Consider the following 60,948-nt stretch of genomic DNA (forward strand, 5'->3'; position numbering starts at 1 on the left):
TGTGTGTGTGTGTGTGTGTGTGTGTGTGTGTGTGTGTGTGAGAATGTGTGTGTGAGAGTGAGAGAGTGTGTGAGTGTGTGTGTGCGTGTATGTGTGTTAAAACATTTAACCTTTCCTACTTAACAGTCAACAATAGTAAAGATGGAGCATCTTCTAAGAAAAGAACATTTTAACTCATAAAATCAAAGGTCTGGGGGCTGGAGAGATGACTCAGTAGTTAATAACACTGGCTGCTCTTCCAAAGGCCCTGAGTTCAATTCCCACAATCAGCAACCACAAGGTAGCTTTCAAACATCTGTAATGAGATCTGGTGCCCTCTTCTGGCCTTCAGGCATACATACAGGCAGAACACTGTAATAAATAAATCTTTAAAACTTAAAAAAAAAAAAAAAATGAAATCACCGGGTGGTGCATGCCTTTAATCCCAGCACTCGGGAGGCAGAGACATCTCTGTGAGTTCGAGGCCAGCCTGGTCTACAGAGCGAGGTCCAGGACAGTCAGAGTTGTTACACAGAGAAACCCTATCTCGAATAAATAAATAAATAAATAAATAAATAAAGTAAAATCAAAGGTCTGGGAATACAGATCAATGGCATGGCACCTGCCTAAATGTGTACAAGAACCTAGGTTCAGTCCCTAGTAACACAGGCACACACCCAGATAAAGCAGCAAGAACCTTCTTCCCCCCCCCCACCATCCTAGAACCCAGTCACTGGGCCAAAATTGGTACCCTTTCTGGATGAAGGGACAATGTAACTAATATTTTTTGTATTAGTTACCCAACTGTTGCTTCAATAAAATACCCGGCAAAGGCAACTTAATGTAGGTTTTAATGTCCAAGGGTATAGTCTGTTGTGACAGAGAAGTCATGGCAGCAGGAGTTTGAAACTCCTGGTCACATTGCCCTTGCATCCAGGAAGCAGAGAACAGTGAAGCCAAAACCCACTTAGTTACCTTTCCCTTTGTGTTCAGCGATTAGAGTACGTGTAATGGATTAAGTAAAATGCTGCAGCCCCCCTCCCCAGAGGCGCAGCAGGGCAGCGGGCCATGAGACCACACCACAGGTCCCCAAGCAGGGCAGGCAGCAGGTCCGAGAGCAGCCAATCCCAGGCAGGGACGGTGCAATTCCCAAAGTTGCTGCAGTGGGACATGAGGGGCAGCGAGTCCCACAAGGAGAGACAGACAGATGGGCACGCTACAAGACCATGCAGCAGGTCTCAGAAGGTGACTGGTCCTGGGCAGGAAGCCACACAGTGGGTGAGAGACAGACAGATAGGCAGCCATGCAGAGTGAGGTTGGATATTTATCTAGTGGGTTATGGAAGGGAAGAGAAGGGGAGAAGAGGAGAGAGGGAGAGGGGGAGAAGGGAGAAAGGCAGAAACTGCCTCTTAGAGAGGGAGACAGAAAAGGAAGGGACTCAGGCTGAAAGCAGAAGATCAGCTTGCCTCGGTGGACTGGAAGGGAGTGGGCATGGCTTGTCTCTTAAAGGGACAGAGCAGACCATTACAGTGAGTCCTCCACCTCAACCTAATCTAGACTAGACATCCCTCACAGGCATGCCCAGTTGACAGGCATGCCCAGTTGACATGTCGATATTAACCTGTCACAGCCGCCCAGGGTCATTGAAGCAGGGAAGATAAAATTTCCTGTCATAGTCTGAATATGAAATGTCCTCACAGGGTCAAGGTCAAGGCTTTTAAGCAATGAATGGCTCATGGTAGCTCCTACTTCATTGATGGATTGATTCCCTGACAGATTCATAATATGATGGCGTTATTGGGAGGTGGTGAAAGTGGGGAGGAGTGGATTCCCTGATATGATGGCTTTATTGGGAGGTGGTGAAAGTAGGGGGTGGAGTCATGGTTGGGGGACCATGTCCTGAGAAAAGGTATCTCTCCCTTCTCTCTCTTCCTGGCCACCACGATGTGAGTAACTTTGCACTTCCGTATTCTTCTACTGTGATATACACTTCAGCAAGGCCAGGAAAGAAGCTGAGTGTCTGTGGACTGGAAATGTGAGTCCAAATGAGCCTTCCTTCGTTTAAGTTGTTCTCTCAGGTTTTGGCCATGAAATGCAGAAGTCTAATGGTTCCCCAAAAGAATTGGCACGCAGGCAGGGACAGCAGAACTAGGCAATACTCTTCCATGTTTACTTCTTGATTCAGGATCTCACTAAGTTGCTCAGGCAGGCCTTGAACTTCCATCCTCCTGTCTTCGCCTTTTGAGGAGCTGAAATTACAGGCTGTGCCACCGTGCCTTGCTATCATTTTATGCTGTACCATTTTAGTTAGCATATAAAACCATGTTTTGATATGGCATTTTCATACATGTGTATCACTGTACACTGATAAACCCATACACCTTCCCCCCTCTTCTTTCTCGCTTCATCAATCCCCTTCTCCTCCTAGGTAAAGCTGTTTTATTTTGTTGTTGAGACAGAGTTTTTCTGTGTATCCCTGGAACTTGCTCTGTGTACCAGACTGGCCTCAAATTCAGAGATCTACCTGCCTTTGCCTCCTGAGTGCTGGGATTAAAGGCGTGCACCACCACTGCCTAAAGAAGGTAAGTGTCTATTAACTTTCACTGACACAATACTTCAAGACTTCCCCAAACAGAATAAGTGGCTTCCTTCTCTGTGTACCTACCTCCGTGGCAGAAGGTGTTGCCAGCATTACTGCTAATCTCCGCACACACACACACACACACACCAGGACACTGTGTGTTATCAATGTTTGCTGAGCTGCTTTGACAAGGGTGGAAAAAAAAAATCACTCTATGAAAGTGATATTCACAGCACAAGAGCACTTGAGAACTGAGTTGTAGCTGAGGAGATGATCTGCAAGCATGAACTCTGTCCAGAGAAGATGCAGTAGTCATCATTGTTTCCAGTCTTCTGGGTGTTTAAATCTTTCTTGTGCACCAGTAAATCTTCTCTACTGAGATAAGCAAGGGATTGGTTTTATTATTTGTCATTGGAGAAGAAGATAAGATTTTTTTATTTAAAAGTGTATCTTAAACTATCTAATGAACATTGAGTGTAACTAAGCCTTCAAAGGAATGGAATGTGCACGCTTACAGCCTAGCACTTTATCAATAAGATCTACTGGATAAGGCTTTTGGACAAAGGAACCTAACAGACTAATCTAGGTCTCTGGGAGTTAGTTCTTTGGTAGAACAACTGACTGCAGGAAACCAATCCATATCCAACATGGGTTGTTTTGTTTCCTCCAAAATGTTTCACATATTTATCATTGGACCAAGCCACTAGTGCAGATCAAAGAAAAGGAAGACCATATTCGCAGTGAAATATGTCCAACTCTAGGGAGTGCTGTGGAGCAGCTTGATACAGTAACTGTGATCTGGACTTAGCATGGACATATTGTTATCTCATATACAATTCCCGAGAGACCCAGCTTGGTTCTCCTCCAGTCTCCTCTTGTAGGTATGTCTGCTTTTATCACTAATTGCACCTAAACCCTTCAGCAGACGGTGTGACTGACTCTGTGATCCAGAAGTCTTAGGAAATGTCAGGAGGTACTGAGTCACTGACATGCACCACGATGGAGGGCATCTTTGTCTGGCTTTGTCTTGAGCACTCCGATCACTTTGGACCTTGTCCTTTTCTCACAGCACCTACTAGCTGTAAGGTCTCAAAGCAGATTCTTGCACAGTTCACTTGCACAGATGTGCCAGACGCTGTTGGTCCACAGAGGAAGGAATGCAGTCATACCTTGATGTCGACCAGTGGCAGAGGCTGCCAGAAGGTAGACTCCTGTATCTTTGAGGACAGAAGTCACACTTCTGGATGCTGCCTTTCTAGAAAATTGGTTGTTTGGGCTTGATTTTTTTTTCACCTAGTTATCTATGAACACATTTAAAGCCTTAAAGAATACCACCACAACTAAGGTGAGCAGTGTTCTCCAGTGCCCAAGATTTAACAAAATGACAAAAATTGTGATGGGTGTCCCAGGAGTTGTGTCTGACTCATGTGACCCTCCCCTCCCAGTCTCTCAGGAGCAGGACTGCAGGAGAGTGCAAGTCACTACACCACACTCATTTCCCAATTCTTCTAATACTTCAAGTCCACAGAGAAAGAAAACTCTTTCCTGTTTAAGATGGACTTTCCTTTTTCCTATCCAGTGCCATCAGAACTTAGTAGATGGTAAAAATAAGTAGGCTATGACCTCATTTTCGAAAAATGAAACATTCAAAGTATACTGAAGAGGTAAATATTATTTCAGAAAATGTCTGTGTTTGGATTGTGACAATAAATGAATCCCTTTACCATCGGTTGTAGTTTAAATTTTAAAAAAAATATGAAAACTAAAGCACTGAAGCATTTATTGCCTCATCATGCTTAAAAATGGATTTATTTTCTCAGAATGGAATAAATACTCTAGCACCAGGTCCAGCAGTTTCAGAGTTTTTCTAGCTCTCTTCATAAGGTATCTGTGATAGTCAGAATGGCTGGTGTAAAAGGAGGCTACTCGTTTGTTTCCCAGCTGCCCACACCCAAATAATCACACAGAAACAATATTAATTACAATACTGTTTGGCCAATTGCTTAGGCGTATTCTTAGCTAGTTCTTATATCTTAAATTAACCCATTTCTATTAATCTATGTACCACCATGAGGCTGTGGTCTACTGGTAAGATGCTAGCGTCCTTCTCCTTTGACAGTTCCATGGCATCTCTGTGATTCCGCCTTCTTTCTTCCTGCATTCAATTTAGTTTTCCCCATCTAGCTCTATTCTGCCCTGCCATAGGCCAAAGCAGCTTCTTTATTAACCAATGATAATAAAACATATTCACAGCATACAGAAGGGAATCCCACATTAAGTTAGAATAATTATAAACCTGAAACTTACTTTTGTGCTGAGAAAAAAAAAAAGCTTCTGATTATATTGACTTTCATCAGCAGCAAATGAACCCCAGATGCAAATATTTCTGCATTTAAAAAACATATTTAGTGCTGGGCAATGGTGATGCACGCCTGCTGCGGGAGTATCTTCCGCTGCTTCAGCCAATAGCCGCTGAAATACCAGCCCACTGGGGCGTGGTATATTTCTCTTTTAAAAAGAGCCGTAGGTCTCGGCTCGGCCCTCTTGGTTCTGGCGCTTGGTTCCGGCTCCTGCTCCCGGCTCCTGCTCCAGGGACTAGGCTCCCTTCCTGACGGTTTATGGTGTATGTAAGTTTTACCCCCCAAAATAAATACCCCCTTAAAACATAATTGGTGTGGGATTGATTCGCCATTACACGTCTTTAATCCAAGCATTCAGGGAGGCAGAGGGAGCAGATCTCTAAGTTTGAGGCCAGTCTGTTCTACAGAGTGAGTTGCAGGAGAGTCAGAGATACATAGAAAAACCCTATCTCAAAAAGCAAAAACAAAAAACAACATATTTAGCCCCCACCTGCAAAAGGCAACCTCTTTTTATTTGTTTATTTATTTATTTATTGGTTTGTTTTTGAGACAGGGTTTCCCTGTAGCTTTGGAGCCTGTCCTGAAACTAGCTCTTGTAGACAAGACTGGTCTCGAACTCACAAAGATCCTCCTGACTCTGCCTTCTGAGTGCTGGGATTAAAGGCGTGCACCACCACCGCCCGGCAAGGTGACCTCTTATTAGATTTCCACTTAACCTCTTCCTTACCCATGTAGTAACAAGCTAAACAAAAGAAAGTTTTAATTTATGATTAAAGAAGACTTCTTAATATCAACTATTCAGATGGTAATACAGGACCAGAAAGATATTTGAACAGAAATAGGCACAGACAATCTTTTATAAGAGTTTCCAGACTCTGACTTCCTTCCGTGAAGACATTTGAACACGGAATAATGAGGAGTCTAGCAGAGATTCACACTAAGTAAACACTGTAACAGGACCAAAGTGGTCAGGCCTGCAGACGCTAGGTAGAAAGCCAATGAACCCTGAAACCCAAAGATCTGAATTTTTGCTGGTTCTACCATCTACTGGTATGTGATTTGGGGATAAAGCGAGCAAAACTCTCTAAACTTGATCATTTATTTTGTGGAGACAGGGTCTCAGATCTCCTGGGATGTTTCCTGGAACTTCTGACCCAACCGCTTCCACTCTCAAGTGCTGGAATTACAAGCATAACCTGCTATGCCTGGCTCAACAAGCACTTTACCCACTGAGCCAGCCTGGTAGCCCAGCATCCATTTTTGTTTAAGGTAACATTTAGATTAGCATACTAAGTATTGGGTTTCATCATGACGTTTGCATAACATTTGCGCTGTATTTTGGTCTCAATCGTTATCCTCTCTGGTTCCCTTTCCCTCCAGCTGGTTGATAGTCGATTCTTTTGCTCATCTATTAGTCTATTGATTGGACTCTCACTGTTTCTACATAAATCATGCTGAGTGTATCACCTGATTTCTATTTTTGATTTCATTAAAATGTAATAAGAACTGAAACACCTAAGAAAGCAAATCATACAGAGAATCTGTTTTTTTTGTTATTGGTTTAAGTCTTTGCTACGTCAGTTACAATTAAACAACTTGATTTGTGTGTGTGTACAGCATAAATGGTTATAGGGGACAATGGGTGGCCAATCCTCAGCAGCGGTTCATGGCCACCATCACATTGCTCTGCTTCCTCACCCTCTACCTCATGAGCTTGAACACGCTTGTCCTTGGAGACCTTGAGTGCAGCATTCCTATGGTGTGAGCCACATGCCTCCAGGATCATGTCCAGCAGGAATCTGGTGTGTCTGGGGGGGCTCCGGTGGATGGGTTATGCCCCAGCTTGCTGACATTCTGTTACCTTGTGGCCCCTGCTGAGGCCCATGACCATGAAGTAGCAAAGGGTGATGGATGCTGTTCTCTAATGGTGGCATGACAGGATGTTGATTTATTAGGTCATTCTAAACCAGTCAACTTAGTTTTCATAGAAGGAAATACTCACTTGTGTATTTCATTAAGTCATATAATATGTAACCAACTTAATTAAAATAACAAGTAGAACACTTACGCAACCACTGTAGGAACCAAAGACCATGAACATGGAGAGCATTCAAAGCAAGGTGGGCAAGCGTCAAGACAAGTTATCCAAAGACTCAGATACATTGAGACTGTAAAGAGCTTTCCCAAGGTTATTAGCCCCATTTTTCAGATCAGGAGACTGAGGTTTAGAAAGGTCATTGTTCATCGTTTAACAAATGACTTTTATGAGAAGCTTAAACAGAAGTATAAGGAGGGAAGTCTAACACAACCATGTCAAAATCAGAGAAACCGCACACAAGATGATGGTGACTTGTAGGACAGCAGGAGAAAAATCAGACACAACATACCAGACAGAGCAGACAGACAGGAAAGCCCCAAAACAAAACAAACAAAAAACCCACAAGAAAAATAAAGAATTTATTTAGTCAGCCTTGATAACTGAAGCCTAGGATTCAGGAAGCAGGGAACAGAGGTGTAGGAGGGAGAACTGAGATCTGGCTTGCGGTGATGATGTGTGCGCAAGTTTAAATTGACTTAAAGGACAGTAGGAGCCATGGAGTGGCTGTTCTCAGAGAAGTAAGACAGTTAGATACGGATGACATAAAAATCATTGCCAAAGAAGGAAGAAGAGTGGGGTACCAGACTGAGACCTGGGAGATGAGTGAGCAAGTGTTGGTGACATCCCTCTCATAAGATTTCTTTACCCAGAGCTGTGGGCCATCAAATACTGGAAAAGAATAAGGTAGCGATATCTCCCAAGACAAGCATGGCATTTGGGATTGCCCTAAATGGTCAATGACAGACAAGTGGAGAAAATCTGAGATCAGGTGGGCTGTGCACTCTGATGGAGACACACCAACAGTCTGGAAACTCGGTGTTTGTTATATAAGAGGCAGGTTAACTCTTCTCTAGCTAGTATTAGTGTATGTGTGTGTGTGTGTGGGGGGGGGTCCACAGGGGAATGGACTCAGACTGAAGTCATCAGAGAGGAGAAAGCTGTGGTTGATACTTTCTGAACACAGCCTGTTTCCATACTCAACCGGGGGAAGGAAGGTCTTGCCATCCACATGCATCTGAGACATTGGGGTCCTTGACATGGCTGTACTCATAACAACACACACACACTCAGGACGTCCTGTGCTCCCCAGAAGTATCACTGCAGGGGTGTTCCTGATGACCCCACCACTGGTTTAAAACTGAAACTATGCTGGGCGGTGGTGGCGCACGCCTTTAGTCCCAGCACTTGGGAGGCAGAGGCAGGCAGATCTCTGTGAGTTAGAGGCCAGCCTGGTCTATAAGAGTTAGTTCCAGAACAGGCTCCAAAGCTACAGAGAAACCCTGTCTCAAAAAACAAACAAACAAATAAAATTGAAATTGTTTTGGGTAACCTTCTGCACCATCTTCTCACAGGTAGAGTCTTCAGAACAGTTACACTCATTACATAAGTGTAACCACCTCCATCTCTAGGTTTTTGCTGGTGGCCTAGAAACCCATTAAAACACTGTACAGTTGTAACATAAATTTAAAATGCAAACTGGGGAGCTCAGGATGCAGCTCAGTGATGTAGTACTCAATGCACAAGGCCCTGGGTGTGATTCCCAACATTGCTTAATAAATCACTTAAAACAGAGTCTCTGAAAATTAAAATCTCAGAAATATTACTGGAAATCTGTTATCTGACTGTGAGTTCCCAATGTGATGTACTGTTCCCTACCAAAATCAATACACTCTAGAAGTCTCAGTTACCTCGCTGGCTAATGCTTGCGGTCAGTTGAGACTTCTGGGTGTGTCTGAGAATAAGCCAGAGGGCAATTGTGTGGTACTCCACTTCCATCAGGTCTGCACTAAAAACTATAATTCTAAACATGGTTTGATAAAGGAAATACAAACCAGAGAAGTAAAATAAATGCTGTAGCTTGGACAGTATGAGCTCATGATGTAATCTGCTTTAAAACAGCAAATATTATGTTCACAGAAAGCCCTAGAAACAGAACAGTCTCCAAGAGCAGTGCTCTGAGATCAAACCAAGTACTATCTCCAATAAAGAGAAACCATGAAGTTGTTTCTCTCAGGTCAAGCAGCAAGGCACAGGTAAGCACAGGTTATCTAACCGTGGCGTTCTCCCTTTCCTTTCACTCTGACTTTCTGTGCTAGTTAAGTTTTATCGTCAACTTTACATAGCCCAGAGTCACCTGGCATGAGGGAGCTTAAGAAATCGCCCAGGTCAGACTGGCTTATAGCGTGTCTGGGAGAGACTGTTTTCACTGATGAGTGATGTAGGAAAGCCTAGTCCAGGCCTCTGTGTGGAGTCTTCTAGATAGGGTGGGCCAGGGCTGTATAAGAAAGCTAACTGAGGCAAGCCAGAGAGTGAGCTTACCAGCATTTTTCCATGGCTTCTGCTGGAATTCTAACCTTTACTTCACTCAATGATGAACTGTGACCTGGAAGTGTAAGGTGAAATAACCCTTTCCTCCCCTAAGTTGCTTCTGACCACAATCTTTATCAGAGCAACAGAAAGCAAACTACAACACTTTCAAACTGCACACTAGGACAATCCCATATTTTGAACATATGAGACAAGGTTGGTAAAGGAACACATGACAAAATTTTATTTTAGCTCTTCTGGGCCAATGCTTACCCTTATGTTCAGATTAAAGAAAATATTTTATTTAAATTTGCAAAAAAAAAATCAAATATCTCTCTAAATGAAACAGCTAAAAATTTGGCTTGTTATCAAACAAAAGTGATATATTTGGCTTTTTAAAAAACAACAAAAACTTCCTATTAAGTTGCTACAAAAACTGTTTTTCCTCCTAGCTCATGTTCATGGACAGTCTGCTTCTATGGTACATGGCACATACACAGGCTTGATCATTGTCCAACAGAAATACTTAAGTGATAGAAGAAAGATGATCTTTGTGATTACATAAAAATCATCCAAATTTGACTAATGCGTCCACTTACTAAAGAAGTCATCCATGACTGAAAGCACTAACCCACTAGTTAAACGCCATTCTCATTCCGATCATATCCATAAAGCTGAGAAATAACTCAAAACTAGAATGTGGCCAGGTGCCTTGGCAGTCTGATGTGAATGTCTAGAAAGTAGACAGGAAATAAAGAATTCTGCTTTCTTTCAAGAAAACTTTCCAGAAGGAGGTGGGGGGCCAAGAAATCCACCAGCCTGCTTGGTGGCAGCTCGAGAAGGGGCAAGGCCAAGGATCTTCTGAATGTTCTGTAAAGCAAACACATTAATAACCGATTTTAATAAAAGCCATAAAAAGTGCTTTACACCCTTCTCAGCAATGAGAATGCACACAAACTCAAAGTACTGTTACCTGCAATAGGGTGACTATGTCATATTTTTAAATAATGAAGATCACAAAAGTTAAAAGCCATACATACTTGACGGGACCTGGGTCTGCAGATCCAAAAAAGCTGGCTTTTTGTTTGTTTTCAAGACAGTGTTTCTCTGTTTAACAGCCCTGGCTGTCCTGGAACTTGCTTTGTAGATCAGGCTGGCCTCAAACTCAGAGAGATCTGCTTGCCTCTGCCTCCCAAGTGCTGGAATTAGAGGCGTGAGTCACCACTGCCTGTCGAATTTTTAGATTTATAAATCCTTTCCATCTTTTTCTTTATCTTAATTGTATCTTATTGTGGAACAGTCCTTTACACTGTGTGAATATATGTCACTATGACTGGTTTAATAAATAGCTGATTGACCAAAAGCTGAACAGAATAAGGTTAGACAGGAGAATCAAACTAGGAAAATGCTGGGAGGAAAAAGGGCAGAGTCAGGAGTTGCCAGGCCAACTCAGAGGGAGCAGGGGATGTTAATAAAGGTACCACCATGTGGCTGAGCATAAATAAGGCCTATGGGTTAACTTAAAATGTAAGAGCTAGTTAGTAACAAGTCTGGGCTATTGGCCAAGCATTAATAAGTAGTATAAACCTCAGTGTATTTATTTGGAAGCTGCTGGTGGGACAGAAACTTCCGTCAACAGTATCTAATGCAACAAATAGGTTTTTTTTTTTTTTTTAAAGAAAAAAACTATTCAGTTTTGTAAAAAGTACTGAAGAAGATCCTATAAAAAAAACAAGTATTTTATATTCTGATTTTTTTGGCTAATATAACATTAAATTTAATTACATAACAACAATAACAAGCAAAACCAGTATAAACAGGTTTTGGAAAACAATGATCTCTTGGAGCAGACAGGCGTGGGTGTGCTAAAGAGCACTCATGAACAGACAGCTGACTAGAAAACCAATTGGCATATGCTTTAACAAGAATGGAGAGGGCTTATGAGTTAGCCAAGGTTAAGTAAAGGCCAACAGTGACCCACCATTTTTTAAGAAAAACCTTAGGGATTATTTCCTTTCTCTTCTCAATTCCTTCATTTGGTATTTGAAGAAACTAAACTCTGAAAAGGCATATGGATGCTCCAGAAAGAAAAGCTAAACTGAGAGCAGAGGTAAAGTGGATATGGTGGCACATCTGTAACTCCAGTGCTCAGGAGGTGAAGGCCAAAGGATCGAGAGTTCAAGGCCAGCCTGGGCCAGATTAGACCTATCTCAAAAGAGTTATAATTTAAACCTACACAAATGATTCTTAGTCTAGTGGGTTCTCTTCCACCACCCTTACTATGCTAAAATTCGGCTTAACAAATTATATTCAGTGTACACAGTTTTACACATCTCAACTACCTATCCTTCATTATTCCTTCAGTATCTGTTGCAATTAAGACACTGAGAAAATGCCCAGACTTAGGCTCCTTTAGAAGTACATACTCCCTTTAATCCCTTGTCAGAATATAATGAAGTAACAAATACAACTTAAAGGACCCCTTTAAACTGTATTTATCACAAAGCATTTAAATATATGTAGCATACAATATAACTCATATTTTAATGAGAAATTTTAGAATGAGTTAGAAAGACCAATAATTAGTAGGTAAGGCTAGAGAAAGAAATATCTGCATTTGTATTACTTTTATAATTAACTTCACAGTAGGGCAGTGGTGTTGCATGCCTTTAATGCGAGAGGCACTCAGGAGGCAGAGGCAGGCGGATCATGGTGAGTTCGAGGCCAGCCTGGTCTACAGAACAAGTTCCAGGACAGGATCCAAAGCTACACAGAGATACCCTGTCTTGAAAAACAAAAACAAACAAACAAAAAAAAAACAAATTAATTAACTTCACATATATGTGTAAAAAAATTAAAAACAAAAGCATTGCCACTGCACAAAACAGTAATATGCTACCAATTTCCAGGGTTTTTCTGTTTTTGTTTTTCAAGACAGGGTCTCTCTACGTAGCCTTGGCTAAGCTTGTTCTGTAGACCAGGTTTGGATTACCTGAACTCAGAGATTTGCCTGCCTCTGCTTCCAAAGGTGTATACCACCACCATCACGTGGCAAAAACATGATTTTTTTTTTCCAGTTCCCCGCCCTTCTTTCTTTCACTTTCTTTTCTTTCTTCCTTCCTCCTGTCTCTGCCTCCTGAGTGCAGGGATTAAAAGCATGTGCCACCATACCTGACCAATTCCCAGTTTTTAAAATCTGGGCATTAAAAGCCAGGTGAGAAGACATATGCCTGTAATCCCAGCACTTGGGAAGTACAGAAGGAGAATTAGGCATTTAACGCCATCTTGGGATATATAAGATTGTCTTGGGGCTGGAGAGATGGTTCAGAGGTTAAGAGCAGTGACTGCTCTTCCAGAGGTCCTGAGTTCAAGTCCCAGCAACCACATGGTGGCTCATAACCATCTATGAGATCTGGTGCCCTCTTCTGACCTGCAGGTGTACATGCAGGACAGAACACTGTATACATAATAAATAAAATGTAAAAAAAAAAAAGTTGTCTCAAAAATAAAATTAAAAACAACAAAAACTGACAAGTATTTCCTTGGCACCTACAATGTATTTAGCACTAGGTGAAGGATTCTGAGAAGTAAGAACAATTTGAAATAAGACATTTGAGAACACATAATGATACCACACTTGTCCAGCCAACAAACATAGCAATATAATTCTAGACAAAACATACAAGGAATCTTTGCTCAGTTATTCTGCAGGGTCAGGGGCCAATTAAATGAGTCCTGGTCATTTTTGAGAATAAAAACCAGTTTAAAAACTCTGATGGCTTTTAAATGACATGTTTACTGAAATGAAGGAGAAAAATGGAAAGGAAAAACTGCTTGGAGAAACAAGATGCTGAGCGGGTGGACTAAGAGTGTCACGATGTGGCAGAGAACTTTACCTTGACACTCAGAGCAGCAGTGAAAGCAAGTCACCCCATATTCTGTGCTGCTCTCAGCCTCGGCCACTGAAGCTTCCTTTTGCTTTCCCTAAAGTCAGTAATCTAGATTTTCAGGCATTTAATATAGTTGTAAACAATACACTAGAATTCTAAAACGAGCAACTGAAAGAACTCAGTAACCCAGATAAGCGTTCCCAGCATCACAGAAGTAAAGCTAGCTTGAACACAGACAGAAAGGAAAGCTATACATATAAAATGCAGGGTACGAATACTCACTTGTCGAATTGACATAGTACAGAGAATGTACAGGAAGATGAAGGAGCAGTCTGTGGTGTCATCGCCCAGCAGGTTTCGATGAGACAATCCTTGGATGTAAGAAAGAGGGGTGAAGGGGAGCTTTGCCACCACTCTACCATCAAATCTAAAGTGGAAAAATAAAAGCAAAGAACTGTCATGTTTAGAAAAACATCTGGGCATAGCTAGAACACTTTGACAAAGGCTGGAAGTGCAGTGATGTGGGAAAAGATCCAGGATAACCAGTGCTTTCTAAACAAGTGGTTCTCCATGCTTCTGGTATGAAGAACAGACCCTGTCAAATTATAGAGGACTCAGCAGACTTTTATTCTGCCAACTATAGCTATTAATATATGCTATATTAAAAATTGAACTAAGCCAGGTATGGTGGCACCCACCTTTAACCCCAGCACTCAGGAGGCAGAGGCAGGTAGATCTCTGTGAGTTCAAGGCCAGCCTGATTTATAGAGTGAGTCCCAGGACAGCCAGGGCTGGTAACACAGAAAAATCCTATCGCCCAGGGGGAAAAAAAAAAAGAAGGGTGGAGGACTGAAGAAATGGCTCAGCAGTTGCCATCACTTGGTTCAATTCCCATCACTCACATTATGGCTCACAACGGTCTATAACTCCAGTTCCAAGAAATGTCACCTTACCTCCATCAGGTTTGCACAAGGTGCATACATGCAGGCAAAACACCCATAAGTATCTTCAAGTAGCAAGACATCTGATAGATGTGAACATGCAAATTTTAATGAAAGGTAACTTTTAGGGTCCAGCAAAATGGCTCATTATGAAAAGGTGCCTGCTGCCAAGTCTGATGATCTGAGTTCCATCTTGTAACCCACGTGACAAAGGAGAGAATCATCGCCTGCAAGTTGTCCTCTGACTTCCGACAGGCACCTCTCCCCACCATATACACACAAACAATTTTTTTTTAAAGTTTTAAAAAACTTAAATCTTTTAAAGATTTAAAAAGTATTTTGGGTAAAATATATTCTAAAACAAAGAACTCATAATAGATTGGAATCTAATGTTTGGTTTCATGGGAAATTGTTGGGTTCACAATTCTCTCAGTCTTCAGGATATTGCGAACTGATACTCTTAGAAAACTCCACAGCACTTGGGAGGCAATGGGAGTGAATGTGAGTAACATCTTGGGACTATTATGAAAACTCTCCCACTGCAAGGATATCTTTCTCTCTGTCTCTCTCTTTGTTGTTGGTGTTTTTGAGACAGAGTTTCTCTGTGTGGCCCTGGCTGTCCCAGAACTCCCTCTGTAGACCAGGCTGATAGTGAACTCAGAGATCCACCTGCCTTTGCCTCCTGAGTGCTGAGATTAAAGGTGTGTTCTACTACCATCCAGCTGTAGAGATTTCCTGAGCTCCTAGGCAAAGACTTACTTATAGTGATTTTTTTTTAACATAGGACTAGGAGATTTTATGAGAAACAGCTAAACATTGTGTCCAACCTAAGAAAGGAAAGAAGAGTTGGGGCAAGGTAGATCGTTTCCTTAAATTCACTTGGGCTTTGCAAATCCAGGGCAAGGCTGCTACTCACGAGTAGAGGTACAGGGAAGCTTATCAGTCAAATTTAGCCTAGGCAACCCTAGTCAACTCTGAACCTACTGCCTCCACCTCCCAAGTGCTGGGACTGCAGGCATATGGTACCAGGCCCAGTTCATGCAGTGCTAGGTACTAAACCTAGGACTTTCCACATGCCAGGCAAGCAAGCACTTTACCAACTGAACTATATCCTCAGCCCCAGGAATTATTTTTCAGACCTGAAAACCTATTCACAAAGTATGGCTCTCAGGAAACATTATGCTCCTTTTATAGAACTAAAATTTTAAATTTGGGCTGGAGAGATGGCTCAGCGGTTAAGAGCACTGCCTGCTCTTCCAAAGGTCCTGAGTTCAATTCCCAGCAACCACATGGTGGTTTGCAACCATCTGTAATGAGGTCTGGTGCCCTTTTCTGGCCTGCAGGCATACACGCAGACAGAATTATGTATACATAATAAATATTTTTAAAAAATAAAATAAAACTTTAAATTTAATTGCTAGAGCATTGCCTACAGCTTCCTAATGCTAACCTTTTATTTTCACTGAATGGAATCAAGTTAAGAAGAGGAGCAACTTGGAAAGAAAGTGCTCTTTGGCATTCCGGCTGCTTCCCTAGCCCTAGGAGCATGCACCTTCCCTTTCTTAGTCTAATGTTGGGTGCTGTTTTTCCTCTTGGAAACAGGGTCTCGCTGTATAGTTGAAGCTGTGAATCAGTTTTAAAAGTTGTCCTTCAGCATCCAAATGAATACCATAGTGTGCCCTTCATTACCATACACAAAAACAATAAATGGGGGAAATATAATGAAAGACATCGTGGGACTTTTAGATACCCTGGAAAGTTACCCAATGCCTACCACTTCTAAAGGCCTATGATTCCAAGAATGATTATCTAAGTAGAATTTGTGGGGTTTTTTGTTTTCTTTTTGAGTTAAGGTCTCACTATGTAGCTCTGGCTGTCCTGTACTCACTACATAGAGCAGGCAGCCCTTGAATTTACAGACAGCTGCCTGCATCTGCCTACCCAATGCTGGGATATTAAAGTCATGTGCCATCATGTCTGGCTAGAAATTTTACTTTCTCTAAATCCCTCACCTAGATAAAAATAACCACTTTCTTCTTCCTTCCCTAGTATACCTCCACACATTTCTATCATAATACACATCAATGTATCATTGGCTTATTTCTCTTCCTGTAAATTGTTTGGTTTGTTTGTTTTTTGAGGCAGGGCTTCTCTGTGTAGCTCTGGCTGTCTTGGAACTTGCTCTATAGACCAGGATGGCCTCGAACTCAGAGATGTGCAGCACTACGGCCTGGCCTTCCTATAAACTGTGATAGCACTGAAACAAATGAAGGAGAAACAGAAGAACAGACAAAAAGGAAGTCTGAGAAAGAGAAAGAGCGAGGGGTAAGGAGACAAGAAAGCCAGGGCAAATCTATTGACATGCTGTAGTTAGGTGAACTCTGGATGTTTATCTAGTTCTGTCAAAGCAGTACCATAATTGCTCCGGTCTGCTACATGCTTGTTTAAACAACAGTACCTCATCGCTGAACAGGATTATAGTTGTTAAGACTATTTTAAGAGTCAAAACATTTTTTATATGAATACCTTCAGTTTGGAGAAGCATATTAGTAAGCAATTTAAAAAGAGGAGCATATTGAATTATGTAAGCCTAAGTTTATATCTAAAAAATAAATGTTCTCCCTATTAAGTAGGTTTAAAACGTTATTATGAGCTTGGACTACTAGCACACTCCTTTAGTCCCAGCAGTTGAGAGGCAGAGAGGCAGCAGGATCTCTTGAGTTCAAGGCCAGTTTGGTCTACAAAATGAGTTCCAGGAAAGCCAGCCACGGTTAGACAGAGAAACTCTGTCTCAAAAAATCAAAAAGCCCACAAAGGTATGTCAGTGGCTCTCAACCTTCCTAATACCTTTAATACAGTTCTTCATGTTGTGGTGACCCCCAACCATAAAATTATTTCATTACTACTTTATATCTGTAACTTTGTTACAATTATAAATCATAATGTAAATATCTGTATTTTCTGATGATCTTAGATCTTTTCTGTGAAAGGATCATTGGAATCCAGGGATCATGACCCATAGGTTGAGAAGTACTATATGACTGTATTCTTTTCAAAATAAAATTTTTATTTAGATAATTATTTTGAAGTTATTTAAAAATAGGATGGCAACATGGCCCAGAGGGTAAAGGCACTTGCCATCATGCCTGACAACCTGAGTTCAAATCCCTGGACCTGTCTGATGGAGAAGGAACAGATTCCTCCAGGTTGTCCTCTGACCTTCACACATGCACTGTAACAGGATGAAGTAGTTATAGGTACAGAAGAATGAAGTCTATTACATAATCTCAAATGATTATTAAAGAAATATGGTGGGAGGATATGCTCAAAGCACATTATATATTCATTAAAAAAATCTCTGTAGGAAGTAGGGTGATGGTGGCACAAGCCTTTAATCCCAGCACTCAAGAGGCAGAGACAGGTAGATCTCTGTGAGTTCGAGGCCAGCCTGGTCTACAAAGTGAATTTCAGTACAGCCAAGGCTACACAGAGAAAACCTGTCTCAATAAACAAAAAGCAAACAAACAAAAATGGTAGACAGTACAGGGGAAATACACTCAATGTACAATATATACTTGTGACATAACACCATGTAACATAGTACCATGTACAATAAATAGATATAATGAAAAGGGTTTTTTTTAATATGTGAATAATGTTTATGAGGAAAAACAATTGAGGTGAAATAACTGTAAATCTGTATATAACAGATTTACTATTCTTGTAACTTCGTTTTTAATTGTGAAATCTTGTTTTCTTTCTTCCATTACTTTTGAGAGAAGATTTGGCTATGAAGTTCTACGTAGGCCTCAAGCTCAGAATACTATGGCTTCAGCTTTCCAAGTACGAGGCTATAACTTTAAAATTCTGATAAAGCATTGCTAAAAATCTTATGCTAATTTGCATACAAACATAGAATAACATTTATTAGGCAGAAGAAGATAAAGGGTTACTCACATGGAATTAAACATTCCCATTAAGGCAGTAAAACAAAAGCCAATTGCAAACATGGATTTCATTCGTACCTATAAGTAAAACAAACAAACAAAAAGATCATTTCACACTAAAAATAAAGAAATAAATAAGTCATACTACAAAAATTGAAGTGTCATGTAATTTCTCTTAAAAGGTTTCCACTGGGTGTGGTGGCATACACATGGGACAGTCACATGCATCTGTTAGTTTGACATCAGACAGGGCTACACAATGAGACCCTGTCTCAAAAAACAAATGAAAACCAAAAAGTTTTCCTTGGCAAAAAGCTCTTCTTCCACCTGCAGTTTCTCCTCTCCTTACCTGTGATGAACTGGGATAGCTCTGAGGCCCCTTTCCGGCCAACCAGTCAGCAATAACAAGTGCTCACTGGGATCTATGTTCTATTATTATTATGATAAAGTCTGGTTATGTTGCTAAGGCTGGTTTTGAATTCTTGATCTCACTGACTCTGCCTAAACCTGCTGAGGATCACAGACATGTACAACCACAATTCCCGGATCTGAAAAGCACTTTTTAAAATGACACACCTGAATATTCATAGGATTTTTTTCAAGGGCTGGGGTGGAGTGGTTGGAATGAAGAACAAAATGCCTCAAGGAAAAGCATCAATCAGACAAGAGAATTCTGACTGAGGGCATGCTAAGCTTAGGGCTGTCAACCTCTTGATTTCATGAGCAACAGAAAGAAAGCAACATGATAGACCACTGTGATTTTGGTTTCCTGCTATGTGCAACTAAATTCTTATTAAATTCCACATCCCATAAATACATATAGAAAAAGCAAGTATAAAGATGTACAGTTTTCAGATAGCGGCAATTTTTATCTTTTATAATTTCCAAATAGTGAACATGTTTTAAAATGTGCTAAAGGTAAGAAAACTCACTTTTTAAAATATTTCCCTGTAGCCAGGTCCACACACCTTTAATCCCAGCACTAAGGCGGGAGAGGCAGACTTATACTTATCTTTCTGAGTTGGAGGCCAACCTAGTCTAGAAAGTGAGTTCCAGGCCAGCCAGGGGTACACAGTAGGACCATGTGTCAGGAAAAATAAGTACTATCTATAAATTATAGTCATCCTGGAAAAGAATTTTTATAAAATGAAGAAGCATAGCCAAGATCTCTCAGTAAGTGAAGAAACTCATGGAATCTTGAGATGTGCCATGCTAAATACACAGAACTTAAAGGCAGTCCTGAGTCAAGTGAGGAGTAAGAGAACTAGGAAATCACTTCTTACATTTGTACGACGAACAACCAAGACTCCTAACTATTTACAATGTGCCAACCCCTATACTGGAACTATATAAACAGCATAAACCCAAGGTGGAAAATCAATTGTGTTTAAAAGTAAAAAGGGGCTGGATATATGAAACAGTGGTTAAGATCATTGGCTGCTCCTTCCAGAGGATCTGGGTTCAATTCCTAGTACTCAAATCTGAAGACACCAGGCATGACATGGTACACAGACACACATGCAGGTAAAAGGTATATACACATAAAATAATAGTTACTTTAAAAAGAGTATAACTTTAAAAAGAACTTTTTTAAAAAGCAAGGCATGAGCAGAGCGGTGGTGGTGCATGTGTTTAATCCCAGCACTCAGGAGGTAGAGACATGAGGATCTTTGTGAATTAGAGGTCAGCCCGGTCTACAGAGCAAGTTCTAGGACAGGCGTCAAAGACACACAGAGAAACCCTGTCTCGAAAGACCAAAAGAACAGAACAAAACAAAACAAAAAGACCGAGACATGCGTGTCATAGTAACTACTGGAAACAACTGCACATGTTATTTGCACTGGCATTTTATCTCTACTAGTGTTTGTGCTCCTTACTGCATTGCACACGAAAACTTGGATATATCAGTGGGGGTGGGGGGGAGTGTAAGGGGCAAGACACTTTTGAAGAAAACAAATATAACCCTCCAAAGCAGCCTTTATAATCAAACTGTTAAAATGGAGGTGTGTGTGTGTGTGTGTGTGTGTGTGTGTGTGTGTTGGGGCGGGGAGGGGGGTGCTTGTTTGTTTCTTTGAGCAAGTTATCCCCATGCAAGCCTGAAAGGCCTGGAACTCTGAGAGATTCCACTTGCTTCTGCTTCTGAGTGCTGGGATTAAAGGTATGCACCACCATTGCAGCTTCAAAATGAAGTTTAAATGTGGCAGCACATTTTTTCTATTCAGTCCAATAATACCTATTATTATTACTTATACCCCTGAAAAGTGATAAATTGTAAGAACTTAAATGTAGCCGAAAGTGGCAGCGCACACCTTTAATCCCAGCACTCAGGAGGCAGAGGCAGGCAGATCTCTCTGAATTCGAGGCCAGCCTGGTCTACAAAGCAAATTCCAGGACAGCAATGGCTACACAAAGAAACCCTGTCTCAAAACAAACAAATAAACAAAAAACAAAAACAAAAAACCTAAAAGCAATGCATTTGATGCAAATAGGACTTTTGCTTAAAAAAAAAAAACAGCTTATGTGGTTCTCTGGACTCTCACCATTGACAGGTCTCGATTGTTGTTCTTTAGTTTCTCTTCTTGTCTCTCTGAAAAGAATTAATAAACTGGTTAGTACAAAAGTATTCAACACAGCATAATTCTTGAATAAATTAACACTGTCTGGAAATTACAAAAGCATTTTGTTCTAGTATCATTCAACAAAATAAAGTGAATAAGTGCAAAGTAAATAACAGGCTGTTACTTACTTTGCACTAACAGAATGTTTAAATATACAAGAGTGCCAAAATATTCCCATTTAAATAAAAGTGCTCTAAGTGGCGCTCACAGATTGATGATAATCAACAGCTGTCTGATTGGACTCAAGGCCCACTAAACAAGAGGGAAATCATGCTTAGAAATCTAGCCGACTTCCTGGAGCTAGTGCGGTCACAGTAAAGACTACTGGGGCTAGAGAGACGGCTCAGCAGTCAAGCACTGATTGGTCTTCCAAAGGACCTACGTTTACTCCTCAGCACCCACATGGAGGCTCACATAATAAAAGCTTGAAAAAAAAATCTACTACTGTCACTTTGTTAGGCCAGCATAGTTCCTTACTACACCCTGCATCCTATCCTTAGACCACAGGTAGGTGCAGCCACCACCGGCATCAAAGCAGCTTCTCTGCAGCAAATGGAGACCACCCAGAAAACCACAGCTGGACACAAAGCAGAGATCAACAGATCCTGGAGAACCCGGTCCGAGTGACTACATCGACATCACAACTCCTGTATCTATGCTCAGGGAACATCACAAAAGAGGGAGCAAAAGCATTGTAAGAGCCAGAGTACCAGGAAGCCTGCTGTTAAACAGTCTCTTCTAGAAATGGCTGCGTAAACAAGACCAGAACAATGGGAATATCAATAGATGTGAACATGGAAGGGAGAAAACGTCACAGAGTCCCACCCCTAGACAAAGAACTAATGGCAACTAATGGGAGATGGAGAATTAGCCTTGCTCAGGCATGAGCCCCCTTACTGGTTATCCAATCAAACTAGTCAGCCTTGAAACCATATATACACAAACAACAAAAACAGACAAAACAGATTGTATTTATATACTTATACACGCATAGACATACATGGATGTAACAATAAAAAAGAATAGAAACTATCAATTTGAGCATAGGGGCAGATATGGGAAGGGTTCTAGAGAGGGTACCTGGGAGGGGCTGGAGGAAGGAAAAGGGGTAAAGTGATATAACTCTAATTAAAAATATGTTAAAAAATAAAAAGATAACAAAAAAATTAAGTTTTATTTAGGCTACTATCTCACCTATCTTCTTTTTCTGTTGTCGGCCAGCTGACTCTGTTATAGTTTCCTTCTTCTTTTCTACTGTAAAAATAAACACATAAAACTACATATTAAAAAGATGCTTTATCACAGATGAATTACAAGAAAGTTACGCTGAAAAAAACCTGTGCCCTCGTAGCATTTTTATGCTAGTAAGTAGAAGCACGCAACAAAAAAATCTTATGACTTTTTAAAAAAGATTTCTGGGTTTCCCTGTTATAAAGTCCCCAAGGTAAGAAACTCCTGGAAGAGTCATGTTTGCGAAGGTAAATATAATGGTCTTAGATATGGTGAGTCACCATTATCAACATTGAATGAAGAATGGTGAGCTGTAATTGTAGAAGTCTAGGCTTGAAAATGAAAGTCTGAGTTTAGTCTCCAGTTCTTTGTTTTCTTGTGATGTAAGTCTATCATTAGCTTTCTGTGTCTGAATCTCCTGTCCCATAAGGTGGAGACGTTTATATAACCAACCACAGTGGGTACTATGTGAACCACTGCTGAAGGTTGAACTCAAGGTTTTGAATGTGCTAGGCACAAACTCCATCACAGCACTATGCTCCAGCCCCTTGAGTAAGATCAGTTAAGGGGCAAGAAATGGAAGGAGAGGCAAGGAATACACCTCGGCTGGAAGAGTGCGCTTACTTATCACTCGCAAAGCCCTGAGTATAATCCCCAGCACCCCCAAAATTGGATGTGATAGCGTATACCTGCAATCCTAGCACTCAGTAAGCAGAAATGGAAGGATCAGAAGTTCAAGGTTAACCTCAGTTAAATAGAGTTCAAAGCTAGCCTGGCCTACCTGAGATCCTGTCTAATGCCGGGCAGTGGTGGCACATGCCTTTAATCCCAGGACTTGAGAGGCAGAGACAGGAGGATCTCTGAGAGTTCGATGCCGGCCTGATCTACAAAGTGAGTTCCAGGACAAGCCCCAAAGTTACAGAGAAACCCTGTCTCAAAACAAAACAAAACAAAACAAAATCCTATCTAAAATTTAAAAAAAAATCTTACAAAGATGTAAGAAAATGAGAATAAAGATAGCTGTAGGGATTCTAAGAAAACAAGCTAGATGTGGCTGTGAATGGCTGTAATTCCATCCCTTGAAAGGTAGTCAGGAGAATCAGTTCAAGGTCAACCAGGGCTAAATGAGACCCACCTCAGAAAACAAAACAAAAATAATACTGCATACCAACTGTGCCTATAAAGAATCATTCAAAAAAGCCAGAGGGAGATGGCACACACCTTTATCCCAGGGAGGCAGACAAAGTCAAATCTCTGTGAGTTTGAGGCCAGCCTGGTCTACAGAGTGAGTTCCAGGCCAGCCAGAGTTACACAGAGAAACCCTGTCTGAAAAAAAAAAAACAAAAAGCAAACAAATAAACAAAAAGTCCCAGTAACTGGGGAGCTGAGGTTGCAGTATCATAAATCTGAGGCCTGCCTGGGCTACACTAGGCCTTGTTTATGTGATAAGTTGCACCCTGTTTAATTTTTAACTTTATTTCAAAGGCAATGAATTTTACCTCTTTTCATCATTTTTTTTAAACATTTTCCAACTTTCTCACCCGACTGACACTTGGCTTCCCTAAAGGGTAGTACTCACACACAGACCAATCATAACGCCCTTACTTGTAGTTCTCCAAACACAACTTACACAGTAAAATCTCCATGTTTACTAATGTGATTTTTTTCTTTACCTAGAATTTCTCCCCTGGCTTCTTCTCTATTTACATTCTAACTAGCCCACAAGGGACTTTAGGAACACCTGCATCAGGAGGCTTCCATGGTCCCTCACAACAGAACAGGACCTCTTCCTTAGCATGAAGACTGCACATATACATCTGCCATGACCCCCTTTCCCCTTCAGCTTTGTTTTCCCCGCTTAGGCAGGATCTCAATATGTAGGTCTGGCTAGCCTGGAATTCACTACATAGACCAGGCCTGCCCTATTTCTGAGTGTTGGGATTAAAGTGGAGCTCCACCACACACAGATTCCTTTTAGCTTTATTAAAGACAATACACAAAAGTTTTTGATTTCAAGTCAGGTGGTGGTAGCGCACACCTTTAATCCCAGCACTCAGGAGGCAGAGGCAGTCGGATCTCTGTGAGTTCGAGGTCAGCCTGGTCTACAAAGCGAATTCCAGGACAGCCAGGGCTGTAACACAGAGAAACCCTGTCATCTTCAGTTTCTATCTTTTACCAAGTTGGATTATAGTTTTTTCTGTAATGTGAGACTGATGTTTCTATGTAGCCCACGAGGGCTTGGAACTCACAATTCTGTCTTGATCTCCTGAGTGCCAAGATTTCAACGTGTGCCCCATACACTGAACTATTTTTATATTACTAGTATCAGTTGGTGCTCCTAAAATAGTTACTCTGCAATGTGTGCCACACGTCTTTGACTCCAGCACTGGGGAGGCAGAGGCTGGCAGATCTCTGTAAGTTCGAGGCCAGCCTGGTCTACAGAGGGAGTTTCAGGACTGGCTTCATAGCTACTGAGAAACCCTGTCTCGAAAAACCAAAAAAGTTACTGTGAACATGCACTCAATGAACTTAACTGAAACCACCAACATGTATCATACTCACATTTTTTACTTTGTTTTTCCACTTCTGCCTTCAATCTCTTGTACTTGTCAGTCCTGTAAACCAGGACCCACGTTATTCCTAAAATATTAAAAGGAACATGCTAATGAGGAATTATTGAAATGGTCACAACAAACTATCTTTAATTGTTACTGATGAAGACAAAAGGATTTCAACATTTTGCTCTATATCAGTAATTAACCTCTTCCAAAGTCAGATCAAAACATGTTACTTATTTTTTAATATATCCACAAATATGTCAAAGGAAATCGGATTCCACAGTATCCTCACGCTTCTCTCGAGGAAGCGCCCAGGAATTTTTTGCAGTAGACCATGCAAGCCGCAGGAAGTGAGGCTCCCGATCTTCCCTCGGGGGGCGCGAGGGGACCCCTGTGCCCTTCCTCCCTGAGCCTAATCGAACGTCTAAGGAACAGCCCCTCTCACCCTCGGCGAGCAGTGCGGTGCACACGGAGATAAAAACGATGAGCAGCGTGTCTGCAAACATGGTGCTCATCTCGCTGGTCCGTGCCGGCGCTCCCACCCTTCACGGGAGAAGCGCTCCAAAGCCAGAGAGGGACTGGACGAGCCTTCGCGGGACCGAGAAACGTTACAACTTTGACAGCACGGAGACCGCACTTCCGCTTCCGGAACACTGACCCGGAACTGCAAGTTTCACGCTTGCTGTGTGGCCGCTTGTATTGGAAGAAAGCAACCCGCAAGTCTCGGGGGCTGAAGCGAGCGCTCAGACCGGGTCTCGCGAGAGTCGGAAGTCCAGTCCCCTGGGATGATGGCGGCGTAGGTGTCTGTACCTCTCCGGTTGTCCGCCTACTTCGGCACTAGAAGCCTGTCACTTGGCTTCTGTATTTTGCCCTCAGCCCCGACCTCCGAAAAGTTCGGCAACGCGTCCCGAACGCCAGGGGTTGGACACTCGCCCCCAGTCGTGGAGCTGGGCGCGCCAAAACGAGGTAGCCATTGGTCGCTGGTTGAAAGAAACCGTTACTACGCCGGAGGAAGCTGCACACGCCGAGGCTAAGGTTTTATTGGAGGAGGGGCCAGAGTTTTGCGGTGGCACAGTTGACTGGAAAGACATGGAAACGTTGACTTCGAGGATGAGAAGTAGTTTTAGAAAAAGCAAAGAACTTTCTAGGCATAGTGAAAGGCGGGGCGGGGGCGGGACGACGGGATACGGTGTTTGAGAATGCATGGTGTGTAAAAGCAGCAGCAAATAGAATGTCTCTAGAGAGGGTCGTAAACTCCAGTGCCCTCCGTGAGGGACTGTAAGTTACCTTGTGCAAGCTGGACCGAAGAAGATGATGGGAAGCCCTGTGACGGATAAGAGCACGCGGTTTCTCCGAAAGGACCTTTTGTTTAGGTACTAAACACTTAAAGCAGACTCAGTAATCTTGGTTTGTGCTAGTGTGTTTGTTTGGAGACAACCCTGACAACCCTGACTGATCTGGAACTCACAGAGATCCGCCTGCCTCAGCTTTCCGTACCGGTGTGTGCCACCTTGCCCCGCTTGACTTCTTTCTGGCATTGGTTCTTTCAAATCCACCGCTCACGATTTATAAATCTTCCGTAACATTAGTTTTAAAATTTCTTTTCCCTTGTACTTAGCAGCAACCGTTTTAACAGACACTATGGAATTTCTATGTGTCAGGAACAGTACTGGGCACTCTAGGGTCTGAAAGATGGGTTAAGATAATAGTCCATGGTTCCAAAATTTCCCACGGATGTTGTGTGCTAGTAGTAAGCTATAGTAGAGTTATTCTTAAAGGGTTAAGAGCGGAACTGGTTCTTCCTGGAGGATTTACAAAGGTCACATCTGAACTCAGTCTTGATTTGAGTAATTCAGACAAGGGTCTGCTTTTATTCAACCTTGTACATCACCCAAGGTAAATGTTGCGATGGGACAAAAGGGTGACCTTTGGAATCTGCAAGATTCTCGATTCTGGCTCTGCTCTTGACAGTTGCTTTTGAATATACAGTTTAACACCTTTGAGCCTGCACTGTCTGTAAAAAACGGTAATGACACCAGCTGCATAAAACCATTAGGAAGTTTGAATGAGAAGGAGTATATACTACACGGCATTTAAAGCTAGGACTGGTGTGGAATTCACCAAGATGAACATGATATTGATTGTATGCTACTGAAACGGCATAATTAAACCACACACACTGTAGTTAGAGGCACCATCTTGAAGTTATGCAAAAGGGAATGTTAGAATCAGTGAAAAGGCGCTGGAGGCAGCTTTCTAATTAAGTGTGCTATTTGCTTTTGTAGAAGATTCCCAGCACCCACATAGAAACTCACAACCAGTTTTAACTCATTTCTTATGATCTGGCACCATCTTCTGGCCTCAGTAGGCATCGGGCATGCATGTACATTCATGGGGGCAAAAACACTCATGCTTATCAAATAAAAATAAGCCAGGTGTGGTCACGCATGCCTTTGATCCCAGCACTTGAGAGACGGGGATCATTGAATTCAAGTTCAGTCAGGTCTACAGAGTAAGTTCCAGAATGGCCAAGACTACACAGAGGAAAGCTAAAACTAAAAATAAATAAGCTTTCTTTGAAAAATGAAATGAGAAGCTGCGCAGTGGTGGCTCACGCATTTATCCCAGCACTTGGGAGGCAGAGGCAGGTGAATCTCTGTGAGTTCAAAGCCAGCCTAGTCTACAAGAACTAGTTCCAGGACAGGCTCCAAAGCTACAGAGAAACCCTGTCTCAAAAAAAAAAAAAAGAAGGAAAGAAAAGAAAAGTGAAATGAGAACTGGAGAGATGGCTCAGCACAAGAGCACTGACTGCTCTTCCAAAGGATTTGGATTCAGTTCCCAGAACCTACGTAACTGCTGTCCCAACTGTGACTGCAGTTCCAGGGTATGTATGCCCTCTTTGAGCTTCCGAGGACATAAGGCTTACAGTTGGTGCATATACATACAGGTAGAACACCCACACATACACATTTCTTTAAAAATACTTAATCAACGAAATGAACTGATGCAAAGTATCACTGTAAACAGCAGGTGCTAAGATACTAGAACAATGATGCATTATCATAACCCTGCACTTCATTGAGCAGTCCTAGTAAAAATGCTCTTGCTAACAGCTTTCACAGACAGTATTAAGATTTTAAGGTTTTCCACCTGGAAACAGTCGTTCCAGAGCTCCTTGTCCTGCTCCAATCTCTAGGACTGCCACGATGCTTTGTGGTTTCCTTTGTTCTTTTAAGTAATATCTAGTATTGGTGATAGCTAGTATCCTCCTTAGTTTATATTTGCTTCCTGCTGTGCTACCACTTCCTGTGGAAGATAAGCAGTAGCCTTCAAATGGCTTACATTATTAGAATTGATAGTACTTATTCTTTAAACAGTACCAGGCTAGCCGTCATAAATATTTCAAGAGAGTTATCTCTGTTTATACTCAGGTATGAAACAGTATGGATTCTAGGTGTCAGTCTTAGCCACTCTTTAACAGGTTACTTTTACAAGTTATTGATACTTAATTTCTCTGAGCATTTTGGGGAAAAAAAGAAACTTCTATTGCAGTAAAAATACCTACATTTAAGAGTTACTGTGAGGGTTTGTAGGATTAAGCACAAAGCTCTGAAGTCAGAAGAAACTATTTTCCTTCAAGTCTGGGTTTACTGATGAATGAGATACTTCATTTTAGGCAGCTATTCACCAACGTGTGATGAAGGTAAAGTGGAATTATAGATATGCTAGTGCCTAAATCCAAATGTTTTGTTTATTTTGCTCTAAAGTAAAAGTTGGCAACACTTTGTAATCTCAGCTGGAAAAGGAGAATTGTGAACTTGAGGCTAGGCTTGGATATGTAGAGACCCACTTTCAATTTAAAAAAAAATTGGAGGGAGGAGGAGAGGGAGGGGGGAGTGGGAGGGTGTTGGGAGGAGGGGCGTAAATGGAAACTTTTTATAATTTAATAAAATTACTTTAAAAAAAATTGACTGTACCTGCTGGGTGTAGTGTCACAAGCCCACAGCAGTGCAGTGAAGAGGCAGGGGCCAGCCTGATCTATATAGTGAGTTCCAGACTGGCCAATCAAGGGTATATAGAGAGGCCCTGTCCAAATAAAACAAAACCAGGCGGTGGTGGCACACACTTTTAATCCCAACACTTGGGAGGCAAAGGCAGGTGGATCTCTGTGAGTTCAAAGCCAGCCTAGTCTACAAGAGCTAGTTCCAGGACAGGCCCCAAAGCTACAGAGAAACCCTGTCTTAAAAAAACAAAATAAAAAACAAGGGAAAAAAACTATTCTGCCTGCTCTATAATATTGCAATTATTGCTAATAGTGTTATTGGTTCTTTTAAACCACTGAGTACATAATCTTTGGACTGACAGTTTATTCAATTGGATAGTCCAAAATGAGCTTGTCTATTTCCCCCCGAGTGTCAGTTCTTCTTTCTCTCTCTCTTTAATGAGTAGCACCACCATCTAAGTGGCTTGCAGACCTGAAATGAAGGCACAGTTCTCAGCAGTGCCCTTTGTCTGACTCATCTACATACCGAGTTCTGTGGAGTTCCTGTTTCAGCTCATCTCCTCAGTCCCCACACAGTCATGTTAAGACTAATTCAGACCAGGACAGTGTTCACTTGTAGTACAGCTTTCTAACTAGTCACACTTTTATTCTTCCCTGTAGGCAGTAACAACCCTTATCAAATGCAGAGGGACTAGATACAGAGACCTGGGGAGAAGAAGGAATTGAAGTCATTGCCTAGATTTTTATTCCCCTGAACACTTGACTATATTCACAGCAGAGAGAGCAGAAGAGGAATCGAGCTTTTAGAAAAAGATCCTACTGCCCTATATTTCACTAGAAGGACTAAAGTACTTCATAAACCTGAACATTAAAAAATGGTGAAGTTGTGGGCTGGAGAGATGGCTCAGCGGTTAAGAACGTTGCCAGCTATTCCAAAGGTCCTGAGTTCAATTCCCAGCAACCACATGGTGGCTCACAACCATCTGTAATGAGGTCTGGTGCCCTCTTCTGGCCTGCAGGCATATATTGTATACTAAATAAATAAATATTAAAAAAATTGTGGTCTTCCTAAAGAAAAATAAAATATACTAAAACATATTTGTATCTGTAGATATTTTTATATTGTATATTTGTCCTAAGTACATATTTAATTTGCTTTTCAAGTGATTAATACTGTTTTGAGGACAGAGATGTTATTTTTATTGTTACATCCTTAGCTTTTGAAATGTGACCTGGGATAGAGAAACTGTGTGAAAAATGGTTTTTGGAGGAACAAGTGATACTTTGAGAGAGGGGGTGGCTTGTAGAAGTATCTTGAGAAAATGAAATTTTAGGACACAGAAGAAAAGATAAAATTTAATTAAGCACAGGAAAAGCTGTGATCAAAAGCATTGAGTTGAAAATGAAAGGTGCTAGTTGCGAGCAGATGTACAGCAGAAACATTTAAAGTGTTTCGAGAGGATGTGTATTTATAGAAACAGGACTGAAGGGCTGGGGAATTAGCTCAGAGTGCTTGCCTGGCATCCACAAGGCTCTGGGTTTATTACCAATGATGGAGAAAAGCCAGGTGTAGTGGTGCGTGTCTGTAGTCCCAGCACTTGGGAGATGGAGACAGGAGGATTAGAGGTTCAGGTCACTTTCTGACATCTTTCAGACCCTGTCTCAAAGGAGGGATGTGGGGCTTGCTGGAGAGTGAGCTCAGTTGGTAACGTACTTGCAAAAGTACAGACCTGTGTTCACTCCCCAGACACATTAAAAGTGTCAGGCAAGGTGGCACACAGTTAGCACCCTGGTGTCGGAAACTGAAGCTCCCTAGGGCTTAATGACCAGCTGATTTAGCCAACTAGGTGAGCTCCAGGCCAGGGAAAGGCCCTGTCTCAAAGAGGTGGGTGATGTCTGAGGAAGAAAAGGTACAACAAAGTCGTCCTCTGAATTCACAAATGTGTGTACAGTCTACATGCACACCTACACACACATGAAAATGCATATACTAAAAGGATTGACAAGGTAAGGTGGATTCAGACTGTAACTAAGAAGGGTAAGGATGTAATTAAATTTGAGGAGATCCACAAATACTCTGGTACTTTAGGTAGAACCTTTTATGTGCACTTCTATTCGTTGTTTTTCCCAAATTCTGAAGAGTTCATAAATCTACCATTTAGGTTGTATTTAAGAAGATGGTAGAGAAACTGAAGCTTGATTTTTGTAGTCAGTTAATCCTCAGGTTTTTCTATTACAGCACTCACTGGAAGAGAAGAACTCTTGTCTGTATCTGGTGCATGCGTGGTACCCTCAGAGGCCAGCAGAAAGTGTTGGATCCCCTAGAACTGAAGTTAGACTGTTTTGAGCCACCATATGAGTGCTAGGAATTGAAGCCAGGTTCTTGGGAAGAGCGACTAGTCCTCGTAACTGCTGAGTCATTTCTGTAGCCTCTAAGGGTCTGAGGTTAACCCCAGAACCCAAGTTAAAAAGCCAGATGTGGCCCGGCAATGGTGGCTCTTGCATTTAAGACGGACCTCTGTAAGTTCAAAGCCAGCCTAGTCTACAGATCAAGTTCCAGGACAGCCAGGACTGTTATACAGAGAAACCCTGTCTTGGGAAGGAGAGGGGGAGGAAGTCAGGTACGGCCAGGCAGTAGTAGCACACGCCTTTCAACTCAGCACTCAGGAGTCAGAGCTAGGTTTGAGGCCTACCTGGTCTACAGAGTGAATTCCAGGACAACCAAGGCTACAGAAAGAAACCTTGTCTAAAAAAAGAAAAGCCAGGTATGGTGGCGTATGCTTTAATTTCAGCACTGAGCAGGGAGTAACAAGTGGACCCCCGAACTTGCTGGCTGCCCAGACAAGCCAAGCCTGTGAACTCTAGGTCTATAAGGCACCCTGTCTCAAAAACGAAGGTGGATAGCTCCTGTGTCCACACACATGCATCTGCACTCTTAACCACTGAGCCATCTTTGTAAAGATTTTCTTAGCAAGACTGTGTCTCAAAAAAAAAAACCACCCAAAATCATAAAAATCAAACACCCTTAAATTTTAAGTATACATGTAACGTGTAGAGTTTTGATTTGTATATGTGTGTGTAGTGCTGGTAATCAAACCTAGGGTCTTACACTTGCTAGCCAATCGTTATACCCCTTGAGTTACATCTTCTCCCCCAAGAATTTTGACATTTGCTTACTTGTCAGTATCCTAGATCCTGCATAAGGCAGCAGACATTTATTATAAGTAAACAGGGTTGGGCTAGTGAGACAGCTCATTGCGTAGAAGCACCTGCCATGTAGCTTGATGACCTGAGTCCTGTCCTGGGTCAAGGAGAGAACTGACTTGAGAAAGTTGTTCTCTAGGTTCCATGTGTGGACCAACATGTGCCACACCATATACACACACAATATTAGTGATATTAATATCAATACATTAATAATATATTGATAATATTAATATTTTAATAGAGTCAGTGATGAGAAAGACAAAATAAGGGTATTGTTAGCTCAAATTTGTATTAGTCGCTTGAGTCCATTAAAAACAAAAAGGGAGTAGCTTTCCCAGCACTCTGGAAGGCAGAGGCAAGTGGATCTCTGTGAGTTCAAGGCCAACCTAGTCTACAAAGTAAGTTCTGGACAGGCAGGGCTGCACAAAGAAACCCTGCCTCAATCCCTCTCCAAAGGCACTTTAATCCCATACTTGGAAAGCAGAGGAAGGTTGATCTGTGAGTTCAAGGACAGCCTGATCCACCTAGCAAGACCCTGTCTCAAAAAGAGAAAGAGAGAGAGAGAGAGAGAGAGAGAGAGAGAGAGAGAGAGAAGAAAAGAAAGTACAAGTGAATGAAGCTCGGTTGGAGAATTGCTTGTCTAGCATGCACAAGCACTGGTTCAATTCCTAGAACCACGTAAATCAAGAGTGGTAGCATAAGCCTGTAATCCCAGCACTGGAGAAATGGAAGCTAGAGGATCAAAACTCCAAGGTCATCCCCAACTATGTGACGAGCTTGAAATCAGCATAAGAGACATGAAGCTTTGAATTAAATAGGAAGAACAGAAGAGAGAATTATTTATCTCTGACTGGAGCTTTAAAGGTAAGTCTAGCACTTTAAAAGTTTTTTTAAGTGTGTGTGTGGGGGGGGGGGGTGCTGCTGAGACCCAAACTGTGATCCTCTTTAAGAGCTATATGAGCTCTTAACTGCTGAGTCATCTCTGTAGCCCTGCACTTTAAAAAGCAAAGAACAAAACCTCCGACTTTCTCAGTTGTTCACAATCTCTTGTACATGAGTGATGTGGAAATAATAGAAGTCACTATTACAATTAACAGAAAAATACTCAACAAAACTGAAGCCTTACTCTGCTAAACACATTACATATCCCTATACATGCCAACCAAATATGTTCCTGTGTAAGGTGTCGCAGTGATCTGTGTGACACTTCTTGTGGAGCACAGTTGAGGTGCTTCTGTGAACAATGAATCAGTTAAATTGTCTTTGATTCATTTCACCTCTCCAGGGCCATTTCTGAGTGATAATTAGAGAAGAATGGCAGTCTGTTTACTACCTGCAGCACAAAAGAGGTAGCCTTCCTAGCTCTTTCAAAAGATTAAACCTTTTCCTTTGGTTCTGAGGGGTTCTCATACATAGAGATATTTGAATATGCTTATTTTGTTGCTTGTCTTTTTTTTATTTGCTTAATGAATGTGTGTATTTGTGGTGTATGGGTGTTTGCACACATTGGGGTTATGTGTACACATGCCCCATGCATGCACATACAGAGAGGCCAAAAGGACATCACATGTCCTCTATGATTTTCTGCTTCATTCCCTTGAGATGGGGGTCTCACTGAACCTGGATCTTGCAATATTTCCATCTAGGCTGGCTGACCAGAAAGCCCCAACAATCTGCCTGCCTTTTCCTTTCCTGAAACTGCCTAGTCACCCCCTACCACGCTGGATTAAAAGCAAGGCTAAGCAAGGCTATTCCAGAGATCTTCTATGGGTGCTGGGGCTCTGAACTCGATGCTTGCACAGAATGTACTGCCACCCATGCAATCATCTCCCCAGCCCTAAATGTACTTATTTTTAGTAAGGGAAATGAAGAATTTCTAAACATTGTTACATAGTTTAGTTTCTTTAAATAAAAAGGACTACATGTATAAATTGTTTAAAAATTTCCATTTCAAGTAACCAAGAAAAAAGTTATGTCATAAACTGAAAATTGTACTAGGCATGGTGGTGTATACTTATAAACCAGCGCTTGAGGGTCAGAGGCAAGTAAATAGCTGCTAGTTTGAAACTGTCCTAGGCTACAGAACAAGATGTTAGCTCAAACACCCCACTCCAGGCACAGGAAAGACCTTGGAAGAAACTGTAAGAATGTAATGTTGGGAACAGGCAAAAATCACCTTGTCCTAATTACTAGCAGTTTGAAACAAAATTCAGGTTCCCAAACTATAGGGGAGCTGGGAAACTTCCAATAGTTGGCCCACCATAGAAATAGTTGTTAATACATCTTTAGTTCTCTAGAAACATTGTGGCTGTTCCTAATAACAGAAGGAACAAATGAATCTGATTGGTTGGACTGAAAAGCTTGCATTGTATGCCTATTGACAATATGGAACGTTCAAGGAAGCCCCTAATCCCTAAAACCTGATTGGTGAAAATTGTGGTTGTAATTTGACAGCAAACGTTTGTGGTTTTTGTGCTTAAATGCTTGCTTCAACTGACATTCGGGGGTTCACAGTTCAGCTCCCAAGTCTGTTCTACAGCCCTAATGGATCAACCCCTTCCCCTTCACCCTTCTTTTGTTCTGCCCTGCATTAAATATTGCTTTGTGGTAACCTTTTGTGTCTGCTTGGGTGGAATCTTGGAGCACAACATATTGGTTCGTTGTTCAGAAATCCAAATGCCTACCTGTGAGGGCCCCCAGAGCTGATTTGGCAGCACCTGTGACCCCCCCAGAGGACAACCAAGCTTCTGGCTTCTGGTTTCTGGTTTATGCCTATCTGGACCCAAAGGAGAAATTGGATGCAGTATTGATCTTAAGCTCAGAGGATAGGAGACATCCTTTCCCTCTCTTTTTCCCGTCAGAGGAACATGTATCTAGGCATGATTTTGCATCTCCCCTAAGTGTCTTGTCCTGTCTGTCTGCCCTTTACTGTCAGCTTTGTTTTTTGGTTTCACTTTTCTCTGTCAGTCTCTGTCTTGTTTTACGCTTAGAGATCACAGGACAAGTTTCTTTAGCTTCCCCTATACCTCTAGACTTTGTTTTACAATATTTCAAGGATTTCCAAAAGAAGGCCAACATTTCGGAAGATACAGTCTTCCCAGTGATGATGCCTCATCTGCCTCCTGGACCAGGTTGATGGAGCAGCGGGATGTCTGGGTCCCGCTAACTCATTATCTGGTTCTTTTCCCATCTCTTCTCCCACTGGTTGTCCTTGGAGCAGTAGTCTGTCCATGTCTGTCAGTTTGTCGGTAGTTTTGTTTAGTTGCTTAATTGTTGCTCTGTGTTTCATATTCAAAAAGAAAAAAAGCAGCTCCTTTACAAAAACTGACAAGCTGGCTCTGCTATTGGAGTGCTACAGCAGCAGTTGCTTTAAGCCGAGCCTCACCACTGCCCAGAGCTGCAGTCTGAAATAATTCGATGACAGTGTGTGACTGCAGAATGCAGTAGTTGGATCTGTAGGCAGCTTTCTCCAGAGACAGTGAGAACTGGAGCCAGCAAGTAGCAAGACATCCTGCTTGAAATTATATCTGGAGGAAGTAAGAAAAGTGTTATCTGCTTTAATGTTTAAATGCATGAATGCGGCCATTGCATGTTTGTGTCTTGACTGTATGAGTTTACTGTGTGCTCTGTGTCTTGGTTACAGCTCAGCTGTTACTGTAGCAGCAGCCACCAGAGCTCAGGATTGATCTCTGGGAATTCTGGTCATAGGAACTGATGTAATAGGTATTCAAATGTCAACTGGGCTTTGTTAATATTAAAGTTGTTTGGCACTATTCTGTTTTATTGAAAAGCTGGCTCTGCAGTTGGGTTATGGCCTACCATTTTTCAGACCCAGACTAGCTTTTAAAGTTTCTATGTCCAAGGTCAAAAATTGGCAGCAGGAAGAACTAGAACAGAGCAACCAAAGAATTACTGGTTTGTAAATTTATTGGGCATAGCTAAAAGTCTGTAATGTTTGTAATGAAAAGGTTAACTCAAAACTTGAACACAGGGTTAATAATCAGAAGGGTATATAGGTAGTTTTTAAAATTTGTTTAACTTTATTTTATGTGCATTGGCATCTTGGCATCAGATCTCCTGGAACTTGAGTTACAATATGAACTGCCATATGGGTGCTGGGAACTGAACCCGGGTTCTCTAGAAGAGCAGCCAGTGCTTTCAACCACTGGGGCATCTCTCCAGCCCCACATTAGGTAGTCTTAAAACAAAGATCTAATCCATCAATGTCTATAGTTCTGGGCAATGTTCAAATTGCTTTTTTTTAAAGATTTATTTATTTTTTATGTATACAACATTCCATGTATGCCTGCACACCAGAAGGCACCAGATCTCATTTCGGATGGTTGTGAGTCACCATGTGGTTGCTGGGAATTGAACTCAGGACCTCTGGAAGAGCAGTAAGTGCTCTTAGCCTCGGAGCCATCTCTTCAGCCCTCAAATTGCTTTTTAACCCCTTTAGTTCTGCTTCTGACTGTTTTTGTCAACTGAAATATGTCAACCCCGAAAACATGATTTTCATGCTTAAAGGATCCTCTTGAGAAAAGTTCAATACTACACTGGAATCCCAAACACCCATTGTAGTCACTGTCCAACTAAATTTAGGGTCACAACTGCTAAGCGTGAAAAACTGGAATATTTCTATATTGTGATGCAGTAAGATAGTGACCTTAAATAGTCTGGCAAAGAACTTGGAGCAGTTTTTCAACCTTGGACTCTGAGGGTCAAAAGACCTTATTATAGGAGTAGTCTGGGGTCACCTGCATGTCAAATGCTTGCATAACAATGCACCACAAAAAGTTGAAAACCACAGACTTAAAGAATGTTTCTCTTAAGATTTATTCAACTTTCCAAAGACTGGTTTAAAAATATATATCCTACCTCCTTGTTTTTACTAACGTTGTTAAGCTATGCCTATATTGATAAACTGAGTCATACAAGAAACTGTTATGTTTCTATAATGGTACACTATGTAGGAATCAGGAAAATTTCCAGTCTCTTTGTAGATTATGTTTATGAGTTAAAAGTCTTTATTCTTGTATTACTAGAAAGAGCTTCAATTCAGAAATTAATATTATAAACCGTTAAAGATGATTAAGCCTTGAGGTGTTCAGAGCTATACTTATAAGTCATGCTAAGTACTAATGTAACAAGTACAAGAAAAATTTATCTAGTCTCTTATATATTTTCAAGGTATAACATAAAACAAATAACTAAAAACAAACAAGGGTTGTTTGGCTCAAGTCCTCAAACTGCCAGATATTTGCTGAAAACAGCATTTAAGATATTTAAACTTATATATGACAGACAGAGAATTCAGATTCTAGCAGTGACTCCCAAGGGCTCCAAGACGACAGTGGACACAGCAACAGACAACACCACCTGGATGATGGTAACTTTAACCACTAACCACTAGATGAGATTGCCCCAAATCCTCACTTGTTGCCCGAACTGTGGACAAGCAGGACACTGGAGAGTTGATTGCCCCACTTTGCCTAAACAGGGTAAAGCCGGCCTCCCCATGTTCCTCATCCACAGGAAAGTCTCTCATGCCCTGGGTCTGGCAGCCGAGACAGCTGTCTGATAACTCTGCCCTCATCGCCATAGAGTCCATAGAAGCCTGGGATGTCTGTCTAGATAAAGGACTGTGAACTAGAGTCTGTCATTTCGGTTAATCCTTCTCAGATCTCTGACATTGACAGCTAAGTTAATTGTAGCTTTGTTGGCTAGGCAGCAGCAGACAATCAGCTCCTTCCCTCAAGGCTACAGCCATCTTGTTGGTTCATTAGTCAGTTCATTAGTTAAAGCTACTGGGACTCTTGGTAAGAAAAGGCAAACAGGTTTGCCTTGCTCATAAGCTTCATATGAAAGAATAAACAGGTTTCAGATGCAAGATTTCATTAAAGGAACATACCTTGCAATGGCTATTCTCAGTAACAACTATTCCTGTCTCTGATAAAATACATTTTCTAATGGTGTTGAGAGAGAAGATAACAGTAATCAAATTGGTTTATATATTAAATGTCAAATGGTAATAAGTATAATGCAGAGAAAATAGAAAAGAAAAAAGTTGCAGGGAATCGTGGAACTGGCTTGGTCTAGCTTCCTTGAGAGGCACGCATCGTGATTGTTCTGCCTGTGCTTCTCTGTCGTTTTCCTTAGCAGTCAAAGAGATGAAAGCTTGATGGGACAGCTGGTCTTGGACTTCATCTTAAACACCCTGTATGACTTGTAAACTACACTAAAAGTGCATCGTTATACTGCGGTTTCGGAGGTCCAGAGTGTTAACACTAATAAGGAGTTCTGGTGAACTGAGGGAGCACTGAGCACTCGCTATCCAGTCATTTTAAATTTCCTTTGCTCGCCTTCTAAGTCTGGACTTAAAGCTGTTTTTCACCAGGGTAACCAAAGCCGAACCTTTGCTGTGCCTCCAGGGTGTAAATCTGTTCCAGCTGTCTTACAGACACCTGCTGACTGCTTTTTATATTTTACAAATATGAATTTCAGTACAATGAAAATGCTAATGTATCTAGAAGTAAAAATTCATACAAGCTTCCAGGAGTCACCAAGGTCATAAGGCTTGAATCCACTCGTCACAGGTCAAACAGACTCCAGATAAGTAAAAGTTCCAAATATAAAGTTTTCTTTTAAGCTCCTAAATTTTTGTTTTTGATTTTCAAGAGAGGGTTTCTCTGTGTAGCTTTGGAGCCTGTTCTGGAACTTAGTCTGTAGTCCAGGCTGGCCTTGAGCTCCCAGAGACCCACCCGTCTCTGCCTCCCAAGTGCTGGGATTAAAGGCACGCACCACCACCAGCAAAGCTCCAAAGCTTTAACTTCTGTCCTTACTCTGTATTTGTCTCAGTAGATTTAACAGACACCACCCAGGGAGCACCTGTGGACTGCAAACTGCTGAGCTCAGTGAACCAGTCCAGCTGATGTGATTGCTTCCTATCCCTTCACCTAGAACAGCTAATCAGAGGCTTCCAATAAATATCCCATTGCCCAACCTTTGGCTAGCCTGTCAGCCTTCCTGGGCCCTGACAACTGACACCCCAATTTCAACTAGAAGCAGTTACAGAAGAGAGTACATTGTTCCTATCCTCATAATAGACTGAAAATGCTAAGTCAAAGGCAAATTCCCTTTGATGAAGCCTGCTGCTTACATGTCAATCATTCTGGGATAGTCCAACAAAAGTTAAACAAAACCTGTTGGTAGGGAGAAACAAAGGAGACCTTAACTAAATTAACCTTAGAGAATGGCAAGGACTCGACGGCACTCCTTCCCTTTGCCTCCTCCTCATCAGAAATACCCCTTCCATGGAGGGTCTAACCCCCTAGGAGATAATGTTTGGGAGACCCCCTCCAATCTGCCAACAACTCAGGCCTAGTTTAATTGTGAAGATATCTAATTTTGCCTTACTTTAGTCAATACAGGTGTTACAAAGGACTCAGACTGTTTCCATGGCTCTGCCACCTGTACAATCTGCCACCTATTAAACCTCAAGACTACCAACCGGGAGGCCTGGTCTTGTCCCGCGCTCGGCCTCGCCTACAAGAACCACGCGGGACACAGGATTCTTCTGCAGAAAGGCTTTAATCCTCTTGGGAGCTAGAGCATAAGCCACATGGCGGAGACCCAGATATGATGGAACCCATCCCTTATATAGGAAACAGACCCTGCTTCGGACGTGTCACTCTTGGATTGGTCAATTGTCCATAATCCCAGGTGAATGCCTCGGGAGTAGGCGGGGACAGTAGTGGAAAAATACCAACACGTGTGCGTTCACCTGGCGGTGAAGCCGGATGTCAGCGCCATCTTGATGATGGAGAATGTGGCTGCGGCCTTCTACATGGTCTGGGTGAAACATCAACAAAAGGAGACTCTGGGCCCCCCACTGGAAAGGTCCTCACATTGTGATCCTGGCTACTACCGCTGCTGTCCAAGTCGATGGCATCCATTCCTGGATACATCACACCACCTGAAACCCGGTCCTGACCAAAGATCTGACACAGATGCTGGAAGGAGATGGACGGTTTAACGGGACCAGTACAGCCCACTAAAGATAAGACTGATCAAAAATGATCCCTGTACCTTTTTTTTCCTTTATTGGTTTTCAGCCCCTCCTGGGCAGCCTCAAAGTACTATTATCAATCTAAAGTTTAGGAATGGAAGCTGAGAAACACACAAACAGGGTCAATAGCAGTAATAAGGTTCCAACACACCCATACAACCCCACCTGTTTTTAAGATTGACATTCCCACTCCATGGCCTGGGTTAGGTAACTGTCACATTTGCCACAGTAGGGTACCAGGCTAATCTCACTGGCATGGATGTGGACAACTAGAATCTGAAAGTCCTTTGGGTGCCTCCTTTTATGCATTCCCTGTTGAGCCTGGCTCCACCCACAAGGCTGGAAATGAATGCTGTTGTCATCACTGTGGTTGTAAAATGTGGGTTAAGTTCCACCTTGAAAACTCTTGGAAAGGAGGGCAAACTTAGAGTCTCAGACAGTATCACACAGGCCCCAACTCAGGAATAGAGTTTGCAGTCCAAAGGCAATTGGTCACCATGGTTGACCATCCTACTGACTTCTCCAGCTGAACTTGTGTGGTTCCTTTGGCCCTCCTTATGGAGCCCTGTGCAATAAATGTTTTAATCGGGTTCATCCAAGGTAAAATAAACACAGATAAATCAATAATTTAAAAGCCCACTATAATTCATTACATGCTCTGTTCAAACTCAGGTTCTAAGCACACAGTACCACCCCCTATTCACGTCCCTAGATGAAGATTCTTCTCATTAATTACAGAGACAAGGGAATGATGGGAACAAGCAAAAGCACCTTGGCCTAAGTACTGCCATTTTGACTTCAGACTCCATTTTACCTGTAGGGAGAAATAAAGTGCAGGTCCCCAAGCCCTAGGGGAGCTGGGAACCTTACGACAGCTGACCCACCTCCTCCTTAAACCATAAAAAGAGTCATTGTGCATCGTTAGTTCTCTAGAAACATCATGGCGGTTCCTACCAGCAGAAGGAACAAATGAATCTGATTGGTTGGACTGAAAAACTTGCATTGTATGTCGATTGATCATGATGGAATATTCAAGGAAGCCCCTAATCTCTAAAACCTGATTGGTGAAAATATTACCTGTAACATGACAACAACTGTGTGTGATTTCTGTGCTTAAATATGTGCTTCAACTGACATTCGGGGGCGGGGTCGCAGTTCAACTCCCTAGTCTGTTCTGCAACTCTAATGGATCAGCCCCTCCCCTCCCTCTTCTTTTGTGCTGCCCTGCATTAAATCTTGCCTTGAGGTAACCTCTTGTGTCAGCTTGGGCTGATTCAGAGCCTGGGATCACAGCAGTAAGAGCTGAAAGATGGGAAGAGAGCTGTGAAATACTGTCTTCTGGATGTGACGTGGCCATTGTATTCATGAACTCCCAGCAGCTATGGCTACTTACACAAGACCTGGACAGTAATGGGTCTGTCGGCATTCTACCAAGGATGAGAGAAAAATTCATGAGGCTCCACCACTGAGGCGCTATTGAAGAGGACCATGTTTTCTTAAGTGGTGTAGGCACAAGTGACTTGTTCAGGTTTCAGTCAACAACCCCAATTCACAGTCTTAGCGATACCATTGCTGGGATGAAACTCCATGACCAAAGCATTCTGGGAAAGAAAGGGTCTATTTGGCTTACACTTTCATATCACTGTTCATCACTGAAGGAAGCCAGGATAGGAATTCCAACAGGGCAAGATCCTGGAGACAGGAGCTGATGCAGGGGCCGTGGAAGGCTAGCTGCTGCTTACTGACTTGCACTTGTCTTGCTCAACCTGCTTTCTTACAGAACCCAGGACCACCAGCTCAGGCTGGACCCTCTGGGCCCTCCCACATCAATCACTAGTTAAGAAAATGCCTTACAAGCCAGATCTCATAGAGATATTTAATTGAGCTTCCCTTCTGGATAATAAATGACATAAAAACTAGCCAGCACACTGAGGAAACTCAGTGATACAAAAACAGCAAAGGGCATGAACTAGGAATGGGGTTTCTGGGGACCAAGTGGTCCTGCAGGAGAAGGAAGGGATAAGAAATAAACAATGAATAGAATCAAAACACATTATGTACATGTGTGAAATTGTCATAGAATAAATAAAATTTTCAAGAGCAACAAAACCTTGCAGTGGCTCTGATGCTTGTGGATGTTTCCGCATTTCCCCAAGGCTTTCCGCATACTGCATCTTGTTGTCATTCTTCAAACGCCTGTCTTTCTAAGTTGTAAGCTCAGTAAGGATAAAATGGTATTTATATTTCTGAAATATTAAGTAGGAACATAATATTTAATGTAAAAATGCCTAAATGAACTGGGCAGTGGTGGTGGTGGTGTGCAACTTTAATCCCAGAACTCAGGAGGCAAAGGCAGGTGGATGTCTGTGAGTTTGAGGCCAGCCTGGTTATAGAACAAGTTCCAGGACAGCTAGGGCTGCACAGAGAAACCCTGTTCCCCCACCACTGGAAAAAAAAATATAATGAAAGTAGATAAAGTGTTGAAGACTTGATTTTTTTTTTAAGATTTATTTTTTAGTGATGTTTAGTGTCCTGTCTGCATGTATCCCTGCCCGCCAGAAGAGGGCACCAGATCTCATCACAGGTGGTTGTGAGCCACCATGTGGGTGCTGGGAATTGAACGCAGGTCCTCTGGAAGAGCAGTCAGTGCTCTTAACCTCTGAGCCATCTCTCCAGCCCCGAAGACTTGGTTTTTTAAGTTAGATTTAGTCACATGTGCGTGCACATGCTTACAATACATGTGGGGATTAGAGGACAACTTTCAGGAGTTGGTTTTCTCTTTCCATCAGGCTTGCTGACGAGTGCCCTTCCCCACTGAGCCACGCCCCCCACTCTTTGTGTAGTCCAGACAGACCTTAAACTGTTTATCTTCCTGTTTCCATCTCCCAAGCGCTGGGGTTGCAAGTGTCCCACCTCTCTGGCTTAACCCTGGAGATTTTCAGCTGCTGTGTTTAAGTATGTCCTGACAGCTAATCGATTCCTGGTGAATGGAAAGCTGAGCTGGGGATGTACTGCTCAGACTCTCTGTGGCATGTAAGAATGTAGAGAAGCCTGGCCAACATGTGATAATAATGTAAACCCAGAGCTGGGCAGAAGCTTACACAGCTAAATGTCGTTTTCTTCGCTTTGCAGAGGAGTCGATTGACAGCAGTGTGAACGAAGCAGCGCCAGCGATCATATAGCTCGTTACTGGCAGACCCAGATTCACAGGCAGACCACAGCCTGCTTGACTGGTTCTCTTTCCACTAGCTCGAGGGCACACTAGTCTAGGAAAGGCAATGCACACATTGCACACTGGACGAGCTGGTCCAGATTCCTTCTACAAAAAAAAAAAATGCTGTGCTTGCTTAGGTGACTTTGGAAGAACAGTGATTTAAGCAAAGATAAGCAAGCGTCCTCCCCAGAGTGTTGCTCAATGTGTTTGTTGATGTGCTAATACCACGCACTCTGATTCTCCCAGATGTAGAGTGGGAAGAGCATGTGGGCTTCCCCAAACTTACCTATCCTCCTTTTTCTTTTCCTTCCCAGCCCTACTGTGACAAGGAGCACAATTTGGGAAATACTCCTTTCAGACATTCTAGGAAGGAATGGTTCTTTCATACCCACCATAGTTTCTCCTTTGGGTTTTTTTGTTTGTTTGTTTGGTTGGTTGGTTGGTTGGTTGGTTGGTTTTTCAAGACAGGTTTCTCTATGTATCCCTGGTTGTCCTGGAACTCAGTCCATAGAGCAAGCTGGCCTTGCTTGTCTCTGCTTCTACGTACTGAGATTGAAGGTGTGCACCACCACTGCCCACCTCCATGGCCTGGAGCTATATTTAAATGTGTGTTGTTTACTGTACACGCTTTTAGAGATAAATTATTTAAAGTAGATATTTCATGTATTAAACTGATCTCATTTTTAAAAAGATAAAACAAGTAAAACTTGGTTATGATGTATTAGTTTTTGTGTTTTGCTAGATTTTCTTTTTTTTATTTCATTTTTTTTAGATTTTCTTATTAAAATTGTGTCCACTGCACTCACAGTGGCCAGAGCAGTATCTGTATGTTTATCAACTGTTGAATGGAAAAAGTGTCACACACACACACACACACACACACACACACACACACTGGAATACCATTCAGCCATAAAAGCAATGAAACTGGCTGGACATGTTGCTGAACGTCAGAAATAGGCAGAGGAATTGTTTAGGAGAAATAGGCAGAGGAATTGTTGAGTTCTGAGCTAACCTAGGCTTCATAGCAGGAACCTATCTCAAAAAGGAGAGAAAGAGAGAGGGAAGAAGAGAAAGAAGAAGGAAATGAGGTGGAGGAAGTGTGCTAGAGAGATGGCTCAGCTAGTAAAAACACTTGAGGTATAACCTGACAACCAGAGTTCAATTCCTGGAACCCGTGGTAGAAGGAAAGAACCAATTCAGAAAGTTGTGCTCTGCACTTGAAAGTTGTCCTCCACGTGTGTGCTGTGGCCACATTCCATCGCTCACATACTCTGCAAACACTGAATGATGGTTACAGTAACAACTAGAAATAAGCAGAGAGAAAGGAAACTAAATCCTATGCTGGAGACAGAGCATAACGTGTATAGTGCTTGTCTTAGAAGTACAAGGACTGGCGGGGCAGTGGTGGCGCACACCTTTAATCCCATCACATGAGAGGCAGAGGCAGGTGGATCTCTGTGAGTTTGAAGCAAGCCTGGTCTACAAAGTGAGTTCCAGAACAGTCAGGAATATTACACAGAGAAACCCTGTCTCGAATCCCACCCCCAAAAGTACAAGGACTTGAGTCTGTAGATGGAGACCGCTCATTCATTTCCCAGCTGCCCAGCCCAGAAATAATTACACAGAAACTATATTTAATTACAGTACTGCTTGCCCAATCACTTAAGCATATTGCTAATTAGCTCTTATATCTTAAATTAACTCATTTCCATTATTTTGTATTTTGCATGAGGCTTATGGTTTACTGGTAAGGTTCCCAGACATCTGTCTCCTTTCAGTGGCTACATGGCATCTCCCTGACTTCACCTACTTTCTCCCAGCATTCAGCTTAGTTTTTCCTCCTAGCTCTATTCTGCCCTGTCTATTGGCCCAGAGGAGCCTCTTTATTAACCAATGGTAATAAAATGTATTTTTAGAATACAGAGGGTAATCACACATCATCTTCTTTTTTTCTGTCTAAATGAAAAGAAAGGTTTTAACTTTAACATAGTAAAATTACATATAGCAAAACAGGTATCAGGCAAGAATTATAGTTACAATATTTAGTCCATTTACATTTGACAAATTAAGGAAAATACTCTTATCTTTTATCCTATCTTCATGAGTCTAAGGTTTTGAATCTAACTTATCCTTTATTGTAACTAAGGAAAACTAGAACTATCTTTCTTCAACTCTTCAAAGAACCCAGAAGGATATAACATTACCTAAATTAACAGGAAGTGCATTGTAAGCAGCTTCCAAAACTCTAGAATTGACAGAGACATCTGGCTCCCTGGACAGTCACCCACAGTTTTTCTGTACTGTTGGGGCATCTGACTTCAGCCCACAGGCCCATATTATCTGGCAGACTTTTCCATGAAGCAGGAAATTTCAAAGACAGTTTCACCTATATTGGCAGTTTGTCAGTCACTTTTTTCTGTGTCCTGCAGGATGTCTGGAAGATGCTTTCAAGAAGCAGGAACCCCAAAGGTCTGTCTCACTTTCTTTAGGCAACTTCAGCAGTCATTTTTCTGTGGGTCTTGCATGTCTAGTTTATACAGCATACCATCAAGCAGTCCGGGCAAGAGCAGTTTCTTGCCCAAATGGCTAACAAACTCCATGAGGAGCTTCTTTGATGCCCATCATCCTCTTGAAGTAGATTGGTGCTGCCAGGAGCAGATGTGTCTCGTTGTCATGAAAAGTCCTAAGTTCTTAAAACATTTTAAATGCCATAATTTGCTAGTTTTTGAAAGATTTGAAGAATACCTGTCCATCTGAAATATATCTCCACACATCTAGACAATCTAACTAATGTGAGTACAAGTTTGACTGTTACAGTTGACTCTCTATTTACCTGTATTTCTTTTTTTCTCATTTTTAATGATATTTATTGAACTCTACATTTTTCTCTGCTCCCCTCCCTGCCTCTCCCCTACTGCCTTTAGCCCTCCCCCAAGGTCCCCATGCTCCCAATTTACTCAGGAGATCGTCTTTTTATACTTTCTACTTCCCGTGTAGATTAGATCTATGTAAGTCTCTCTTAGTGTCCGCATTGTTGTCTAAATTCTCTGGGATGGTGGTTTGTAGGCTGGCTTTCTTTGCTTTATGTTTAAAAAGTCACCTATGAGTGAGTATATATGCTAATTGTCTTTCTGTGTTTGGGTTACCTCACTCAAAATAGTGTTTTCTGGCTCCATCCATTTTCCTGCAAAATTCAAGCTGTCATTATTTTTTTCTGCTGTGTAGTACTCCATTGTGTAAATATACCACATTTTCCTTATCCATTCTTCAGTCAAGGAGCATTTAGGTTGTTTCCTGTTCTGGCTATGACAAATAAAGCTGCTATGAACATAGTTGAGTACATGTCCTTGTGGCACGATTGAGCATCCTTTGGATATATACCCCAAAGGTGGTATTACTGGGTCTTGAGGAAGGTTGTTTCCTAATTTTCTGAGAAATCACCACACTGACATCCAAAGTGGTTGAACCAGCTTGCATTCCCTTCCGGAAATGCAGAAGTGTTCCCTTTTCCCCACAACCTCTCCAGCATAAGTTGTCATCAGTGTTTTTGATCTTGGCTATTCTTACAGGTGTAAAATAGAATCTCAGAGTTGTTTTGATTTGCATTTCTCTGATGACTAAGGATGTTGAACATTTCCTGAAGTGTTTTTCAGCCATTTTAGATCTTCTGTTGAGAGTTCTCTGTTTAGGTCTGTACTCCATTATTTTTTTATTGGATTATGTGATCTTTTGGTGTCCAATTTCTTGAGTTCTTTGTATATTTTGGAGATCAGACCTCTGTTTGATGTGGGGTTAGTGAAGATCTTTTCCCATTTTGTAGGCTGTTGTTTTGTGTCCTTTGCTTTACAGAAGCTTTTCTGTTTAATAATGTCCCATTTATTAATTGTTTTTCTTAGTGTCTGTGCTACTGGGGTTATATTTAGGAAGTGGTTCCCTGTTCTAATACATTCAAGAGTACTTCCCACTTTCTCTTCTATAAGGTTCAGGGTGGCTGGCTTTATGTTGAGGTCTTTGATCCATTTGGACTTGAGTTTTGTGCATGGTGATAGATATCGGTCTATTTTCATTCTTCTACATGTTGATTTCCAGTTATGCCAGCGCCATTTGTTAAATATGCTTTCTTTTTTCCATTTGATATTTTTTGCTTCTTTATCAAAGATCAGGTGTTTGAAGATGTGTGGATTGATATTCTGGTCTTCTATGCGGTTCCATTGGTCCTCCTGTCTGTTCTTATGCCAATACCAGGCTGTTTTTAGTACTGTAGCTCTGTAGTAGAGTTTGAAGTCAGGGATTGTGATGCCTCCAGAAGTTCTTTTATTGACCGGATTATTTTGGCTATCCTGGGTTTTTTGCTTTTCCATATGAAGCTGAGTACTGACCAGGAGCACTTTAAAATGGTAGTCAGCTTGATCACAGCAGCCCTGGATGTTGACTCTTCCCCTCTCAGGCTTTCAGTATGGCAGAGGTAGTTCACTGCCAGCTCTGAGATGGCCAGGTGGGAGCAGTCCTCACCACCTCAACTCTGGGTAGCACTGTGCAGCATATAAACCCTTTCTATCTGAGTAAAAGCTAAATCTGTCATGCAGCTTACTTCATGGCCTGGAAATATCTCTGTGTATGGTGGAGGGAATCCACCATGCTCTTCTGCCTATGCACTCCTAGCAGACCCCATCCTGCCACTTGCTCAGGCAGGGAGGACTGAGCCATGGTCATGGTCTCAGCTACTTTCCTCCCAACCTTGAGTGGGCACATAAGCATCTGGACCCAAAGTGGGTGGCGGGCATTAGCCCCAAACATTTGTTGGGCACCATTCTTGTAAGCAGCAAACAGAGCCTATTTGGGGAAAAATGCAGCTGCCAAGAATCTACACTAAACTCTGTTGTTTTTTTTCTTTTGTGTGTGTGTGTGTGTGTGTGTGTGTGTGTCTAGAATTCCTTTTTAAGCTCTCTCAGGTTTTATGTGGATGGATGTAGTCAGCCCCACATTGGGCGCCATGAGTCTAATCCCCAGAACCCCCTTGTAATAAGTCAGGTGTGCTGTGAACAATCTTTTTGTACAATATGAATATGTATTACTCTCATTGATTGATAAAGAGCTGACTTGCTGATAGTTAGGCAGGGTTTTCAGGGCAGAGGAATGCTGGGAAGAAGAAAGGCAGGGTCAGAGGAGAGGCCATGAGATGCCGCAGAGCAAGCAGGATGGGAAGTATATACATATGGTAAATGAGCAATTAGACTAATAGAAATGTGTAGTATGATGGCCGCTATTAGTTCCTGTGGCGCACTCCTTGACCAGCAAGGAAGAACAACCACGAAGTCGAGGATCCTTCCCAAATCACACTTTATTGGAGCCTCTTGGTTGAAGGGAGAGCGGGAAGCGAGAGAGAGCAAAGGCCAAGCGGCATCTGCTTATATAGGTTGAAGGGACTCGGGTACTGTCCTGATTGGTGAATACCAGTCTGCTGATGCCCGAAGCCTCGGGATTGGCTAGGGGCAAGGCTCAATTGCGCATGTACAAGCAAAGGGCGCTCAGCCCCACGCAGCAATACCAAAGAAGGACTTTGTTTACCTCCAAGCTACAGGACCGTCAGCGCCGTCTTGTAATGGCGATATCCGGACGGCTCCTTACAAGTTCCCAGCTGCTCAGCTCTGAAATAATCACACAGAAACCATATTATTTGCAATACTGTTTGGCCAATAGCTCAACCATATTTCTGGGTAACTCATATCTTAAATTAACCATTCTCTATTAATCTGTGTGTTGCCATGAGTCTGTGGCTTACCAGGTAAAGTTCCGACGTCTGTCTCTAGCAGAGCTACATGGCTTTTCTCACTCTGCCTTCTTTCTCTCAGCATTCAGTTTAGTTTTCCCTGCCTAGCTCTGTTCTGCCCTGCTCTGATATAGGCTCAAAGCAGTTCTTTATTAATCAATGGTAATCATAGCATACACAGAGGGAATCCCACTTCAGAAATGGTTAATTTAAGTTATAAGAACTAGGTTAAAAAAAAGCCGAAGCTATCAGCTGAGCATTTATAATTAATATTAAGTCTCTTTGTGGTTATTTGAGGAGCTTCTCCCAGGACAGAAAAGTCTACCTACACAGATGTAGTGGTGGACACTTGTAATCCCAGCCGTGAGGTGGCAGAGACAGAGAGCCTTGGGAAACTGGCCCTTGCCACATAACACCAAGCAGAGGAGGCAGTATGAAGTACCATACCCTGAGATTGGATATGGGAAACTAACAAAACAAGGACCATTTGATTTTGTCATCTGCAGCACATCCAATAACAAGCTGGTCCACACCAAACCCCAGAGAAGACCATGCTCAGCACACAGTACAGATGTAACATGAGGGCCGGCTTGTTGGGGTTTCTGTCCCACCTGGTACCCCACAACTGGCAACTCCCAGCGAAAATCACACACAGGACTCCATAAGATTATAAAGCTGATTGACCCATTAGGTCAGGCTACTTATTAGTTCTTATGACACATATTACCCCATTATCCTTATCTATGTTAGCCATATGGCTTGGTACCTTTTTCAGCTGGGCAAGTTACATGCTGCCTCTTCGGTGGTCTGCGCAGGAGTGGCAGAGGAAGCTTCCTGCTTCCCAGAATTCTCCTGTTCTCATTGCATCACCTCTACTTCCTGTCTGGTTGACCCACCTATACTTCCTGCCTGGCCAATCAGCATTTTATTAAAATACACGATTGACAGAATACAGACAATTCTCCCGCACCATTTCCCTCTTTTTTTTTTTAAATGAAGGAAAATACCCATAGTCCATTTGTTGGGAATGTGGGCGTAGTATTTCAGGCTACTTCCTGCTGGTTGGGGGCGCTGATGATCTTATGGGGATCTAAAGAAAATTTAGAGGTATAATCAAGTCCTGACTGGAGTATCCTGTGAGTCTTGATCATCTCAGGCAGCAGTCTTGAATCTGTTCTGGATGTAGAACTCTGTCATCCGGGCCATCTGTTCCTATCGGAGATTTCTCATGTGGTCTTCCTTTTTCGAACCTGATTTTTCTTAACTCAGAATGAATCCACAGCCTCTCATTTTTTTGTGGAAACAAAAGCAAAATCTCTTCTCCAAAACCTTTTGACTTCAATTTTGAAGCCAAGGTATTTTCAAAATACCTATCTTGGATTAATTCTGCAGCATTCATAAGCAAATGTCTTTTGGCGACTGTTGCTCCTTCCTCAGCATTTAAACAATTAAAAGAGAGCATAATAGCATACAGTATCAAGATTCTGTGTATTTTCCATCTTTATGTGATTTTATTTCAACCTCTATTTCTTTTATTTTTACTTTTAACTTTTGGCTTTTTGAGACAGGTTCTCTGTATATATCTTTGTCCTGGAATAACTCTGTAGACCAGGCTGTCCTTGAACTCACAGAGATCTTCTGTCTCTGCCTCCCCAGCGCTGGGCTCAAAGGTGTATGCTACCACACCTTGAACTCACAGAGATCTGTTTGTCTCTGCCTCCCAGGCATTGGGATTAAAGGTGTGTGCTACCCCACCTTGAAGTCACAGAGATCTGTCTGTCTCTGCCTCCCAGGCATTGGGATTAAAGGTGTGTGCTACCACACCTTGAAGTCACAGAGGTCAACTACCTCTGCCCCTTAAAGTCTCAGAGTTCAATTTACCTCTGCCTCTGAAGTGTTGGGATTAAAGGTGTGTATCACCACACCCAACTACTCTCTTTCTTTCTTTACTTTAAGAACTTAACTTTTAGCCTGCATATATTTTTAACACACTGTAAACCATTTAGAGGTTTTCTTCCTCTTTGAATCTCTCTTTACTGTATATCTCTCTTTTTCTGACCACACGAGTCTTCAATGGGTAAGACTAAAGCCGTGGCTTTGACAGTTAGATCCAGCCCATTCCTTAGCTTTCCAGCCCCGTGGCTGAGATACCAGCCAGAGCTGTGTTCACTGCCACAACTCTGTGGCATTTCAAGGTCCTTGCCAGCAAGCAAGCCACAGCATTCTGCTCACAGACCACACTCAGTAGGACTGCCTGCCTGAAAGAGTCAGAGTTTGCCCTGGCAGGACTGCCCAGAAAGCTGGCATTTTAAAATGGCACAGCTTTTTTCCTGCTACGGCTGAAAGCTGAAAAGCATGTGTTCAGCTTTTCACCAACACTGTTTAAGTGTTTTGTGGTAGGACCTTTTAAAAGAGCTGCAAGGTTTTGCAGCTAAAGCTGAGTCAGGAAGCCTCTTTTAGATGAGAGCGCTTGCTTGCCTCTAGCAAGCAGAGCAGACCCAAGAAATTGCTGCTACCAAGAAAACATGATTTACTCTATTCTTTCCCAAGCTCTCTCTGGCTTTCTGTGGATGCAGTTATCCACGTGGGCGCCATATGTAACATGAGGGGCCGGCTTGTTGGGGTATCTGTCCCACCTGGTACCCCACAACCAGCAAGCCCCAAGAAAATCAATCACACAGAGATCTCCAGCAGTAGAGCACTGTGCGTGAGCTGAGGAGGAAGAGATTTTAAAGAAAAAATGATCACAGAAAATTACAATGAAGGGGGAAAAATAAAAAACAAAAAACAAAGCAAAACAAAAAACAGGCCCCAAATCAGCATTCTTCTGTAGGAGCGGTTCTAGTAGAGCAAGCTACTTGCCAGCCGTGCATCAGGACCAGCTGTGTGCTAGAAGGCAAGGACGTGGAGTTCTATCTGAGGAAGACCAAGGCTGGGAGAGGCAAACATGTCATGTCTAGCTCACGTAATAAAGGTGTTTATTAACGTGTTTTTTTTAAAGCAACAACAGGAGGGTGCAGTGCCTGAGGAGTAAAACCCAAGGTTGGCCTCTGGCCTCCACACACACATGCTGCATGCATGGGCATACCCACCTGCATACTCATGAGCATGCCTACACATTGAACACACAGATTTCAATGACATGGGTGGAACCTGAAAACACTACATGAAACAAGCCTGACGTGGAATGGTGAGACCGCGTGATTTCACTCCCATGTTCTAGAAAAGCTGATCACTAAAAGGTTGAGAGTAGAATGGAGCATGTAGGGTACTAGTGATTTGGTGCGGCAATGCAGCCTTTGGGATATGGAGGTAGGAGGGCGGGAGTTCAAGGCCAGGTTTGGCTATATAACAAATTGAGGGCAAAAATGTACAAAAATTGTATGTTCTGGAGTATTCTGTGATGTCTTGAACTATGTATACACTATGTAACTATGGTGGTTAAATTGGGCTAAATATACATGTGTCTCTAAGTATCATTTTTTCTTTCTTTCCCCATAACAGGGTTTCTTTTTTGTAGTCCTGGCTGTTCTGGAGCTTACTCTGTAGACCAGGCTGTCCTTGAACTCACAGAGAGCCTGCTTCTGCCTCCTGGGCGGTGGGCTTAAAGGCGTGCACCACCACTGCCTGGCATTTATCCTATTCATATAACTTCTGAGGCCACACACACACACACACACACACACACACACACACAGAGAGAGAGAGAGAGAGAGAGAGAGAGAGAGAGAGAGAGAGAGAGAGAGAATTGTATACAGGTGAAGGGTTTGAATATTTAAAGTTGAACCTAACTCAGAAATATGGTAGAAAAAACTTGTAAATAGTTGGGGGTGTTTTTGTTTTGTTTTGATTTGGTTTTTGGGTTTTTTTGAGACAGTATTTCTCTGTGTAACAGCCCTGGCTGTCCTGGAGCTCACTTTGTAGACCAGACTGGCTTTAAACTCACAGAGATCTGCATGCTTCTGCCTCCTGAGTGCTGGATTTAAAGATCTGTGCCGCTACCACCCACTGGTTTAAATATCTTTGTTGTTGTTTGATTGGTTGGTTTTGTTTTGTTTGTTTTTGTCCAGACAGGGTTTCCAGACAGATCTCACATTCGCAGAGATCCACCTTTCCCTGGCTCCTGAGTGCTCAGATTAAAGGCATGCACTACCATCGCTAAATATAATTTTTTTAAAAAAAATCTTTTTGTTATTAAAATCCCTTTCTGCTTTTAGGAAAACACAGTACACCCCCACTTTAGTGTGTGTGTATTGAATGTGTATACATGTATAATATATATGTGTGCATGGGTGTATATGGTTGTGTGTGCACTTGTGTCTGTGCATGTAAAAGCACGAAGCCGATGCCATGGGTCTTCTGATATCACTGCTTCCTTTTCCTTCTAAATGAGTTTAGTTCACAGTTCCAGAACATCATTGTGAGGGGGTCACCACTGCAGGAGATCGAGACAGGTGGTCGGTCACATGCATGGTCAAGAAGCAAAGGGAGCCAGACGGTGGTGGTGCACGCAAAGGGGAACATGAGTTGGTACATGCTTGCACTTAGCCTGATTCCTCCACTCCACCTAATCATTGTGTGATTGAGAGTCAGGGTCTCGTTGTGTAGCCCTGGAACTTATTTAAGGCAGGCCTCAAATTCAGAGAGATGCACCTGCCTTTGCCCCCTAGTCCAGTGTATCTTTTAAGACAGGGTCTCTCACTGAACCAGGGCTCGCCCATTGGGTAGATTGGTTGGCTATCAGGTTCTACCTGTCTCTGCCTAACTAAGGCTAGGGTTACAGAAATGTGTGGCCACACCCAGCTTTTTTGTGGGTGCTGGGGATCCCAACTTAGGTCCTCATGCAGTGTTTAGGTGGCAGGCACTTTATCACCTGAGCTATCTCATCAACCCGCCACCTCCCAGCTCCCCACACCCTTCAGCACCCCTCCCCCCAACCCCCATTGTTTTTGAGATAAGGTCTCACATAGCTCAAGCTGATTCTAATATACTAGCCAAGATGACCTTGAACCTGTGAATCTTCCTGCCTTCACTTTTCAAGTGCTAGGATTACAGCCCTGCTGTCAGGGCTAGCTCACCTTTCTTTCCTTTTTGTAGGCAGAGGCTCTCTCAAACTTAAAATCAATGCTGGGTGTGGTAGCGCATGCTTTTAATTCCAACACTCAGGAGGTGGAGGCAGGTGGATCTTTGTGAGTTTGAGGCCAGCCTGGTCTACAGAGCGAGTTCCAGGACAGCCAGAGACATTAAACAGGGAAAGCCTGTCTCAAAAAATCAAACCAAACCAAACAACATACATACACACAAAATCCTTACAATATGGCCTAAATTCTAGGGGTACAGGTGTATAGCTATTTTGGAATATTATTTTAACTGGACAAAGATGTATTACGTTTGTTTATACTACAGACTGTTATTTTAACAGTGTAAAAGTGTTACTTTTGTTTATGCTGCGTTTGTTTAATGATGTAAAAATGTGTATTTAATTATGCAAAGATGTGTTGCATCTCTGTTTCACCTAAGGCACCTGATTGGTCTAATAAAGAACTGACCGGCCAATAGCTAGGCAGAGAAAAGATAGGCAGAGTGGCCAGACGGAGAGAATAAATAGGAGAGATCTAAGCCCAAAAGAAAGGAAGAAGAACAAGAGAAGAGGAGGAGAGAGCAACTAACGCAGTCTGGGCCAGAAACCAGGCAGCCCTCAACCATCCATAGAGACAGCAAGAAAGCAAGACAAGCTAAAAAGCCCCGAGACAAAGACAGATAAAGAGAACAGGTTAATTTCAGTTAAAAGAGCTAGTGAGAAACACACCTAAGCTAGGCTGAGCATTCACAATTAATAAGTCTCTGTGTTATATGATTCAGGAGCTGGTTGGCGGCCCGAGAAAAAGCCCGACACATGTACCTTTGTGTCTTACATAAAATGAGCTACAAGTGCTCCTCTTCTCTCTGGCAGAACATGTTTAAGCTTGGCATTAACTCTCATATTGGATACTTTCCTGCTGCTTGATAGAACGCTAGGGGCAAGGTGACTTGCACAAGAAAGGCTTTATTTCGGCCAGGATCCAGCATTCAAGATGGCAGAGTGAAGGCTTGGTGATTGAAGCAGGAAGCCAAGGGCTTGGGTCAACCTCAAGCAGAAAGCAGAGACAGCACCCTGGGACTGGAGCAGGCTTTAAAACTCCAAATTCTGCCTCCAGTGGCAAACTTTCTACAACAAGGCCACACCTCCTAAGCCTCCCCAAACATAGCCATCAACTAGGGGCCAAGTTATGGGGACCAAAACTACAGGGGATACCTTGCTCAAAGCACCACATTCTTCTTTGAATGTTTGATGGAATTCTCCAGTGGAAATATCAGGCCTCAAGTTTCATTTTGATTGACACATTTCGAATTGGATGCCACTTTTCCCATAGAGTGAGATTCTATGCAGCATGGGGAGGAAAGCCCCAAAGCCTTTGCCTTTCTAGCAAGAATGGTGAACTAAGTTGAAGAAACTTAAAAAAAAAATCATCTGTATATGTATATGTGTGTGTGCATGAGTGTATATGTGTGAGTGTGTGTGTGTGTGTGTGTGTGTGTGTGTGTACCACAGCATGTACTTGGAGATCATAGGACAACCTGCAGCACTAGGTTCCCTCCTCCCACCGTGTGAGCTGAGTCCCGGGGACTGAACTCAGGTTATCAGCCTTATCAGCAAGAGCCTCTGCCCACTGTGTCATCTCACACCCCTAGTGCCAGTTTGAGATGGAAGCTTTGGTTCAAGGTGTCAAATGGTAAGAGACTTAACACAGGGATCTTGGTGAGAACAGAGGCAGAACAGTAGCTCTTTGTACCTCCTTAACCGAATGGGACACTATGCAGGAATGAAGGTGACTGAAGGGACCTGGGGAAGCCCAGCCTCAGAGTCCTAGTCATTCCCAGTTCACATACATATCAGTCAGCAGAAGGTGGGTACCAACTGGCTTAAGGTGTGCGTGTAGCCGCTACCTAAGCCTCTACGTGACTACAAGCGTAGGTGGTACCTGTTGGTGCTAAACAGCCATCAACTTAGCCAAGAAGGCAGACAGAGCAGACACGATACACTAGCAAAGACAGGCAGTGAAGGGCTGGTGGATTTTTCAGCAGGATAAAAGTGTTTGCCACCAATCCTGCCAGCCTGACCCTGGTGGGAAGAGAGCTGATTCCTAAAAGTTGTCTGACTTCCACATAAACACTGTCTCTTCCTCTCCCCTTGTCTCTGTCTCTCTCCCTGCCCCCCCACCACATAATTAAAGACAAAACCCTGAAAACACCAATAATGGCATACCGGCGCTGAAATAGATTAAACAGTTTAAATCTGGATATGTTGTTGGAAAATGAGAAAAGAAATTAATGACCAGCGTGGTATGGTGTTGCAAACTAGTAATCCTAACCCTTGGGAAACGGAGGCAAAAGCATTGTGATTTGGAGGTCAATGTGAGACCCTGTCCAAAAAAAATGCTGTGGGTGTAGCTCAGTCAGTAGTTTGTCTAGCATACATGAAGCCTTTGGTTGGATCTCTAGCATTACACAAATTCGCTGTGACGAGCACACCCAAAATCCCAGGACTCAGAAAGAATCAGAATTCAGCCACCCCCTTTGAGTCTGAGGCCAACTTTGGCTTTCAGACCTCATCTCAAAACAAACGAGGACTGAAGTGAAGACTCACTCAGCAGGTAAGAGCACTCGCTGCTCTTAAAGAGTTCCTAGCTCACATCAGGCAGCACCCAACTACCTGTAACCCCAGCTCCAGAGACCCAACACTCTCTCTGAGCTCTGGGGGTGCCCGCACCCATATGATGCAGATGTAGATGAGCAGGTGTACACACACACACCCCAAAACAAACTTCTCAATTCAGAGTTCTTTATCTAGCAAAACTATTTTGTAAAACAAAATAAAGGCATTAACAGATAAGCAAAGAAACGGAAAGAATTTGTGGTTGGCTGACCTCTTACTCTGCAAGCAGATCCATCATGCATTGTCAGGCAGGATAAGGCAGCAAGCAAGATCCTGTTCTAGGCTGTCAACAAGAGAAATAAATTAGATTAATGAGCACAGTCTATTAAAACTAGAAGTCGGGACAGGATACACTATATAAACAGTAATTTTAAGAGAGCTGGGACCGGGTGGTGGTGGTGGCAGCGGTGGTGGTGGTCGCACACACCTTTAATCCCAGCACTTGAGAAGCAGAGGCAGGCACATCTCTGTGAATTTGAGGTCAGCCTGGTCTACAAAACAAGTTCCAGGACAGTCAGGGTTGTCACAAAAAACAAACAAACAAAAAGTCAGAGAGAGAGAGAGAGAGAGAGAGAGAGAAAGAGAGAGAGAGGGAGGGGAGGGAGAGAGAGAAAGAGAATGAGGCTGTAGTTGCTATTTTGGTATCAGTTAAGCTATTTGGGTTCAAATGATTGAACTTGGGGCCCCTTGCATGTTATGGAAATGTTATACCTCTGACTGAGCTATGCCCCTGGATTCCAGGTAGATTTAGAACATAGGACTTGCTAGGAATAAATAGAGACATTTCATAATAAAATGTAATATGTTAAAAATTTGTTAACAATGCCGGCTGAGATTTTGCTCAGTTACTAGAATGCTTACCTAGCAAGCATGAAGCCCTGGATTTGATTCCCAGTACTGAATAAAATTGGGCATTGTGGCACAGGCCTGTAATTCCAGCCTTTGGGATGTAGGACCAAGAGGATCAGAAATTCAAGGTTATTTTTGTCTTCATTGTAAGTTTGGGGCCAACCTGGAACATGTGGAATCCTGTCTCCATGTGTGTGTGTGTGTCTATGTTTTATATATGTTTATATATGTATATATGTATGCACATACACAATTAGTACATATATATGCTTCTAAAAGAGATAAGCAGGAGGCACAAGTCTTAGGAGACTGAGAACAATGAATTTGAGGCATTCTAAAATGTAGCAAGACCCTACCTAAAACAAGAAAGCCTCAATATATATGAAGAAAAAATAATGATGTATTTGAAAAAACATAAATTATCTTTTTTTTTTCTAAGAGAAAATATTGCTATTTAGCTCTGGTTGGCCTGGAAGTCACAGCGTAATTCAGGCTGGCTTTGAACTCATAGAGATTTTTCTGCCTTGCCTCCTGAGACAATTTTAGTTTGAGATTTAGTATTTCATTCATAGTGTATGGTAGCCTGCAGTGCCCACTTGCCTACAGGAACATACATAGCCAATTTGTCTGGCTTGCCAGGTGGTAGTGACACACATCTTTAATCCCCGCACTTGGGAGGCAGAGGTAGGAAAACCTCTGTGAGTTTGAGGCCAGCCTGGTCTACAGAGCGAGTTTCAGGACTGTCTCCATAACAGCTGAGAAACCCTGTCTCAACAAACAAACAAACAAACAAACAAAAAACCAACCAAACAAACAAACAAAAGAAGATTGGGCTCTGAGATTGGTTTTTGCATTTTCTCCCCGGCTGTGCTTCCTTGCTCTACTCCCAGTCAATGAATGGAAAGAGCTAAGAGCTAGGATATTAAGTGAGGTCCATTTCTAGGAGACAGTCGACTCTTCTGGTTGTCAACAGCTTGGCACAACCTTTTTTAGTTTGCCCAAGTAGTCTAGGAGCTTCTACCCTGTCTGGCCTTCACTCAGGGCATAGCTTGTCTTCCCACCAGAAAGCTTTCCCAGGCTCCTTCCCTATTTCCTGTCCTACACCATTCCCTTAATGAAATTGTTCAAGTGTGTAATTTCATCTTGACACCTGCTTTTTGGAGGGGGCAGACCAATACAGGATACTAGAAATGAACCAAGAAAATAGGCCAGGAGCCAGTGAGATGGTTCGGTGGGTTAACACACTAGCCAACAAGTCTGACGACCCGAGTTCAATCTTCAGGCCCTCATAGTGAAAGGAGAGAACTGACTCCTGATGGTTATCCTCTGACATGTGTTCATCTGAATACGCCAGTGCCCCGCCTCTCTCCACTAAATAGAAATGATCTCCTTTCCAGGAGGATCTCCTCACCCCCCCTTTTTTTTTTTTAAAGAGAAACAGGGGTCAAAGAGATTGTTCAGCGGTTAAGAACACTGGCTGCTCTTCCAGACGTTCCTAGTTTAATTTCCAGCACCCACATAGTACCTAACAATGGTCTGTAACTCCAGTCTAGGGAATCTGGCTCACTCGCATGGACATACCTACAGGCAAGGCACCAACGCTCGTAAAATAATTAACAAATTATAAAAATTAATTAAAAAAAAACCTTGGTCTCCTTATTTAGCCCTTGGCATGCCAGGAGCTTGCTGTGCAAACATGGTTGGCCTTGAACTCACAGAGATCTGTCAGCCTGTCTCCCTGTGTGTTTGGATTAAAGGTATGCCAACACACTGGGCATGATCTCTCTCTCTCTCTCTCTCTCTCTCTCTCTCTCTCTCTCTTTTAATAAAGAAAAGGTTAGTAAGATGAGGATTTCAGGCTAGCCCACATATGCTTGGCAGATGGAGAAGGCTATCCTTCCTGGGAAGTGGTTGTGGAGTGAGGGCATAGAAGCCCTTAATCCTGGTACTCAGGAGGATCAGGAATTCAAGATCATCCTTAGCTACACAGCAAATCTGAGGTCAGCCAGTGGCTACAAGGGAACCTTTATTTCATGAAAATTGGTGTGAAGATACCCCGGAACTGGGGTTACTGATTTTTGTAAACTACCATGTACTGGGAATTGAACCCAGGTCCTCTGGAGGAACGGGCAGTGTCCTTAACCTCTGAGCCATTTCCCCAGCCCCTCCACCTTATTTTTTAAAATTTATTTATTATGTATATAGTGTTCTGGGCACCAGATTTCATTATAGATGGGTGAGAGCCATCATGTGGTTGCTGGGAATTGAACTCAGGACCTCCGGAACAGCAGTCAGTTCTTTTAACCTCTGAGCCATCTCTCCAGCCCCCACCTTATTTTTTGAGACAAGATTACTTGCTGAACCTGGAGCTCACTGATTTGTCTAACCCGGTTGGCCAGCAATCCCTGGGCACCCTCCCCAGCACTAAGTGGATAGATAGGCTTACTGATTCTGCACTTTGTGTGGGTTTTCGGGGATCAAAATCAGGGTGTTATGCTTGTGTGGCAGGATGTTTCCTGATTGGAACATCTCTCTAGCTCCTCAGTGTTTTTCAGTATGTTCAAGGTTGTGAAACCATCACAACATCAAGAATTCTAGACCCATTCATAGTTACTAACCCATCCCTCCCCAAGTCTTCTAGATAAATTCTGACTTTATAAATGTTCCTATTCTGATCATTACCTTTTAAGAACATATTTACAAAATATCAGTTTAAACATTTGACTCTTCCACACTGTCATTTTACTTGGAGATTTTTTAAAAATTATATTTATGTGTATCTGTGTACCAAGTGTGTATTTATTATCTTTATGGGAGGACAACATGTCTTGATTTTTACTAAAAAGAGCCTTTGAAGATCAGGAATACTTCCTTTTGGAACACCTAATCCCTGAATGGTACACTCTGTGTAATCCAGGCAGCAAGGAGAAAGAGCAGGGATAGGAGTTGATACTTAGCCATGAACGTATGGTAGTTTGTGATGATTTTCACAACCATCCTGCCAGTGTGTTATCACTTAACAGTGCTAATGTTTACAGACTTGAAGTAACTTGCCAAAAAAAAAAAAATACAAAACTAGACACAGGACTACGGGTGTGGCTGGCTTGATGGGGTGCTGTTGTGAAATATTCTAACTGGGCAAAGATGTGTTATACTTGTTTATGCTGCGGAATATTACTTTACCTGTGAAAAAGTCTGTTACTTTATTTATGCTGCATGTTTTTAATGGTGTAAGGATGTGTGTTTAATGATGTAAAGATGTGCTTTTTCACATCTGTTTCACTTTGCCTGCTAAGACACCTGCTTAGTCTAATAAAGAGCTGTACAGCCAATAGCTAGGCAGAGGAAGAATAGGTGGGGCTGGTGGGCAGAGAAAATAAATAGGCGAAATCTAGGTTGGAAAAGGAAGAAGGAGAGAAAGAGAAAGAGGGACATGCCCGGGGCAAGAAGTCAAGCTGACACCAGGCAGACAGATAAAAAGAAGCAGTGAAATTAAAATATACAGAAGAAAGAAAAAAAAAGCTAAAAGCCCCAAGGCAAAAGGTAAAGAGAAACAGGTTCATTTCAGT

At 42.4% G+C, this 60,948-nt stretch overlaps 1 protein-coding gene and 1 long non-coding RNA gene across 2 annotated transcripts; one reads left to right on the forward strand and one right to left on the reverse strand.

The window, feature by feature from the left end:
• Positions 1 to 9,546: 9,546 nt before the first annotated feature.
• Positions 9,547 to 25,159, reverse strand: Tmco1 (transmembrane and coiled-coil domains 1). The gene is made up of 7 exons (XM_048420847.3): positions 24,955 to 25,159; positions 24,514 to 24,591; positions 21,916 to 21,975; positions 20,644 to 20,690; positions 18,114 to 18,181; positions 13,498 to 13,642; positions 9,547 to 10,195 (listed from the first exon to the last, which is right to left on the reverse strand). The coding sequence occupies exons 1-7, from the start codon at positions 25,022 to 25,024 to the stop codon at positions 10,097 to 10,099; spliced, it is 567 nt and encodes a 188-aa protein (XP_048276804.1). The 5' UTR covers positions 25,025 to 25,159; the 3' UTR covers positions 9,547 to 10,096.
• Positions 25,160 to 25,206: 47 nt separating this feature from the next.
• Positions 25,207 to 41,896, forward strand: LOC125391531 (uncharacterized). Its single transcript, XR_007229167.3, has 3 exons — positions 25,207 to 27,393; positions 30,752 to 32,583; positions 39,141 to 41,896. It is a non-coding gene; the product is annotated as an uncharacterized LOC125391531 (long non-coding RNA).
• The last annotated feature ends 19,052 nt before the right edge of the window (positions 41,897 to 60,948 follow it).

Source organism: Myodes glareolus, chromosome 5 (genome assembly GCF_982192425.1).
Source record: "Myodes glareolus chromosome 5, mMyoGla1.1, whole genome shotgun sequence".
In the NCBI taxonomy this organism is placed as follows: Eukaryota; Metazoa; Chordata; class Mammalia; order Rodentia; family Cricetidae; genus Myodes; species Myodes glareolus.

Excerpts from the sequence above, each read along its gene's own strand:
- Tmco1 (XM_048420847.3), bottom strand. The coding sequence starts at position 25,024 with ATGAGCACCATGTTTGCAGACACGCTGCTCATCGTTTTTATCTCCGTG. Across the intron at positions 21,976-24,513 it reads GGAAAAACAAAGTAAAAAAT|TAGAAAAGAAGAAGGAAACT; the intron begins GTGAGTATGATA and ends TTATTTTTACAG. Across the intron at positions 10,196-13,497 it reads GTACTATGTCAATTCGACAA|AACATTCAGAAGATCCTTGG; the intron begins GTGAGTATTCGT and ends TTTGCTTTACAG.